The 70,608-nt window shown below is 52.0% G+C and overlaps 4 protein-coding genes, 1 long non-coding RNA gene and 5 other non-coding genes across 10 annotated transcripts in view; 6 read left to right on the forward strand and 4 right to left on the reverse strand.

The window, feature by feature from the left end:
- The window catches only part of LOC144949967 (uncharacterized), a 3,859-nt gene extending 2,237 nt beyond the window's left edge, over window positions 1-1,622 (forward strand). The window contains exon 3 of the mRNA XM_078879957.1: window positions 1-1,622. This exon is cut by the window's left edge and continues 471 nt beyond it. Coding sequence (XP_078736083.1) covers window positions 1-194 — 194 coding nt within the window. The 3' untranslated portion in view covers window positions 195-1,622.
- Window positions 1,623-17,515: 15,893 nt separating this feature from the next.
- Window positions 17,516-29,444, forward strand: DNAJC8 (DnaJ heat shock protein family (Hsp40) member C8). Its single transcript, XM_078879875.1, has 9 exons — window positions 17,516-17,630; window positions 20,850-20,951; window positions 21,421-21,477; window positions 21,915-21,981; window positions 23,479-23,573; window positions 24,882-24,956; window positions 25,175-25,266; window positions 25,719-25,794; window positions 26,098-29,444. The coding sequence occupies exons 1-9, from the start codon at window positions 17,550-17,552 to the stop codon at window positions 26,215-26,217; spliced, it is 765 nt and encodes a 254-aa protein (XP_078736001.1). The 5' UTR covers window positions 17,516-17,549; the 3' UTR covers window positions 26,218-29,444.
- Window positions 29,445-31,318: 1,874 nt separating this feature from the next.
- On the forward strand, window positions 31,319-45,193 carry ZMPSTE24 (zinc metallopeptidase STE24). Its single transcript, XM_078879876.1, has 10 exons — window positions 31,319-31,469; window positions 34,050-34,199; window positions 34,791-34,877; window positions 36,053-36,169; window positions 36,975-37,127; window positions 37,812-37,953; window positions 40,137-40,387; window positions 40,898-40,993; window positions 42,457-42,600; window positions 43,993-45,193. Exons 1-10 carry the CDS (start codon window positions 31,383-31,385, stop codon window positions 44,218-44,220), a joined length of 1,455 nt encoding a protein of 484 aa, XP_078736002.1. The 5' UTR covers window positions 31,319-31,382; the 3' UTR covers window positions 44,221-45,193.
- Window positions 45,194-46,427: 1,234 nt separating this feature from the next.
- TRNAG-UCC (transfer RNA glycine (anticodon UCC)) lies at window positions 46,428-46,499 on the forward strand. The gene has a single exon. It is a non-coding gene; the product is annotated as a tRNA-Gly (tRNA).
- A 343-nt stretch (window positions 46,500-46,842) lies between these two features.
- Window positions 46,843-46,914, reverse strand: TRNAG-UCC (transfer RNA glycine (anticodon UCC)). The gene has a single exon. It is a non-coding gene; the product is annotated as a tRNA-Gly (tRNA).
- A 240-nt stretch (window positions 46,915-47,154) lies between these two features.
- On the reverse strand, window positions 47,155-47,226 carry TRNAG-UCC (transfer RNA glycine (anticodon UCC)). The gene has a single exon. It is a non-coding gene; the product is annotated as a tRNA-Gly (tRNA).
- Window positions 47,227-47,986: 760 nt separating this feature from the next.
- TRNAG-UCC (transfer RNA glycine (anticodon UCC)) lies at window positions 47,987-48,058 on the forward strand. The gene has a single exon. It is a non-coding gene; the product is annotated as a tRNA-Gly (tRNA).
- A 368-nt stretch (window positions 48,059-48,426) lies between these two features.
- On the reverse strand, window positions 48,427-48,498 carry TRNAG-UCC (transfer RNA glycine (anticodon UCC)). Its single transcript has one exon. It is a non-coding gene; the product is annotated as a tRNA-Gly (tRNA).
- A 5,117-nt stretch (window positions 48,499-53,615) lies between these two features.
- Window positions 53,616-55,080, reverse strand: LOC144949798 (uncharacterized). The gene is made up of 2 exons (XM_078879743.1): window positions 54,947-55,080; window positions 53,616-54,199 (listed from the first exon to the last, which is right to left on the reverse strand). Exons 1-2 carry the CDS (start codon window positions 55,012-55,014, stop codon window positions 53,761-53,763), a joined length of 507 nt encoding a protein of 168 aa, XP_078735869.1. The 5' UTR covers window positions 55,015-55,080; the 3' UTR covers window positions 53,616-53,760.
- A 7,880-nt stretch (window positions 55,081-62,960) lies between these two features.
- LOC144949799 (uncharacterized) lies at window positions 62,961-68,606 on the forward strand. Its single transcript, XR_013640304.1, has 3 exons — window positions 62,961-63,215; window positions 64,884-65,060; window positions 66,014-68,606. It is a non-coding gene; the product is annotated as an uncharacterized LOC144949799 (long non-coding RNA).
- Window positions 68,607-70,608: the final 2,002 nt, after the last annotated feature.

Consider the following 70,608-nt stretch of genomic DNA (forward strand, 5'->3'; position numbering starts at 1 on the left):
GGCGTGGCTTCGACGATGGGCGTGGCTTCGAGGATGGGCGTGGCTACGATGATGGGCGTGGCTACGACTCTGTGGGCCGCCAGGGTATCCAGGCGCAGAACTTGGAGGGGCGTTGCTTGCCGGCGCAGAGCGGCGACGGCGACGAAAGCACCGGAGACACGGCCCAGGCGCCCGTCAACCCGGTGTACGTGTGACGGGGCCCCCCACTCTCACGGTGTACGTGTGACGGGGCCCCCCACTCTCACGGTGTACGTGTGACGGGGCCCCCCACTCTCACGGTGTACGTGTGACGGGGCCCCCCACTCTCACGGTGTACGTGTGGCGGGGCCCCCCACTCTCACGGTGTACGTGTGGCGGGGCCCCCCAACTCTCACGGTGTACGTGTGACGGGGCTGCTGCATCGAGGGGGGTCGAGGAAACCCACCGGAGCCTTCGCCACGAGAGGCGGTGGAGGGGGGGGGAGGGAGCAAGAGGGAGCGGGCAGGAGATTGTTAGCGGATCTCGGTCACCCGCAAACCCAGCACCGCTTCTGTCCACCCAGCCAGTCAGTCACTCACCCAGCCACTCACTCACCTACTCAGCCCCACACTCACCCAGTCACTCACCCAGTCACTCACCCAGCCACTCAGTCACTCACCCACTCACTCAGCCACTCACCCAGCCACCCACCCAGCCACTCACACAGCCACTCACCCAGCCACTCACCCAGCCACTCACTCACCCACTCACTCACCCACTCACCCAGCCACTCACCCAGTCACTCACCCAGCCACTCACCCAGCCACTCACCCAGCCACCCACTCACCCACCACTCACCCAGCCACTCACCCAGCCACCCACTCACCCAGCCACTCACCCAGCCACTCACTCACCCAGCCACCCACCCAGCCACCACCAGCTCTGCCCACAGACCCCTTGCCGTACGTCCGCTACGGAGCGAGTGTGTGGGCGCGTGCCCGCGACGTGTGTAGTGAACGTCGCCACCGGGGAGACAAAGGCGGCCGGGCGTGGTGCTGACCACCCACCCCCTCGTGTGCCACAGCGCCGGTAGCCTTCATAGGTGCTGCTACTCGCTAACAGCACTTGCCCCTACAGCCTGCCGAGGGCTACACGGGGTATCTTTGTAACTGTATATATGAGCGCGTGTGTAGCTCCTGCTAATTGTGCACACAAACTTTAAACGGTCCAAGTTCATTATCGTTATGCAACGGGGGGGGGCAATGTTAATGACGCACATCACGGCACAGCGCCGTGTGTGTGTGTGTGTACGCACTCACGCACACACAAGTAGCGCATTGTCAACTTCTATTCCCTGCACCTCCGATTAGCACGGTGGGCTACGTGCGGCGTGTCTAAGAAGTCCACACCACACACGCCACACGCACCACACGCGCGTGGTGTATCTGTACATAAGTCGTTGACACGTTTCAATTCCGATTGCAGCGCCAAGTGGACCTGTAACGCCTCCTGTAGACGTGCGCCGTTTATCATGATGATGATTATTATTCCGGACGATGTTATCGTTATCCGCGAGGGGACCGATGTCCGTGGCGTCGTGACACTGGGGGGGGGGGGTCCCCCTCCTCTGTACAACTTCACCGCCCCTCTGTACGCCACGGCTTTAGCCGTGGCGTACAGAGGGGCGGTGAAGGGGAGGGGGGGGTGGTTGGGTGCGCTGGGGAAAAGTGTGGGCGCTACCGCCCACTGACCAGTGTGGTAGAAGAGTAGACCAAATACCCCGGAGAAGCGGAGGGATGGAGATCGCTCGTTCGCTCTCTCGCTCGCTCGCTCGCTCGCTGGACCACGACAGGAGATTGCCACGGGGGGGACGCGCCATCCGCCAGCGGGAGCGTGATGGAGCCATTGCGGGAGCTGCCCCTGTACACATTCATAACGCCCTTTGTCCTGAGCAATATGACTGTCCGAACCGGCAATATTCACTCTCCTTTTTAAAATAACTTAATAACTTTTTATCTGACCAGGTGTAAGTCCCGCGGAGCTAAGTAGAAGCGACGTGGCCGACACGAATGTAAGAAGCTCGTCGAAGTGGGTCGTCGTCGTCGTCGTCATCACGTGGGAATTTATACCATTGGACAAATTGCTCGACACGCGCGGGGACGGAGATTCTCAGCGTGGAAGGGGGGAGACCGGAGGGCTCGGAGACAAATCCACGCGACCACGGGGAGAGAGAGAGACATGCAGACTCAGAATATACAGCAGCAGGCATCGTCAGGGTCGAAGCCACGACCTCCTGTACACCAGGCGAGGTAGTTAACATCTCATAGCCACCGTGATGATGAGAGAGAGAGATACGCAGACTCAGAATCTACAGCAGCAGGCATCGTCAGGGTCGGGATCGAACCCACGACCTGTGGACCAGGCGAGGTAGTTAACATTTCCTAGCCACCGTGATGATGATGAGAGAGAGAGACACAGACTGCGAATATACAGCAGCAGGCATTGTCAGGGTCGGGATCGAACCCACGACCTCCTGCGTACCAGACGAGGTAGTTAACATCTCCTAGCCACCGTGGTGATGATGAGAGAGAGAGACGCAGACTCCAAATCTACAGCAGCAGGCATCGTCTGGGTCGGGATCGAACCCACGACCTCCTGCACACCAGGCGAGGTAGTCAACATCTCCTAGCCACCGTGGTGATGAGAGAGAGAGACGCAGATTCCAAATCTACAGCAGCAGGCATCGTCAGGGTTGGGATCGAACCCACGACCTCCTGTACACCAGGCGAGGTAGTCAACATCTCCTAGCCACCGTGATGATGATGATGAGAGAGAGAGATGCAGACTCCAAATATGCAGCAGCAGGCATCGTCAGGGTCGGGATCGAACCCACGACCTCCTGCACACCAGGCGAGGTAGTTAACATCTAGCTACCGTGTCCCAGTAATGGGACCTACAGGCAAATGTCACGTGGGGGGTGGGGGGGGGTGTGTGGGGATGAGGTTGCAATTCAGCATTACAGCGACATCCAATGGAGTTTGCTCTCTGCAGGTTCGGGGCGGGGGGGGCGGGCGCGCATCTGAGAGCGGAGTCCGTCCGTGCAGAATATCCGAATATCATAATTTATATCGTGTATTTATCACTTAAGTGTTTGTATCCACGAGTTGATGGTGGGGGGTGGGGTGGGGGTGATGGATTTGTGTACAAACTTGAAGTCTCAATGCTTTTCATTCGAATGTTTTACTTTCGGCTGCGTCTGTGCGTCTTTGAGGAACTCCGTAGCGCGTTATTAATCTCGCCCCCTCCCTCCCCCCCCCATCTCTTGAGAGTCTATGGCCCTGTTCTCAACCAATTACACTGGTCAACACACTTTTTCTGGCATAAGGTATTCCAACGGTTTTAAGGTAATTTTGGGGGGTGCTGATTCCAAATCTGGCATCAGTTTTTGTCTATCACATCAGGTTTTTGAGATATAAAATATAGCATTTTCAATAAAAACTGCAGAAGAAAAATATTAAATAAATGTGGGTATCTACATTAAATTATATTATAAACACACTATCCTAAACATGCAGCACCGTGTTTTAACACTAAAGCAGTCACTGACTCGCAACAACTTGCAATCATAAGTGACAGAGTTAATTTCGGGTAAAATCAATGAAAACGGGGTATGCCGATAGCATAAAAATGAGATGTGATAGAGCAAATCTGAGATCAGATTTGGAATCGGCACCCTGAAATTAGTCTAGAACAGCTGCAAAAGTCCAGGCCAGAAAAACATGTTTTTTTTTGTTGACCAGTGTTATTATCAGAGAGGGAGGGGGGAGCCACTTTCTCGAGCTAAACCACGTTGAGGTTGTTACTTTGCCAGTTACAAGGGCCCCCAGCTGAGCTCCGTATTTCAGAGGCGACGGCTCGGAAAAGTGGGCTCTCTCTCTCTCTCCATCGCCGTCGTCACGTGGACATTTGTTGCAGCCACACAACTCCCGTGCGTTGGGTCCTCCAGATGGAACATTCATTTCTTTAGAACTGCCGCTCGTTGTTGTTGTTGTTGTGTTTAGTTTGCTGTCCTTCCCCTGCGCCTCCAATTCGCCGCACGGTTGCCTACGTACGGTTAGCGAAAGAAGTTCAACGCACATACTACACTATACACTACATACTACACTACACCACTATACTAGATTGAAAGCGCGTTTCTGTAAAACTGCGTTTTGTGTTTAGTTTGTTGTCCTTCCCCTGCACCTCCAATTCGCCGCACGGTTAGCGAAAGACGGTCAACGCATGTACACACACACATAGACCCACACACACACAAAGACAGACACAGACACCCACACACACACAGACACCCACACACACACAGAGACACACACACAGACACACACAGAGAGACACCCACATACACAGAGACCCACACACACACAAAAACAGACACAGATACCCACACACACACAGAGACACACACAGAGACCCACACACACAGAGACCCACACACATAGAGACCCACACACACAGAGACCCACACACATAGAGACCCACACACATAGAGACACCCACATCCACGGAGACCCACAGATTAGCACGGTTTGACTACATACTCCACTACCACCAGCACGGTTTGACTACATACTCCACTACCACCAGCACGGTTTGACTACATACTACACTACCACCAGCACGGTTTGACTACATACTCCACTACCACCAGCACGGTTTGACTACATACTCCACTACCACCAGCACGGTTTGACTACATACTACACTACCACCAGCACGGTTTGACTACATACTCCACTACCACCAGCACGGTTTGACTACATACTACACTACCACCAGCACGGTTTGACTACATACTACACTACCACCAGCACGGTTTGACTACATACTACACTACCACCAGCACGGTTTGACTACATACTCCACTACTACCAGCACGGTTTGACTACATACTACACTACCACCAGCACGGTTTGACTACATACTCCACTACCACCAGCACGGTTTGACTACATACTCCACTACCACCAGCACGGTTTGACTACATACTCCACTACCACCAGCACGGTTTGACTACATACTCCACTACCACCAGCACGGTTTGACTACATACTACACTACCAGCTAGCACGGTCTGACTACATACTACACTACCACCAGCACGGTTTGACTACATACTCCACTACCACCAGCACGGTTTGACTACATACTCCACTACCACCAGCACGGTTTGACTACATACTACACTACCACCAGCACGATTTGACTACATACTACACTACCACCAGCACGGTTTGACTACATACTACACTACACTGCACAGACCCCGAGGGTCTCCGTGTTGACCTCCGAATGTCGCGGTGTCGTTCCCCCGTAAACATTCCATCGAACTTGGGCCAGTTGAATATTCCATGGTTTTCACTTTACATTTCTGACCAACTCCCCCCCCCTTCCTTACCCCTCTCCCACCAGTTGTATAGATATTTATATATGTGAGTGTGTGAGTGAGTGAGTGTGGGTGAGTGTGTGAGTGAGAGTGTGTGTGAGTGAGTGAGCGAGTGCGTGTGAATGTGTGTGATTGAGTGTATGGTTGAGTGTGAGTGTATGAGTGTGTCAGTGAGTGTGTGTGTCAGTGTATGAGTGTTTCAGTGAGAGTGAATATGTGTGTATGTGAGTGAGAGAGTGAGTGTGTGTGAGTGAGGTGTGTGAGAGTGTGAGAGTGAGTGAGTGTGTGTGACTGTGTGAGTGTGTGGGGAGTGTGTGTTTGGGTGAGTGAGTGAGTGAGTGTGTGGGGAGTGTGTGTTTGGGTGAGTGTGTGAGTGAGTGTGTGTGTGAGTGAGTGGGTGAGTGAGTGTGTGGGGAGTGTGTGTTTGGGTGAGTGGGTGAGTGGGTGAGTGGGTGAGTGAGTGAGTGTGTGGGGAGTGTGTGTTTGGGTGAGTGAGTGTGTGAGTGTGTTTGGGTGAGTGAGTGAGTGGGTGAGTGGGTGAGTGAGTGTGTGGGTGAGTGGGTGAGTGAGTGAGTGTGTGGGGAGTGTGTGTTTGGGTGAGTGAGTGTGTGTGTGGGGAGTGTGTTTGGGTGAGTGAGTGTGTGAGTGTGTGTTTGGGTGAGTGGGTGAGTGTGTGTTTGGGTGAGTGAGTGAGTGAGTGTGTGGGGAGTGTGTGTTTGGGTGAGTGAGTGGGTGAGTGTGTTTGGGTGAGTGAGTGAGTGAGTCAACATTCGCCGACCATTCGTCGTATTCCATTGCCAGCTGAGGACCGTGAGCGTGCAAATGTTCAGCTACCCCCCCCCCCTCTCTCCAAAGGACCACATTCAATCACTTCTCATCTGTGTACTAAAACCCCGCTGTGGGAGTAAGCTCGTGGGGGGCAGTCGCTCCCCCCACCCCCCCAACGTTATTATATTTTACAAGGCTCACGCTCGGCAGAACGAACGATGTCGTTTTGGTTTTAAACTCCGTGAAGAAATGTGTGTTGTGTGTCTTGTGTGTGTGTGTGGTTTGTGGTGTGTATGTTGTGTGGTGTATGTGTCTTGTGTATATGTGTTATGTGTGTGTGGTGTATGTCTGTAGTGTGTGTGAGTGTTATGTGTTGTGTGTGTAGTGTATGTCTGTAGTGTGTAGTGTGTGTGTGTAGTGTATGTGTGTTATGTGTGTGTTTGTAGTGTATGTGTGTGGTGTGTATGTGTTATGTATGTGTGTGTGTTATGTATGTGTGTGTTGTGTATGTGGTGTATGTGTGTGTGGTGTATATTGTGTATGTTTGTGGGGTGTTCTCCGTGCTTGTGCTGGGCGAGTTTGGGCTTTTTGGTTTGTCGGACGACGCTGTCCGGGGGGGCCTGGGGGGCACTCTGGAGGAGGAGACAAGAAAAACGCATTCGCTGTGTTGGCGACTTTGTATCGAGTTGTAAATTACTTAATAGGCGGTTGTGTTATTTTTGTATCGTGGGGGGGGGGGGGGGACACGTGGGGGGGGGGGGCAATTGATTATTATTTTTTTATAATTATTAATACAAATGCTGTGTATTTGTCTTATGAATACAGTCTTCGTGCAAAGTTATCGTCGTCATCATTATTCTCCTACTTGCTGAGTGGAGTTTGTGTGATCTCCCCCTGTTCTATAGAGTGAGTGGAGTTTGTGTGAGCTCCCCCTGTCCTACAGAGTGAGTGGAGTTTGTATGATCTCCCCCTGTTCTATAGAGTGAGTGAGTGGAGTTTGTGTGATCTCCCCCTGTCCTACAGAGTGAGTGAGTGGAGTTTGTATGATCTCCCCCTGTTCTATAGAGTGAGTGGAATTTGTGTGAGCTCCCCCTGTCCTACAGAGTGAGTGGAGTTTGTATGATCTCCCCCTGTTCTATAGAGTGAGTGACTGAGTGGAGTTTGTGTGATCTCCCCCTGTTTTACAGAGTGAGTGACTGAGTGGAGTTTGTGTGATCTCCCCCTGTTCTACAGAGTGAGTGGAGTTTGTGTGATCTCCCCCTGTCCTACAGAGTGAGTGGAGTTTGTATGATCTCCCCCTGTCCTACAGAGTGAGTGGAGTTTGTATGATCTCCCCCTGTTCTATAGAGGGAGTGAGTGGAGATTGTATGATCTCCCCCTGTCCTACAGAGTGAGTGAGTGGAGTTTGTGTGAGCTCCCCCTGTTCTACAGAGTGAGTGGAGTTTGTATGATCTCCCCCTGTCCTACAGAGTGAGTGGAGTTTGTATGATCTCCCCCTGTTCTATAGAGGGAGTGAGTGGAGATTGTATGATCTCCCCCTGTCCTAAAGTCAGTGAGTGGAGTTTGTGTGATCTCCTCCTGTCCTACAGAGTGAGTGAGTGGAGTTTGTATGATCTCCCCCTGTTCTACAGAGTGAGTGAGTGGAGTTTGTATGATCTTCCCCTGTCCTACAGAGTGAGAGAGTGGAGTTTGTATGATCTCCCCCTGTCCTACAGAGTGAGAGAGTGGAGTTTGTATGATCTCCCCCTGTCCTACAGAGTGAGAGAGTGGAGTTTGTATGATCTCCCCCTGTTCTATAGAGTGAGTGTAGTTTCTATGATCTCCCCCTGTCCTACAGAGTGAGAGAGTGGAGTTTGTATGATCTCCCCCTGTTCTATAGAGTGAGTGTAGTTTGTATGATCTCCCCCTGTCCTACAGAGTGAGAGAGTGGAGTTTGTATGATCTCCCCGTTCTATAGAGTGAGTGGAGTTTGTATGATCTCCCCCTGTTATACAGAGTGAGTGAGTGGAGTTTGTATGATCTCCTCGTGTCCTACAGAGTGAGTGAGTGGAGTTTGTATGATCTCCCCCTGTCCTACAGAGTGAGTGGAGTTTGTATGATCTCCCCCTGTTCCTACAGAGTGAGTGAAGTTTATATGATCTCCCCCTGTCCTACAGAGTGAGTGAGTGGAGTTTGTATGATCTACCCCTGTCCTACAGAGTGAGTGAGTGGAGTTTGAATGGTCTCCCCCTGTCCTACAGAGTGAGTGAGTGGAGTTTGTATGATCTCCTCCTGTTCTACAGAGTGAGTGGAGTTTGTATGATCTCCCCCTGTCCTACAGAGAGAGTGGAGTTTGTATGATCTCTCCCTGTTCTATAGAGTGAGTGGAGTTTGTTTGATCTTCCCCTGTCCTACAGAGTGAGAGAGTGGAGTTTGTATGATCTCCCCCTGTCCTACAGAGTGAGAGAGTGGAGTTTGTATGATCTCCCCCTGTCCTACAGAGTGAGAGAGTGGAGTTTGTATGATCTCCCCCTGTTCTATAGCGTGAGTGTAGTTTCTATGATCTCCCCCTGTCCTACAGAGTGAGTGAGTGTAGTTTCTATGATCTCCCCCTGTCCTACAGAGTGAGAGAGTGGAGTTTGTATGATCTCCCCCTGTTCTATAGAGTGAGTGTAGTTTGTATGATCTCCCCCTGTCCTACAGAGTGAGAGAGTGGAGTTTGTATGATCTCCCCGTTCTATAGAGTGAGTGGAGTTTGTATGATCTCCCCCTGTTCTACAGAGTGAGTGAGTGGAGTTTGTATGATCTCCTCGTGTCCTACAGAGTGAGTGAGTGGAGTTTGTATGATCTCCCCCTGTCCTACAGAGTGAGTGGAGTTTGTATGATCTCCCCCTGTTCCTACAGAGTGAGTGAAGTTTATATGATCTCCCCCTGTCCTACAGAGTGAGTGAGTGGAGTTTGTATGATCTACCCCTGTCCTACAGAGTGAGTGAGTGGAGTTTGAATGGTCTCCCCCTGTCCTACAGAGTGAGTGAGTGGAGTTTGTATGATCTCCTCCTGTTCTACAGAGTGAGTGGAGTTTGTATGATCTCCCCCTGTCCTACAGAGAGAGTGGAGTTTGTATGATCTCCCCCTGTTCTATAGAGTGAGTGGAGTTTGTATGATCTCCCCCTGTTCCTACAGAGTGAGAGAGTGGAGTTTGTATGATCTCCCCCTGTCCTACAGAGTGAGGGAGTGGAGTTTGTATGATCTCCCCCTGTTCTACAGAGTGAGTGGAGTTTGTGTGATCTCACCCTGTCCTACAGAGTGAGTGGAGTTTGTATGACCTCCCCCTGTCCTACAGAGTGAGTAAGTGGAGTTTGTATGATCTCCCCCTGTCCTACAGAGTGAGTGAGTGGAGTTTGTGTGATTCTCCCCCTGTCCTACAGAGTGAGTGGAGTTTGTGTGATCTCCCCCTGTTCTACAGAGTGAGTTGAGTTTGTATGATATCCCCCTGTCCTACAGAGTGAGTGGAGTTTGTATGATCTCCCCCTGTCCTACAGAGTGAGTGAGTGGAGTTTGTATGATCTCCCCCTGTTCTACAGAGTGAGTGAGTGGAGTTTGTGTGATCTCCCCCTGTCCTACAGAGTGAGTGAGTGGAGTTTGTATGATCTCCCATTGCTCTCCCTATTGCCGATGTTCACTACCCACCGCTACACCAGCTCCTCATTTGAGGCTGAGTCGACCTAGGGGAGGCCCAGGACCCTGATGTTCGTGTTGGCTTTGAGCGGGAATCGAACTCGGGTCGCCGGGTTCGTAGCGCAGCGCGCCTAGGGCGCAAAGCAAGTGGCAGCCGGCCCTGCGCATGAAGCCTGCTGCTGGGCATCTGTGCAACACAAGAAAGAGCTTCTTAGCTCATCGGATTCCTCCCACGGTGCAAATGCAGATCACGAAATCCGCCATCAGAAGCGCGCCATTTTTCTTTTGTGACGTCATCTTGTCTTCCGGAAGATGTCACCGCGTTCAGAAACACCCGTCTCGGTAGACTCTTCCGTCTTCTAACCCCCCCCCCCCCCCGTATACACTTGCATTGCCCTTCCTCTTCCGGAAGATTTGCCTGCGTTCAGAAACCCCCTCGGTAGAATCTTCCAACTTCCATACCCACCATTCACTTGTATCGTCTTCCTCTTCTGGAAGACGTGCCGTCGTTCAGAAACCTCCACACGGTAGAATCTTCCGTCACCCTTTACCATTAACTCGCATTGTCTTCCTCTTCTGGAAGATTTGCCCGCGTTCAGAAACCCCCTCTCGGTAGAATTGTAGTGGTGGTATTGACGTGCGCCGACTGTGACAGTGATAGATCACGGGGCGGCGCGGGGTGCGGGGTTGGGCACGCGTTGTGGGCGTGGTGTGGACGCGCGCGCCGGGAGTGACAGATGACGGTGCGGCGCGGCGTGGCGCCCGGCGATTGGTCGAGTGAGTGGGTGCTCGCAGCGACGTCGGCAGGTGGGGTATAAAGGGGGACGCGCGAGAGCACTCGGGGGGAGTTACCCAGTTGAAGACCCGAAGACGGAGCTGAAGACCTAGTGAAGCCGAGTAGCTCAGTGGCGTTAGTCGCCGAGTAGCTAAGTGGATGTTGGTCATCCGGGTAGCTCAGTGGCGTTAGTCGCCGAGTAGCTAAGTGGATGTTGGTCATCCGAGTAGCTCAGTAGGTGTTAGTCACCTGTAACCAAGTTTGATAAAATAAAGAGTGTGTTACCCGTGAAGTCGTCTCCCGCCGAGTTACTACACTACAACTGGTGTCAGAAGTAAACCTGTCTTCAAGAAGTATGGACACAAGGAAGACTACCCGTACCCACGAGCGAGGTCGGGATGACGACGGCGTACCGGGGACACCGACCTCGGTAGTAGAGGACGAGGAGTTGCCGCCGATGCAGCACTTCGCGGTGATGGCCGACGCTCCGCTTGCCTCCGACACCAGCCTCCAGGACGCGCACTCCCGGTTGGCGGAGTTGCTGCTCGCCGCCGCTGCAATCTTGGCCGAGATTTCCGTTCCAGCGGGCGGGAAAACGGCTGCGGGGTTGGAGGAAGGAGCGAGGCTGGCGGGATCCCGCCAAACGGCGCTTCGCGCCGAAAGTCTGGAAGTTCCCGCCGTTTTTGAAGGGCCGCCATTGATTGGCGGGAAAGACGGACGCCACGTGGCCGGACACCTCCGCGCAGCGCAGCCCACGTCATCAGCGCGCGCCGGAGCCCTCCATTTTGCGCCTGACAACCGAGCCGACATATTACACAACTCCAGCGGAGCGCGGGAAAATCTCTCCGACGTCGACGACGATCGGGTCCTCCAGCAAAGATTGCCCGCGCTGTCGGCGTTCAAGGCGGATGGGGGCGACTGGGGAGCCTTCCGACGAAGGTTCCTCGCTCATCAGGAGATGTCGGGGTGGTCCGACACCACTGCCCTGCGTGCGTTGCCAGCGATGCTTGACGACGACGCGCTTGCAGCCTTCACATCTGCTGCAAGGTCGTCCCGCTCTACGCTCCAGGCCGCACTACACCTGATGGCGAAGGTGTTCGGGCCGCCCTCCACGTGTCGCCACCAGTTCTACGATCGGCGGAAGGTGGATGGGGAAACGACGCTAGCCTACCGCACGGCACTACTCGCCTTGGCGGACGCGGCTTTTCCCCGCATGGATAAGGAGGGGAAGGACGCCATGGTGACGGAGCAGCTGCTGGTGTTGGCCCACGAGTTGGGGGTCCCCATCAACGTGGCAGACGAGATGGAGATCTGCTCCCTGGCGATCGCCACGAGCATTCACGCGTACGAGGTCCTCAAACGCAGGCCGGGGGTCGTCTGCAAATGGCCGGGGAATGCGGCACTGGCCGCCACGATCGCCGAACCTCAGCCAGCTGCGGTGCAGGAGCGGGGCTTCGCTGCATCGTGTCCGGGGGAGTGGAGAACGGGAGGTCGTTCGCCCGCACGTTCGCCCCGCAAGCTGGAGCAACCGAAACCTACGACGTCCGTCGTCTGCTACAACTGCGGCCTTCGGGGTCACGTCGCAGCCGGGTGCCGGGCCCCGCGTCCGCGCGCCGCAGGACCACGTCGGGACGACGACCAGGGCCACAAGTCATCCCAACAAAACCCGGCAAGTCGCGGCACCTCACACGTTCGGTCCACAAACACGGCACATTCGGGTCGCCGCTTCGCGGTGGGGGGTTCGCGGCTGGGTGCCGGGGGTTCAATTCGGCGAGGGGGGTCCGTACGCGGCCCGCAAGCAGTCGAGTGGTCCGAATTGGCTCACAGGATCGTGGCTGCGTCGGCCGGGTCGTCCGTGGTAACGGGGTTCATTGACGGGGTTGAGGTCCGGGTGCTTGTTGACACGGGTGCGTCGGCCACCATCATCTCGGACCTTATTTATAACATTCTTCCCGTCCAAAGTAGACCCCTTCTGCCGGTAGACGTGCCATTTTATGCGGCGAATGGGGGATCCCTGGGGATCATCGGCCAGATTCGGGCGACTATTTGCATTGGTGACATTAAATTAGCGGGCCCTATTTTTGTATCATCATCGCTGGCCGTTCCCTGTTTGCTAGGTACGGACTTTTTGTCAAAAATGCCCATCAAAATTCTTATAGATCAGGCCTGCATAGAGCTTCCGTCAGGTCGGCGGGTTGCCTTCTTGTCGAGCCCTACCAAAGTGCGCACGGTTTGTGCGACGGTGCAGGCGCTGGCGACTCACACTGTACGGGTGCCCCCGGGATCGCAAATGTTAGTACCCCTTCGGTTCAGGAAGCCACTCGAGGTGGGTGCGGAGGCACAGGGGGTGCTGTTGGGGCCGTCAAACAGAGCCAGTAAGGGCCTCGACTTAGCGGTTGCTCAAACCATGGTGAGAGGGGACAGTGAGCCGTTCGTAATGGTCCTGAATACGGGGTCGCGGCCGGCCGTAATTGCGCAGGGAATGGTGCTGGCTCACGCCGCGCCGCTACCCGTTGAGGAACGGCTCGTGGCTCAAGCAGATTTCACTGTCAAGTCGCATCCTCTGAGTGATAAGGGGACTGAGTGGTTGGACTCGCTGTGTGCGGGTTCAGATAACTTGTCCGGGGTGCAATTGGGAGCATTGAGGGGTTTGCTCATCGAGTTTGCTGACGTGTTCAGCAAACATAAGTACGATATCGGCTGCACTGACCTGTTGCGCCACCACATAGCTACAGGGGACGCGGCCCCTATTCGTCAGAATCCCTTCCGGCTCAGCCCGGCCGAGAAGGAACATGTGCAATCGGCGGTTAATGATATGTTGGCGGCAGATATCATTTCGCCCTCTTCTAGTCCGTGGGGTGCTCCTATTGTCCTAGTAAAGAAACAGGACGGGTCCTTGCGGTTTTGTGTCGATTTCCGCCGCTTAAACAAAATCTCGATGGCGGATGCGTATCCGCTCCCCAGGATGGATGAGTCGCTGGATGCCTTGGCGGGAGCGCAGTTTTTTTCTACACTCGATCTGCTTTCTGGATTTTGGCAATTGCCACTCGATAACGAGTCTAAACCTAAAACTGCTTTCCGAACACCTGGGGGCCTATTTGAATTCAACCGTTTGCCCATGGGCTTACATTCCGCTCCCGCCACGTTCCAGAGACTCATGGAATTGGTTTTGTCGGGGCTCCAATGGGATACCTGTTTGATTTATCTTGACGATATTATCGTCTTTAGTCGGACTTTCGAGGAGCACCTCCAGCGGCTGAGAGCGGTGTTCCTCAGGATGCGTTCCGCTAAGCTTAAATTTAAACCGGCTAAATGTTTTCTGCTTCGGGAATCGGTCAGGTATTTGGGCCATATCGTGAGTCGTTCAGGGATCTCGACGGACCCTGCTAAGACGCATTGTGTCAGCTCATGGTCAACGCCAACCTCGGTCGCGGAGGTTCGTAGTTTCATTGGTTTTGCCTCCTATTACCGTCGTTTTGTCAAGCAATTTGCCACCATAGCCAAGCCCCTGCACGCTTTGACGGCTAAGGGGGTGAGGTTTCGCTGGGGGGCGGAAGAGGAGGCTGCGTTCTGCTCCCTCCGTGACGCTTTGGTGCAGGCTCCCCCCTTGTGTTACCCCGATTTCACACAACCGTTTTTGCTTGACACGGACGCCAGCAATACGGGTATCGGGGGGGTGCTCTCACAGGTGGTCGGGGGGGTTGAACGGGTGGTCGCCTACGGTAGTAGGGTTCTTTCCCCCGCAGAACAACGCTATTGCGTAACTCGTCGTGAATTGTTAGCCATTGTGTTTTTTACACAGCAATTCAGGCCATATCTTTACGGCCGTCATTTTACGGTCCGGACGGACCATGCGGCTCTACAATACGCTATGCGCGTGGCACAGCCATCGGGCCAATTGTCCCGATGGTTGGAGGTCCTTCAAGACTACCAATTCACGACGATTTACCGCAAGGGGTTGCGGCACTCAAACGCGGACGCCTTGTCGCGGTTGCCGCCGTGCACGGACTGCACATGTTTGTTGGGATCAGCGCGGTGCAAACCCCCGGTTGCCGGCACCCCGGGAGTTGCGCTCGCCGCCACTGACACCCCGGGAGAGGACGCCCCCACGGGGAGGGATTCGCTGTTGTCATTGCCCCTCATTGAGTGGGGCCGCCTCCAGATGTCCGACAGCTCCCTACTTACGCTGCGTCGGAAAGTTGGCGCTCCCGAAGAAGGGGAGGCGCGGGTTGGTTCCTGGGTGTGCAGACAGGGCCTTTTGATGAGGTGGGACAACATGTCCCGGCGTCACGTGCTCGTTGTGCCTGTTGCTATGCGGGGTAGGGTTGTTCTGGCAGCTCATGAACGGCTCATGCATCTGGGTTTTCACAAAACGCTCGCCCTAATCCAGCGAGACTATTATTGGCCGGGGATGGGTAACGACGTGGCGAATATTCTTAAGGGATGCGTAGGGTGCGCCAAAAGGAAACCGCCACCATTTGCAGCTAATCCACCGCTGCAATCCATTCAGGTTTCGCGTATAAACGAATTGGTAGCGTTGGACATCTTGGGGCCCTTTCCGGTTACACCAAGGGGAAATAGGTTCCTGCTGGTTGGCGTGGAATATTTCACCCGATGGCCTATGGCATGGCCGCTCGCCAACCAGTCGGCTGCGGCGGTGGCGGACGCCTTTGTCCAGGGTTATGTGTTGGACAAGGGCGCCCCCGAACGCTTGCTGACGGATCAAGGGCAGAATTTTTCGAGCGTTTTGTTGCGCGAGGTGTGCGACCTGTTGGGTACAAAGAAAGTGCGTACTTCCCCCTACCACCCGCAGACTGACGGGATGGTTGAGCGTCTGAACAGGACGATTACGTCTATGTTGTGCCAACAGGTCTGCGACGATCAGGTTGATTGGGACTTACAGGTGCCGGGGGTACTTGCGGCCTATCGAATGGCCCCTCATGCGGCGACGGGGTTTTCCCCATTTTTTCTTATGTATGGGCGGGAGGCCGATCCGGCCATGGACGTCCAACTGGGGATTTCCCAGCCACGTGCAAAATCTAAATTGGCAGACCACATCAAATTTAATATCGCCAAATTGACTGAAGCGCGGGAGGCGGCAAGGTTGAATTCGCGGTCGCGGCAAATTGCAACGAGAAATTGCATGAGCGGAGGGTGCATACGCATGATTGGAAACCAGGCGATAAGGCCTGGCTGCATTGTCCACATGCACCGTTGGCTACGTCCCCCAAGTTTTTGAGACCTTGGAGGGGACCGGTGGAAATTGTGCGGGTTGCACGACCCCAGAGTATACAGATAAAATGGGGGAAACGCCGTTGGTATGTGCACCCCTCCAGACTGAAGCCCTATGCGGCACCGTGTGACCCCGTTCTGTGCCGTAACGACCGGGCGTGTGATGTGACCGTCGACTCGGGGAGGGAGGTGTCGCAGGCTGCTCCTCACGTGTTTCCACCTGACCCACCCCCAGGTGCCTCGGGCTTGACGGCTGCTGACCGTCGGGAGCCTGAACCCTGCGGCACGCACGGGTCCTCGGTGCCTGGCCGATGTCTTTCTGAACCGCCGGCACCACCGGACGTTCAACCGCGTCTGGTGCCGTACGACGGACCGGCAAGGCGGACTCGGGCTAGGGCTCGACAATTTTCATGAAGACGTTATTTTCTCTATACCGATCTCGCCCGGTGTTCCCCTCTGCCGGGGTATTGTCCCGTTGTAGGGACGCTCGGAAAGAGGGGGACACCGCACGAGTCGTGGAAAAAAAAAAAAAAAAAAAAAAAATTTTGTCTATTTATTTTCCTTTCTGCATACACATTGCTATTGTCACTCGCCGGTTTGTATATATTGTTCTATTGTCGCGGTGGCATTGGTTGATGGTTGCTGATGGTAGTGTTCGCGTCGTGTTGTGTTGTTACGTTAGTTGTTGTTCTTGTTGTGGTGTTGTGTTACGGGGCACACAGGGCGGTTTGTATATTTTTATAGCAGCCGGGTCGGCTGCGAGCTATGTGGTAGGGGGTGATGTAGTGGTGGTATTGACGTGCGCCGACTGTGACAGTGATAGATCACGGGGCGGCGCGGGGTGCGGGGTTGGGCACGCGTTGTGGGCGTGGTGTGGACGCGCGCGCCGGGAGTGACAGATGACGGTGCGGCGCGGCGTGGCGCCCGGCGATTGGTCGAGTGAGTGGGTGCTCGCAGCGACGTCGGCAGGTGGGGTATAAAGGGGGACGCGCGAGAGCACTCGGGGGGAGTTACCCAGTTGAAGACCCGAAGACGGAGCTGAAGACCTAGTGAAGCCGAGTAGCTCAGTGGCGTTAGTCGCCGAGTAGCTAAGTGGATGTTGGTCATCCGGGTAGCTCAGTGGCGTTAGTCGCCGAGTAGCTAAGTGGATGTTGGTCATCCGAGTAGCTCAGTAGGTGTTAGTCACCTGTAACCAAGTTTGATAAAATAAAGAGTGTGTTACCCGTGAAGTCGTCTCCCGCCGAGTTACTACACTACAGAATCATCCGTCTTCCACATCCACCATTCACTTGCATCGTCTTCCTCTTCTGGAAGCTGTGCCCGCGTTCAGAAACCCTTCTCGGTAGAATCTTCCGTCACCCCTCCCCCTACCCTTAATCTGGCATTGTCTTCCTCTTCTAGAAGACGTGCCCACGTTCAGAAACTTTCTCTAATTAACTCGCTATGACTTCCGCTTCCGGAAGATTTGCCGGCGTTCAGAAACCCCCTCTCGGTAGACTCTTCCGTCTTCCACACCCACCATTAACTCGCATTGTCTTCCTCTTCCGGAAGATGTGCCCGCGTTCAGAAAACCCCCTCGGTAGAGTCTTCCGTCACCCCCTCCTACCATTACCTCACATCATCTTCTTCTTCTGGAAGATTTGTTGGCGTTCAGAAACTCCCTCTCGGTAGAATCTTCCGTCTTCCGCGTCCTCCGTGGAAGCCGAGGCGGGCAACATGGAGGCGTCTTCGAGCGAGGCGCTGTTCAGCAACAGCGACAAGAGTGTGGAGGAAGCCTTCAACCAGTTCTACACAGAGGTGCGGCGCCCTCAGTGGCGTGCGGAGGCCGCTGCCATCGTCAAAGCCACCTTCGACTTGGGCGGCTGAGCCGGCGGTTATCATTTTTTCCCAGACTAACCATTCCCCGCCTCTCTGCCCCCCACCGACCGATACCCGCCCGCCGCCCGCGGTGAGCCCTGGCCGGCAGAGGAATTAGGAAAAGCGGCGGGCTCCACCGATGAGCTAGGCCGCAGGCGTGATGTCCCGGCGATTTTTTTCGGGGACAATTTCAATGCCCGAAGTGGAATGAAACGTGCGGGTTTGACATTAGAAATCGTGCAGATGAGGTTGTGCAGATGTATTTATCGTTTTTTTTAGCTAAATTTGTAAATTAATATATCATTGGCGGAACGTTTTAACGTGGAGAATGTTTAGTACCCCGGGGCTTTTACTCTGGATTCATCCAGCAGTGGATTGAGCTGTACGCACGGCCGTGTGCTGCTGATGATGGTGCTGCTGCTAATGTTGATGGTGAATGGGTGGAAAGTGTTGTGGTTAGTAAAGCTGCTGATGATGGCCAAGATTATGCTGTTGTGTGAGATGATGGGAGTGTTGTGTATGATGATGGTGGTTGTGTAGATGATGATGATGGTGGTGTAGATGATTGTGGTGGTGTAGATGATTGTGGTGGTATAGATGATTGTGGTGGTGGTGTAGATGGTGGTGGTGGTGTAGATGATGATGGTGGTGGTGTAGGTGGTGATGATGATGATGGTGGTGGTGATGATGATGGTGGTGGTGTAGGTGTAGATGGTGGTGGTGGTGGTGATGATGGTGATGATGTTGGTGATGATGGTGATGTTGGTGATGATGGTGCTGAGGATGGTGATGATGGTCATGTTGGTGCTGATAGTCATGTTGGTGATGATTGTCATGTTGGTGATGATGGTGATGTTGGTGATGATGGTCATGTTGGTGATGATGGTCATGTTGGTGATGATGGTGATGTTGGTGATGATGGTCATGTTGGTGATGATGGTCATGTTGGTGATGATGGCCATGTTCGTGATGATGGTCATGTTGGTGATGATGGTCATGTTGGTGATGATGGTCATGTTGGTGATGATGATGGTGATGTTGGTGATGGTGGTGGTGATGGTGATGTTGGTGCTGATGGTCATGTTGGTGCTGATGATGGTGATGTTGGTGATGATTAGCGCGGTTGGCTACGTACAGTGCGAAAGAAGTTCAACATACATGGACTACACTATACACTACAATACACACTACAATACACACTACAATACACACTACACTATACACTACAATACACACTACATTAAACACTACAATACACACTACACTATACACTACAATACACACTACATTGCACACTACACTATACACTACAATACACACTACACTATACACTACACTTGATTTGAAGCTTTAGTGACTGCAGGAATTACTCTTTGGTTCTTTCGGTAAAGTCACGCAGAAAGAAAATAAATTAAACAACAGAGCACGACGTTTCGATTGCAACACAAGCAGTCGTCATCAGAACTAAATTTGAGAGAGAAAAAACAGAGACACACAGACAGACACACAGGCAGAGAGAGACAACACAGAGACACACAGAGAGAGACGCACAGAGAGAGACACACAGAGAGAGACACAACAGAGACACAGACAGACACACAAGCAGAGAGAGACAACACAGAGACACAGAGAGAGACACACACAGAGACACAGAGAGAGAGACACACAGAGAGACACACACAGAGACACACACAGAGACACACACAGAGACACACACAGAGACACACAGAGAGAGACACAACATAGACACACAGAGACACACAAGCAGAGAGAGACTCACACAAAGAAACACACAACATAGACACACAGAGACACACACAGAGGTTGGGCATTTCCACACATCTCTGTGTGTCTCTGTCAGATTTCACACTTAACTTTTAATTTTAGCAATCTTTGGAGATCGTAATCAACCAGGCTATGCATTAACTGTGTGTTGGCCGACTCTCTGTGTTGCATTGCATACATTTCCCCCAAAAAATGTGCTACAATTTGTTTTCTCAAACTGCCTATTTCCCTCTCTCTCTACAATGTACCAGTCTCTCATAGGGCCATTCGATCTTTCTCTCCCTCGGTCATTTCGGGGTGGATTTCCACACAGCTCTCTCTGAAATGTGCCAGTCTTGTTGGGTCTTTCATTGACATGCGAATTCCTCTGCTCCAGCAGCTGCCCCAGCAGACCCACGTCTCTCTCTCTTTCTGCCCCAACCTCCCCCCCTCTCTCTATTTAAGGCCTCGACATAGAGGCATTGGGTCTCTGTGTGTCTCTGTGTTGTCTCTCTCTGTGTGTCTCTGTGTGTCTCTCTGTGTGTCTCTCTCTGCTTGTGTGTCTGTCTGTGTGTCTATGTTGTGGGTCTCTCTCTGTGTGTCTCTGTGTTGTCTCTCTCTGCTTGTGTGTCTGTCTGTGTTGTCTCTGTGTTGTCTCTCTCTGTGTGTCTATGCTGTGTCTCTCTGTGTGTCTCTCTCTGTGTGTCTCTGTGTGAGTCTCTCTCTCTGCTTGTGTGTGTGTGTGTCTGTGTGTCTCTGTGTGTCTATGTTGTGTGTCTCTGTGTGTCTGTGTTGTGTGTTTATGTTGTGTGTGTCTCTCTCTGTGTGTCTCTGTGTGAGTCTCTCTCTGCTTGTGTGTCTGTCTGTGTGTCTATGTTGTGTGTCTCTCTTTGCCTGTATGTGTCTGTGTTGTCTCTGTGTTGTCTCTCTCTGTGTGTCTATGTTGTGTGTCTCTCTGTGTGTCTTTGTGTGAGTCTCTCTCTGCTTGTGTGTGTGTCTGTGTGTCTATGTTGTGTGTCTCTCTGTTTGCTTGTGTGTCTGTCTGTGTGTCTCTGTGTGTGTCTCTCTTTGTGTGTCTCTGTCTGTGTTTTGTCTCTCTCTCAAATGTAGTTTTACCTGATGATGGTTGCTTGTGTTGCAATCGAAACGTCGTACTCTATTGTTTAGTTTATTTTCTTTTTATGTGACTTTACCGAAAGAACCAACAAGTAATACACTACACTATACACTACACTATACTCTACACTATACACTACATTATACACTACACTATACACTACACTATACACTACATTATACACTACACTATACAATACACTATACAATACACTACACTATACACTACACTATACACTACACTACACACTACGTGAGTGATGATGTCTTCTGTTCCAGGTAAAACAAATCGAGAAGCGAGACTCGGTGCTGACCCCCAAGCAGCAGATCGAGCGACTCACTCGGCCCGGCTCCACCTACATCAACCTCAACCCCTACGAGGTGAACACAACAAAACCACCACCACCACCACCGTAGTTAACCATCACCAGCACCACAGTCAACCACCACCACCGTCAACCACCAACACCGTCAACCATCGTCAACCACCACCACCACCACCACCATCAACCACCACCGTCAACCACCACCATCAACCACCACCGTCACCACCGTCAACCACCACCACCGTCAACCACCACCACCGTCAACCACCACGACTACTGTCAACCACCGTCAACTACCACCACCCACCACCACCACCACCCACCATCATCACCGCCGTCACCGCCACCACCACCACCGTCACCGTCAACCACCACCACCACCATCAACCACCACCACCACTGTCAACCACCACCACCACCGTCAACCACCAACAGCAGCAGTAGCTCTAAACCAATGAGTTTTGTATTCAAAGTTGGTTTGGTTTGTGACTGATCCCCTGTGCCGTGTCCGTGTGCCGCTGCAGGTGCTACAGCTGGACCCGGAGGCTTCGGACACGGACATCAAGAAACGATTCAGACAGGTGACGACCTCACATGTGTTGAGTCTATGGGCAGTGTTGAGTCTCTGTGCAGTGTTGAGTCTATGGGCAGTGTTAGTCTATGGGCAGTGTTGAGTCTATGGGTAGTTGTTAGTCTATGGGCAGTGTTAGTCTATGGGCAGTGTTGAGTCTATGGGCAGTGTTGAGTCTATGGGCAGTGTTGAGCCTATGGTGCAGTGTTGAGTCTATGGGCAGTGTTGAGTCTATGGTGCAGTGTTGAGTGAATAGGCAGTGTTGAGTGAATAGGCAGTGTTGAGTCTATGGGCAGTGTTGAGTCTATGGTGCAGTGTTGAGTCTATGGGCAGTGTTGAGTCTATGGTGCAGTGTTGAGTCAATGGGCATTGTGTTGTACGTAGCCCACCGTGCTAATTGGAGGTGCGAAAATAACTCGGAGGCTTTTTTGTCGCTGTAATTGGCAGCTCTCTATCCTGGTCCACCCGGACAAGAACCAGGATGACGCTGAGCGGGCACAGAAGGCGTTCGAAGGTGAGTGGCCCCCTCCTGGGCGGCCGTGGCTTGGTCTGTGCTCCCAAATGTAAACCAAAACTACCGGCAGTTTGCATTGGTTTGGCCAGGTGAGGGTCCGATTGAGTTGCTATGTTAGCTCGTTTATCAGAGGAGAAGCTGGCCTATCGAGACCCATACTCACAGAGACACCCGCAGAGACACCCACAGAGACCCTCAGAGACCTACAAAGACCCACAGAGACACCCGCAGAGACACACAGAGCCCTGCAGAGACCCACAGAGACCCACAGACACCCACAGACACCCACAGACACCCACAGACACCCACAGACACCCACAGAAACCCACACTCATAGACCCACACTCGTAGACCCGTACTGAAACTAAACTTTTTATTTTACCAAGTAAGGCCCACAAAGCTGCCCGCGAGTTCTGGATGATTATCACAAATGATAGCTCAACCAAGTGGACTCATCATCATCGTCATTATCACGTGGACATTTATAGCAGAATCCAAATTCTCTAAACCCGTGACTTTGATTCTAAACGTGGAGGGGACAAACCGGACGACCTGGAGAAAAATCCTCGCGACCACGCGGGGAGAGAGAGAGAGACGCAGACTCCAAATCTACAGCAGCAGGCATCGTCAGGGTCGGGATTGAACCCACGACCTCCTACGTACCAGGCGAGGTAGTCAACATCTCCTAGCCACCGTGGTGATGATGAGAGAGAGAGACGCAGACTCCAAATCTACAGCAGCAGGCATCGTCAGGGTCGTGATCGAACCCACGACCTCCTGCGTACCAGGCGAGGTAGTCAACATCTCCTAGCCACCGTGACGCTGCCTGCCCAGCGCTGTGCACTCCCCCCCCACCCGGTCACGTCACAGCTGTTCACGGCTGCTGTGCCGCCCTCACTCTGACTCTTGTTAACGTCCTGAAAGCTGCGATACAGCCGCGGAAGACGCGTCATCATCGCCGCTCTTCGTTGCGTAACTGCGTGTCTCCCCCCTCCTCCCCGTGTCTCCCTCCTCCACCTCTCCGTGTCTCCCACCTCCCCGTGTCTCCCTCCTCCACCTCCCTGTGTCTCCCTCCTCCTCCCCGTGTCTCTTTCCCCGCGTCTCTCCGTGTCTCCCTCCTCCTCGTGTCTCCCTCCTCCACCTCCCCGTGTCTCCCTCCTCTTACCCGTATCTCCCTCCTCCTCCCCGTGTCTCCCTCCTCCTCCCCGTGTCTCTCTCCCCACGTCTCTCCGTGTACCTCCCCGTGTCTCCCTCCTCCTCCCCGTGTCTCCCTCCTCCTCGTGTCTCCTTCCACCTCCCCGTGTCTCTCTTCCCACATCTCTCCGTGTATCTCCCCGTGTCTCCCTCCTCCCGTGTCTCCCTCCTCCTCTTACCCGTGTCTCCCTCCTCTTACCCGTGTCTCCCTCCTCCCCGTATCTCCCTCCTCCTCCCCGTGTCTCTCTCTACCTCCCCGTGTCTCTCTCCACCTCCCCGTGTCTCCCTCCCGGCGTGCCTCAGCCGTGGACAAGGCCTACAAGTCGTTGCTCAACGAGGAGCACAAGACGAACGCCCTGGAGGTCATCACGGCGGCGCGGGAGCACGTGGAACACAACGTGAGTGGAGTCGCCCATCACAGCCCCGGGCCGTGGCAGAAATGCCGAGCTGGAGGCTAACCCAGTTTCCTGGGGTTGATTCCTGGAGTGTGGGTGGCTGTGTGGGTGTCTCTGTGGGTGTCTCTGTGGGTGTCTGTGTGTGTGTCTGTGTGTGTGTCTGTGTGGGTGTCTGTGTGGGTGTCTCTGGGTGTCTGTGGGTGTCTGTGTGGGTGTCTCTGGGTGTCTGTGGGTGTGTCTGTGGGTGTCTGTGGGTGTGTCTGTGGGTGTCTGTGTGTGTGTCTGTGTGGGTGTCTGTGTGGGTGTCTGTGTGGGTGTCTGTGTGGGTGTCTGTGGGTGTCTATGTGTGTCTGTGTGGGTGTCTGTGTGGGTGTCTGTGTGGGTGTCTTTGTAAGCATAGACTTACATAGAGACCCCTAGACGAGCATAGACTTACATAACGCTGTGTGGAAGCTACCTGGTCTATCGCTCCGCATGAAGCTTCGGGTTTTCATGGCCACGGTCATGCCCTCCCTTCTCTACGCTTGTGACGCATGGACCCCCCTAATGGAACATCTTCGCCGTTTGGAAACATTTAGGCTGGCCTGCCTACGATTCATTCTGGGTTTAAGCAGGCTGGATTGTGTGAGGAGCTCACAAATCCTTAAAAGATCTGGGCAAAGTCCCATCGGTGAGCTCCTCCGGCAGGAAAGGTTGCGTTGGCTGGGCCATGTAGCCCGCTTGCCCAGCCACCGCATGCCTTAACAGCAGTGTTGAGTATATGTGGAGCTGAGTGGACTTGCCGATGACCGGTACCAGCGGTGTCAAGATCGGCCTCTGTGAAGGAGGCTCGTGAAGGACGCTGCTACTGGGCAGTTGGAGGCAGTCGCCCTCCAACAACAACGGAGGGCGGATGAGCAACGCTTACAACAACGAGCGGAGCGCCGGGTGGATAAAGCACAGCAAGTTGGTACAGTAGGGGGCACAGGTGGTGCATCAGCCAGTCATCTCAGTCGGTCGACCCGTGGCACCTGGGTCTGTCCCGTGACCTCCTGCCAGCGGGCGTTCGACACTTCACGTGGTAGCCTCAAGGTGCACATAGCCTGGCACAAGCGTCGTGGTGACGTCACCGCCACTTAGTGGCGAATGGCGGTTGTTGTTGATGTGTGTGTGTCTGTGTGTGTTTGCGTGTGTGTGTTTGCGTGTGTGTGTGTGTCTGTGTGTGTGTCTGTGTGTGTGTGTTTGTGTGTGTGTATCTGTGTGTCTGTGTGTGTCTGTGTGTGTGTGTCTGTGTGTGTGTCTATGTGTGTGTGTCTGCGTGGCCTTTCTCAGATCAAAGAGAAGAAGAAGCAGCTGAAGAAGCAGGGGAAGCCGCAGATCGTGGAGGAGGAACTCGACCCTGAAGCGGTGAGGGGCGGGGGGGGGAGGGGGGCGGGGGAGGGGGGTGGGAGGGTGGAGGGGGGCGAGGGGTGGAGTTTAACAGAGACTCGTGTGGAGGGTGTGTGGGTGTAGTAGTTGTTGTCGGGGTGTGTGGGTTTAGTTGTTGTTGTGGGGGTGTGTGGGTGTAGCTGTTGTTGTTGTAGGGGTGTGGGGTGTAGCTGTTGTTGTTGCTGCTGTTGTTGCAGTACAAGAAGGCGCTACACAAGCAGACCATGAAGCTGTTCGCTGACCTGGAGATCAAGAAACGGGAGAGGGCCACTCGTGACATGCACCAGAGGTTGGGGCACGGGGGGAGGGGGAGACACGGGGGGGGGGGGGGGGAGACACGGGGGGGGGGGGGTAAGAGACACACGGGGGTGGGACACAGGGGGGGTGGGACACGGGGGGGGGGGAGAGACACGGGGGGTGTGGGACACCTCCGACACTTGGCGTGGCAACGATCGCCGTCACCGCCGCTGAGCTCGCGGCCATCAAAACAGCGGCGGACGTTCGAACTTCGACCCTGGGGCCTCCCCTAGGTCGACTCGGCCTCAAACGAATACCACGGAGCGGCGTGTGAACGTGGTGATGTCCGCCCCCCCCTCCCCCCGTCCCCCCGTGTGTCACAGCGCCGGTAGCCTCCGTAGGGGCCGCCGCCGCTAGCAAAGCCCCCTTGCCCCAACGTCGCCGCGTTGGAGGCTACGCGGGGGAGCTTTGCCCGCACGTCACCGCGTCTCTGTTGTGGCTCAGGAAGCGGCAGCGTGAGGAGGAGATCGAGCAGGAGGAGTCGGAGAAGAAGGAGAAGGAGTGGCAGAAGAATTTTGAGGTGCGTTGGGTGTGTGAGTGAGTTTGTGAATGGGAGTGTGAGTGAGTTTGTGAATGGAGTTGAGTTTGTGGATGGGAGTGAGTTTGTGGATGGGAGTGAGTTTGTGGATGGGAGTGAGTTTGTGGATGGGAGTTTCACCCTGCCCCACCCTGCCTCACCGTGCCTCACCCTGCCTCACCGTGCCTCACCCTGCCTCACCCTGCCTCACCGTGCCTCACCGTGCCTCACCCTGCGTCTCCCTGCGTCTCCCTGCGTCTCCCTGCGTCTCCCTGCGTCTCACCGTGCGTCTCTCCGTGCGTGCAGGCGAGCCGCGACGGGCGCGTGGACAGCTGGCGGTCATTCCAGTCGCAGGGCAAGAAGAAGGCGGCCAAGGAGAAGAGATCGTTCCTGAAGCCCCCCAAGGTGAAGATGGAGAAGAGATGACGTGGACACGCGGTTACACACACAGACACATAGACACACGTAGATACACACACAGACACACGTAGATACACACACACACACAGTGTCACACAGACACACACACACGTAGACACACAGAGATAGACACACACAGACACACAGACACACACACAGACACACAGACACACACACACGTAGATACACGTAGATACACACACACACACAGTGTCACACACACACACGTAGACACACACACACACAGTGTCACTGACACACAGACACACACACAGACATACACACGTAGACAGACACACACAGACACACACACACGCAAGGAGAAGAGATCCTTCCTGAAGGCCCCCAAGGTGAAGATGGAGAAGAGATGACGTGGACACGCGGTTACACACACACACGTAGATACACACACAGACACACACACACACACGTAGACACACACACACAGTGTCACTGACACACAGACACACACACATAGATACACACACACAGACACACACACACACACAGACACGTAGATACACAGACGCACACGTAGACACAAACAGACACACACACAGACACACACACACGTAGACACACACACACAGACACGTAGACACACACACAGTGTCACACACAGTGTCACACACACAGTGTCACACACGCACAGTGTCACACGCACTCAGAAGACCGTGGGTGGGTAGACTGAGCCCCCTAACAATTGGAGATGGTGGGCCCCCTAAATAAATAACCCCCCCCCCCGTCTCTCAACTTTGCTCTGCCCTCTCTCTCTGTGTCTCTGTCTCTCTCTGCGTGTCTCTGTGTCTTTCTATCTCTGTCTCTCTTTCCCTATTTCTCACAGTCTCTCTCTGTCTCTCTCAGTCTCTCTGCCTCTCTGTCTCTCTCAGTCTCTCTCTGTGTCTCTCTGTGTCTCTGTCTCTCTCAGTCTCTCTGCCTCTCTGTCTCTCTCAGTCTCTCTCTGTGTCTCTCTGTGTCTCTGTCTCTCTCTGCGTGTCTCTGTGTCTTTCTATCTCTCAGTCTCTCTCTCCCTATTTCTCTCCTCTCTCTCTCTCTCCCTATCTCCCTCTCTCTCTCACCCGCCTCATCCGTGCCTCCCCTCCTACAAAGTTTAAAATCGCTACACGAATCGCAACCTCGCTCGTTTGCAAAGTCCGGGACGTGGAAGAGCGTGCCAGTGTCTCTCCACGCTGCCACGCAGGGCGTGTGGCACCACGGTGGCTGGGAGATGTTGACTGCCTCGCCTGGTACGCAGGAGGTCGTGAGTTCGATCCAGACCCTGATGCCTGCTGCTGTATATTGGAAGTTTGTGTGTCTCTCTCATCATCATCACGGTGGCTAGGAGATGTTGACTGCCTCGCCTGGTACGCAGGAGGTCGTGAGTTCGATCCCGACCCTGACGCCTGCTGTAGATTTGGAGTTTGTGTGTCTCTCATCATCATCACGGTGGCTAGGAGATGTTAACTACCTCGCCTGGTATGCAGGAGGTTGTGGGTTCGATCCCGACCCAGACGCCTGTTGTAGATTTGGAATCTGCGTCTCTCTCTCCCCATGGTCGCGTGGATTTTTCTCCGGGTGTTCCCGTTTCCCCCCCCCCCTCCACATTTTGAATCGACATCGCGCGTGTCAAGAGCATTTGGCTGTCGCTATAAATTTCCAAGCGATGATGGTGATGATGATAATCCCACTTGGCTGAGCTGCGATCGTTTGTGACAGTCAGGATCGCTTCTGAAAAAAGTGCTGCTACTACATAGCAGCGCATGTGGGGCCTTCTCAAATGCAAAATTAAAAAAATAAGTTTTTTGTACTCTTTGGTTCTTACCGAAAGAACCAAAGGGTATGGATCCTTGCAGTCACGAAAGCCTCAAATCTAGAACGTTTGCTGTAGTTTAGTTTTAAAATAAAATAGTTGAGTGTGCCAGCGCAGCCTGGCGCCGCTGATGATCATCATGATGATGATGATGAGACACTCAAAAGTCAAAACCGGCTTCGGGAGAACTTGTTCGTGCCGATGAAGATGTTGACGATGATGAACGTCCCACTTCTCCTTCCCGGCCACCATGCCCCGGGAGGCAAGGGGGGGGGGGCACCGCTCACGGGATGTGCAACTGGAAATGGTCGTCGTGTGATGTGGAAACAGCTCAATTCCTTGGAAGCTGCTGCTTGTCGTCGTCGTCTGTGTAGTGCGTTGCCGCGTCTCCACTGTGCGCGGCTGGCTACGGTGCGAGAGAAGTTCAACACACGTGCGCACGTACACACGCACACACGCGCACACACGCACACACACACGTACACACACACGTACGACAAAAATCCCCCCCGTATAGCCCGAACAGACCGTTGGGGCAAGTGCTGTTAGCGAGTAGCAGCACCTACGAAGGCCGGCACTGTGGCACACGAGGTGGTGGGTGTCAAGCACCCCGCCCGGCCGCCTTCGTCTCCCCAGTGCTAGCGATGTTAACGACACCGCCGCACCAGCTACTCACTTGAGTAGGCCGAGTCGATCTAGGGGGAGGCCCAGGAACCGGTTCAGATAATCGTCACCGGCGGTGTTGTTGGCCCTGAGCGGGAGTCGAACTCGGGTAGCCGGGTTCGTAGCGTAGCGCTAACCGATCCGCCACCGCTCCCAACCCACACACACACACCTACCCACCAGAGGTCGCAACCGGGTACCCGATACCCGTACCCTACCCGATACCCGGCTTCCCGTACCCAGCCGGGTACGGGTACCCGTTTGCGACCCTGGTGCGGCCGGGTACGGGTAAGGAATCAAAACCCGTTTGCGACCTCTGCCACCCACACTCATACACCCACCAACCCACCCTACAAAAGATTATGATATATATTGGACGATCTGCTGTTGCGTGAAAGTACCATGGAGACAGAACTTGTTGCCCCCACCCTGTTTGTCAAGATATAAACTAAACTGTTTTTAAACATTTTTTTTGTTCATATTACCAAGGGCCTCCTACCAGGCTTGCTATGTGGCAGCTCTTTTTAAGATGCGGCCCTGGCTGTCACAAATGTTTGCAGCTCAACCGCGAAGTGAGGCTCATCATCATCATCATCACCACGTGGAGAAATGTCAAGCAGGAGCCAAATACTCTCTAGACGCGTTTTGCAGACGTGTGTATGCAATATATACTACGTATGTTGCAGACGCGTGTACGTGTAATGACAACTTCGCACGCTTTGTCTTGAGATGGTTTCTTTATTGAAGACGTTCACTCGAACAGGCGGAGGCCCTGCTGCAAAAGCCCCAGGTCTCCCGTGCATCTCCCTTACATGCGTGTTGAGGACTAATCGACGACGACCCGGCAGACGGCTTGAAGGTTAAGGGCTTTCGCCAAAGGTTTATTAAAGATATTCCAAATAACACAAGGGGGTAACAACTCCCAGGGGTGAGGGGTCCTTCAATGAGTCCTGGTCCCTGCCCGGCTAGCTCCGGTCTCTCGCTCGTGTCGGATCGGGGACTCTGCCAACTCCACCGACCGGCGAGAGAAGCACCTCTATCGGCTACCACCGGCTTCTCTCCAGACTCACTCCTCGATCCCTGTCTACCCCTGGTTCCCTCTCTACCCTTCTACGCGTTCCCACAGTGACCCCGCTTTTGTCACGGGGTCCCCCTTAAGTACTAGAGGAGACATGACGTCAACGAGCTGCCCAGCACGCATGACGTCACGTCCCCATTTTACTCCTCTACATGCGGACCGAGGCCACGCCTCCCCTTCCGGAACATTCCCGCTCACTGGACGCTCGGTCCACCAGCAGACTGCACCGTCCTCTTCCATCAACTGGCCACGCTCTTATTCTCCATCATTTACGTAGCCACCAGTCCCTTCGCACTGCAGGCTGACTCCCCTGTCATTACCTCCTGTCGTCACTAGTCCCCCTTCGCACTGCAAACTGACTCCCCTGTCACTACCTCCCGTGGCCACCAGTCCCTTCGCACTGCAAGCTGACTCCCCTGTCATCACCTCCCCTGGCCACTAGTCCACTCACACTGCAGGCTGACTGCCCTGTCATTACCTCCCGTGGCCACCAGTCCCTTCGCACTGCAGGCTGACTCCCCTGTCATCACCTCCCGTGGCCACCAGTCCCTTCGCACTCACAACTGACTCCCCTGTCATTACCTCCCGTGGCCACTAGTCCCTTCGCACTGCATGCTGACTCCCCTGTCATCACCTCCCGTGGCCACCAGTTGAAGGAATCCACGACGATATGAATAATAAATTATGTTAATGCGGAAGGAATCCGTGGCAGAATTAATTATAAATTATGTTAATGTTTTAGGCCCATACATGGAGTAATGGGGGCGTTGGCTTTGCCCATATAAGGAATACTGGAACGGGAATCGACGTGTATTTAAAGATCCAATTCTCGATCTAAACTGGAATCGACCGATTTTTTACGATACAAAGATTACTACTCTTAGGTTTTTTCGGTAAAGTAAAAATTTTTAAAAATAAAATAATGAAAATAAATCAAATACAAAGATTTGGCCATTAGGACAAAACCCCATCATGCGTTAAGCCACACCCCTCTAGTGCATTCGCCCACACCCCTGTCTCATTACCATAATTTATGCGACGCCGACGCCGGATTGGCTCGTGATCGTCACTATCGCAATTTACGATTGGCTCGCAATGTTCCCGCCCTTTTCTCATAATTAATGCGAACCCCGCGATGTCCGATTGGCTAGCGATCGTCACGTGCTTCGGAGAAACCCCCACCCATCCCGCGGGTACGGGGTTCTGATTGGCTCGCGATCTCCCTTAAACCACACCCCTCCAATATCTTCGCCCCGCCCCCGTCTGATTATCATAATTTATTGAACGCCCACATCGGATTGGCCAGTGATCAACACGTAACTCATACAAACCCCGCCCATCTCGCGGATGCGGGGTTCTGATTGGCTCGCGATCTCCCTTAAACCACACCCCTCCAATATCTTCGCCCCGCCCCCATCTCATTATCATAATTTAGTCAACGCCCACATCGGATTGGCCAGTGATCAACACGTAATTCATACAAACCCCGCCCATCCCGCGGATGCGGGGTTCTGATTGGCTCACGGTGGGACCCGCCCCCTTCCGCCGCCCCGCCCCCCTGCCATTGGCGTGGCTGCGTTTGCCCGGTGGGGACCCGGGACACTCGCACCTTGACCCGCGATGGAGGCGGAGGCGGTGATCTTCGTCTCGGTGGTCGCCTTCTCGTGGCTCGTGTTCGCCTGGGAGGCGCTGCTCTACCGCCGCCAGGTAGCTGGGGGGGAGGCGGGGGGGGGGAGAGAAGGGACGACGCTTCCTGTCGCACCACAGACACACAACCACACAGACTCACACACACGAGGTGATACACACACAAACACAGACACACACAGACACTGGGTGATACACAAAGACACACACACGCAGACACACACAGATACACACAGACACTGGGTGATACACAAAGACACACACACGGACACACACAAATACACACAGACAGACACACACACAGACACACACACAGACACGCGGCCTATGCACTGCTGTGTCCATAGTGTGTGACCCCGCATGTGTGAGTCTGTGTGTGTGTGTGTCTGTGTGTGTGTGTCTGTGTGTGTATGTGTGTGACCCCGCATGTGTGAGTATGTGTGTCTGTGTGTGTATCACCTCGTGTGTGTGAGTCTGTGTGTGTGTCTGTGTGTGTATGTGTGTGACCTCGCATGTGTGAGTCTGTGTGTATGTCGGTGTGTGTGTCTCCCCGCGTGTGTGAGTCTATGTGATTGTGTGTGACCCCGCATGTGTGAGTCTGTGTGTGTGTCTGTGTGTGTGTCTCCCCGCGTGTGTGAGTCTGTGTCTGTGTGTGTATCACCTCGTGTGTGTGAGTCTGTGTGTCTGTGTGTGTGTCTCCCCGTGTGTGTGCCTGTGTGTGTGTCTCCCCATGTGTGTGTGTCTCCCCGTGTGTCACCCCGTGTGTGTGTCCCCGTGCGAGTGGCTGGCTGAAGTGCCATCTGTTGAGGAAGTACTGAAGGCGATCCAGAGTCTCAGACCAGGAAAAGCGCCAGGCAGAGATGATCTCCCAAGGGAAATGCAGAGGGAGGGTGGTGTTTGTGTGCAAACTGCCCTACAGGACATCATAACAATCTGGACCACTGGATGGGTTCCGCAGGATTGGAAGGATGCCCTGGTGGCCCACCTCTTTAAGAAGGGGGGCCACACAGACTGTAACAACTACAGGGGCATCTCACTCCTCAGTGTGCCGGGAAATGTCCTGGAAAGGATTATTCAACATCGCCTTGCTAGGCACGCTGAGGAGAGGCTTGCGGAGCCCCAATGCGATTTCAGGAAAGGGCGGTCCTGCACAGATGCCATATTTTCTGTCCGTCTGCTACAGCAGAGATGGTAGAAAATTCCAACAAGACCTACTTCTCTGCTTTATTGACCTGTTCAAGGCCTATGATATCATCAATAGGCCTGGGCTCTGGGTTGTTCTTCGTGCTTTTGGAGTCCCTGACCCTCTGCTCAGGATGATGGTGAGCAGGCCAGGTAAAACTATGTGGCTGGGAATCGGAGTCATTCCCTGTTCACCTTGGGGTGCGACAGGGATGTCCTCTGGCTGCCACATTATTTAAAATATTTTTTTAACTACGTAGTTTAAGAAGCCTTTTATGGCTGTGCAGGAGGAATCTCCATCTGGTACAGATACAATGGAAGGCTGATCGATGGCCGGGTGCGGTTGAGGGATGGCTCCCTATTGGTCAACCATGTTATGTATGCCGATTTGGTGATTTCTGCTCACTCATAGGAGTTGGAGGTGTTGCTGCTGAACCTGCAACGTGCCACTAAGAGGTGGAGCTTTGCCATCAGCCCCACCAAAACTAAGCACCTGCCTGGGTATTTTGTACCATCGGACACTCCACCCCCACAACTCCCAATTGGTTATGGGGCAGTTGTGGAGAGAGTGGAGAGTTTTCCATGCCTGGGCAGTGTGCTAAGACCAACTCCGGTTTGACAACAGTGGTCTCACTCCGAATCAGTTGAGTGGAATTATCTTTTCATCGGCTGCGTAACGCTGTGTGGAAGCTACCTGGCCTCGGCCAGTCATGCTCCCCCTTCGCTACGCTTGTGAAACGTGGACTCCACTAATGGAACATCTTCGCTGGTTAGAAGCATTTAGAGTTGCCTGCCTAGGATCTATCCTGGGTTTTACCAGGCTGGATTGTGTGAGGAGCTCACAAATCCTTGAAAAATCTGGACAATGTCCCATCGGTGAGCTTCTCTGGCAGGCAAGGCTGCGTTGACTGAGTCGTGTAGCCTGCGTGCCCAACTACTACATACCTAAACAGCTTTTGTTCGGCTGGATCGAGGGGGCTAAACGGGTACGGCACGGGCTAGAGAAGAGATGGAGTGATGTGGTACAGGAGGACGTGGAGCTGAGTGGACTTGCCGATGACTGGTACCAGCGGTGTCAAGATCGGCCTCTGTGGAAGAGACTCGTGAAGGACGCTGCTGGGCAGTTGGAGGCAGTTGCCCTCCAGCAACAACGGAGGGCAGAGGAGTGACGCTCACAACAACGAGCGGAGCGCCGGGTGGCTAAAGCACAGCAAGTTGGCACAGTAGGGGGCACAGGTGGTGCATCGGCCAGTCATCTCGGTCAGTCAACCCATGGCACCTGAGTCTGTCCCACGACCTCCTGCCAGTGGGCGTTCGACACTTCACGTGGCCTTAAAGTGCACACGGCGTGACTTGAAGCGCCGTGGTGACGTCGCCCGCACTTAGTGGCGAATGGCGGTTGTTGTTGTTGCGTCTCCCCCTTTTATGTCGCCATGTCGCCCGGTGCGTTTCCCCCAGCGCCGTGTCCACCTCTCTACGCTCACGGTTCCACCGGAGTTGGTGGGCTCCTCGCTGACCCAGGAGACGCTGCTCAAGGCGCGGAGCTACCAGCTGGACAAGGGAGCCTTCGGCAGCGTCTCCAACCTCTACTCGCAGATAGAGTCCACCGTGAGCCTCTACGCCCCTACGCTAGACCACACTACACCAGACTATACTCCACTACACTAGACTACACACCACTACGCTAGAATAGACTATACGCTACTACACTAGACTAGACTAAACTAGACTATACACCACTACGCTAGACTCCACTGCACTACATTATACACTACTACACTACACACTACTACACTACACTATACACACCACTGCACTACACTATACACTACTACACTACACTATACACCACTAGACTACACTATACACTACTATTACTACACTATACACTACACTATACACTACTACACTACACTACATACTACTACACTACACTATACACTACACTATACACTACACACTACTACACTACACTATACACTACACTATACACTAGTATGTTACACTATACACTACTACACTACACTATACACTACTATGCTCTACATTATTAGACTATTCTAGACACCACCGACCCACCCCCTCGTGCGCCGTGCCAACCTTCGCAGGTCCTGCTGCTCGCAAACAGCCCTTGCCCCAGCGTCCTACGAAAGGCTATCCGGGTTGGGGAACGTGTCTTTGTCTGTGTGTGTGTGTTAGTTGATCCTGCTGCTGGGCGGAATCCCCTATCTGTGGAGCTTCACTGGAGACCTCGTACGGAGGCTGGGCTATTCGGCCGACTACGAGGTAATGAAACATCAACAACAACAACCGCAGCTGTTCGCCACTGAACTCTTTAACTGCTACCATTTTTAAACCCTTTATATTAAGTTTGCTTGCTTGCTTACGACCGTGCAAATCTTTCGGTCGTTTTTTAACCCACTTCCCGTGATCCAATCGAGCTGACATTTTCCACACAGACTCGTTGTGCGTGACAATTAATGTTCGTGCAATTTTTTTTCCAAAATTGTACACTTTTTAGGACAAAAATATTATATTTAATTACCAATTGCTTAATGGTGCAATGCAATCATCTGACCCATAGGTGGCAGCCATCTCAAGCCAGAGGACGAGAGGACTCTAGCCGCCACGCATATAAAGGATTTAGAGTTAATTTTGTATTTGACCAGGCAAAGCCCCCACAGAGCTCCCTGTCAGAAGCGAGTTTGGCCGTCGCGAACGATCGCAGCTCAACGAAGTGGGCTCATCGTCATCATCATCACGTGGCAATTTACAGCAGCAGCCAGATACTCTGAATGCGTGGCGACGTTGATTCTGAACGTGGAAGGAAAAAAACCTCAGGACCCGGAGAAAAATCCACGCGGCCACAGGGAGAGAGAGAGAGACGCCAAATATTCAGCAGCAGGCATCGTCAGGGTCGGGATCGAACCCACGACCTCCTGTACACCAGGCGAGGTAGTCAACATCTCCTAGCCACCGTGATGATGATGATGATGACAGATACGCAGACTCCAAAACTACAGCAGCAGCAGGCGTCAGGGTCGGGATCGAACCCACGACCTCCTGTCCACCAGACGAGGGAGTTAACATCTCCTAGCCACTGTTGTGATGATGATGATGAGAGAGAGACGCAGACTCCAAATCTACAGCAGCAGGCATCAGGGTCGGGATCGAACCACGACCTCCTGCGTACCAGGCGAGGTAGTCAACATCTCCTAGCCACCGTGATGCCGCTAAGTGGCGGTGACGACACCACGGTACCCTGTGCCAGGCTATGTGCACTTTCAGGCCACGTGATGGTGAGCGCTTGCGTTGCGCTGGAAACGTCGCGATTTATTTTAATCTGATTTTATTTCATTCATATTTCTTTTCCACGTACGCGACTTTACCGCAGTTGCGAAAGCTTCAATTCTAGATATATTGGGGGGGGCATCTTTGTCTTTGTGCGCTCGCCGCCGCAGGTGTCGCGCTCGTGCCTCTTCCTGCTGCTGGCGTCGCTCTTCTCTGCCGCCACCTCGCTGCCCTGGTCCCTGTACGGCAACTTCGTGGTGGAGGAGCGCCACGGCTTCAACAAGCAGGTGGGGTGGGGTCTGTCACTGTGTCTTGCGATCGATCACTCAACCGCTCGATCGATCACTCACTCGATCAATCGTTTGATCGATCACTCGATCGTCCCCGTCAGATCCGCCGTCTTCCTATTCGTGCCCTTGTCTAGCTCCACCACCATCATCATCACCACTACCACCATCATCATCATCACTACCATCATCATCACCACTCGTATCATCATCACCACTCGTATCATCATCACCACTCGTATCATCATCACCACTCGTATCATCATCACCACTACCACCATCATCATCACCACTATCATCACCACCACCATCACCACCACCACCATCATCATCACCATCATCACCACCACCACCATCATCACCACCACCACCATCATCATCATCACCACCATCACCACCATCATCATCACCATCACCACCACTATCACCACCACCATCAACACCACCATCAACACCACCATCATCACCACCATCATCACCACCATCATCATCATCACCACCACCATCACAACCGACTCCTCAAGTGCAGTGAGTCTATGGTCTCTCTCTCTCTCCCTCCATATTTTTGTTCAATCAGAAGAAGCAAAATCGTGCTCGGATATTTGGCACTTTGCTCCGTTCGTCACGTCGGCTTTTTTGTTTAAAATTTGTGGCTTTTATGGCCTTTTTTTAAATAAAAAAAAATCTTACATTGACACATTTTCCATCCCTCCCCTCCCTCCCTCCCCTCCTCCCTCCCCTCTGTCCTTGTCCCTCCGTGTGCCTCTCTCCACACGAACGCACGGACACCACGGACACCACGCAGACTCTGGGCTTCTTCCTGAAGGATCAGCTGAAGAAGCTGGTGGTGATGCAGATGATCGTACTGCCCATCTCCTCGCTACTGCTACACATCATCCAGCGGGGTGGGCCGCTCTTCTTCCTCTATGCCTGGGCCTTCACTCTGCTCGTCACACTCGTAAGCGCTCTGCCGTTTATGGGTGGGATGAAGTCTGTGGGTCTCTGTGTATAGTGTAGTATACTAGTACAACACTAGTATGTAGTGTAGTGTATAGTGTAGTATACTAGTACAACACTAGTGTGTAGTGTAGTGTATAGTGTAGTGTATAGTGTAGTATACTAGTACAGCACTAGTGTATAGTGTAGTGTATAGTGTAGTATACTAGTACAACACTAGTGTGTAGTGTAGCATATAGTGTATAGTGTAGTATACTAATACAGCACTAGTGTAGTGTGTAGTGTATAGTAGTGTAGTGTATAATGTAGTGTATAGTAGTGTAGTGTATAGTGTAGTATACTAATACAGCACTAGTGTATAGTGTAGTGTATAGTGTAGTGTATAGTGTAGTATACTAGTACAGCACTAGTGTGTAGTGTAGTGTATAGTAGTGTGTAGTGTAGTGTATAGTGGTGTAGTGTATAGTGTATAGCGTAGTGTATAGTGTAGTGTATAGTAGTGTAGTGTGTATAGTGTAGTGTAGTGTGTAGTGTATAGCCTAGTGTATAGTAGTGTAGTGTATAGTAGTGTAGTGTGTAGTAGTGTGTAGTGTATAGCGTAGTGTATAGTAGTGTAGTGTATAGTGCAGTGTACTAGTGCAGCACGCCGGCGTGTCTCTCACCCCCTCCCCGCGTCTGCCCCCAGCTGCTGATCACGGTCTACGCGGACTACATCGCTCCGCTGTTCGACCGCTTCACACCCCTCCCCGACGGCCCCCTCCGCCGTGAAATCGAGTCCATGGCTGCGTCCATCGCTTTCCCCCTCACCAAGATCTACGTCGTGGAAGGTGCCCCCCCCCCCCCAGCGTACCCCCCCCCCCCACCCGTGTGCCCCCATGGGCCCCCCACTATGTGCCACCCGCCCCCCACACCGCCTGCTCCCTTCCCACATCCCCCCCTCCGCACGTGGAGGGCAGCAGCAGCAGTCACATGGTGACGATGACGATGATTGTGACGACGGCGATTGTGATGATGATGATGATTGTGATGATGATGATGATTGTGATGATGATGATCGTGAGGACGACGATTATGACGATGATGATGATTGTGATGATGATTGTGATGATTGTGATGATGATTGTGATGATGATGATCGTGACGACGACGATTGTGATGATGATGATTGTGATGATGATGATTGTGATGATGATGATTGTGATGATGATGATTGTGATGATGATGATCGTGACGACGACGATTGTGATGATGATGATTGTGACGACGATGATTGTGATGATGATGATTGTGATGATGATGATTGTGATGATGATGATCGTGACGACGACGATTGTGATGATGATGATTGTGATGATGATGATTGTGATGATGATGATGATTGTGATGATGATGATTGTGATGATGATGATTGTGATGATGATGATCGTGACGACGACGATTGTGATGATGATGATTGTGATGATGATGATTGTGATGATTGTGATGATGATGATGATGATTGTGATGATGATGATCGTGAGGACGACGATTATGACGATGATGATGATTGTGATGATGATGATGATTGTGATGATTGTGATGATGATTGTGATGATGATGATTGTGATGATGATGATCGTGACGATGACCATTGTGATGATGATGATTGTGATGATGATGATTGTGATGATGATGATGATGATTGTGATGATGATGATGATGATTGTGATGATGATCGTGACGACGACGATTGTGATGATGATGATTGTGACGACGATGATTGTGATGATGATGATTGTGATGATGATGATTGTGATGATGATGATTGTGACGACGACGGCCATTGTGATGACGATTGTGACGATGATGATTGTGAGGACAATGATTGTGACAACGGCGATTGCGATGATGACGATTGTGACGACGGCGATTGTGACGACGATGATTGTGACGACGATTGTGACGACAATGATTGTGATGATGATGATGATGATTGTGATGATGATTATGATGACGATGATTGTGATGATGATTGTGATGATGATGATCGTGACGACGACGATTGTGATGATGATGATTGTGATGATGATGATGATTGTGATGATTGTGATGATGATGATGATGATGATTGTGATGATGATGATCGTGAGGACGACGATTATGACGATGATGATGATTGTGATGATGATGATGATTGTGATGATTGTGATGATGATTGTGATGATGATGATTGTGATGATGATGATCGTGACGATGACGATTGTGATGATGATGATTGTGATGATGATGATTGTGATGATGATTGTGATGATGATGATTGTGATGATGATGATTGTGATGATGATCGTGACGACGACGATTGTGATGATGATGATTGTGACGACGATGATTGTGATGATGATGATTGTGATGATGATGATTGTGATGATGATGATTGTGACGACGACGGCCATTGTGATGACGATTGTGACGACGATGATTGTGAGGACAATGATTGTGACAACGGCGATTGCGATGATGACGATTGTGACGACGGCGATTGTGACGACGATGATTGTGACGACGATTGTGACGACAATGATTGTGATGATGATGATGATTGTGATGATGATTATGATGACGATGATTGTGATGATGATTGTGATGATGATGATTGTGATGATGATGATTGTGATGATGATCGTGACGACGATGATCGTGATGATGACGATTGTGATGATGATTGTGACGATGATGATTGTGATGACGATGATTGTGATGATGATGATGATTGTGATAACGATGATTGTGATGACGATGATTTTGACGATGATGATTGTGACGACGATGATTGTGATGATGATGATGATGATTGTGACGATGGCGATTGTGATGACGGCGATTGTGATGTTTGGTGATTGTGATGACAGCGATTGTGGCGACGATGATTGTGATGATGACGATGATTGTGATGACGGCGATCGTGATGATGGCGGTGGTGGTGACGGTGGAGATAGATTGGTCACCCCCCCCCCCCCGTGCCTCGCCCCAGGTTCCAAGCGCTCGTCACACAGCAACGCCTACTTCTACGGATTCTACAAAAACAAGAGGATCGTCCTGTTCGACACGCTGCTCGCAAAGGGGGTGGAGCCCCAGGGGGAGGAGCCACAGGGGAAGGGGGAGGAGCCACGGGGGGAGGGGGAGGAGCCCCAGGGGAAGGGGGAGGAGCCACAGGGGAAGGAGCCACAGGGGGAGGTGCCCCAGGGGAAGGGGGAGGAGCCTAAGGAGAAGAAAGATGCCAAGGTGACTTATTCCTCTATGTACTTGTGTGTGTATGTTGTAGTGTGTGTGTGTGTTGTAGTGTGTGTGTGTGTTGTAGTGTGTGTGTGTGTTGTAGTGTGTGTGTGTTGTAGTGTGTGTGTGTATGTTGTAGTGTGTGTGTGTATGTTGTAGTGTGTGTGTGTGTTGTAGTGTGTGTGTGTGTTGTAGTGTGTGTGTGTTGTAGTGTGTGTGTGTATGTTGTAGTGTGTGTGTGTTGTAGTGTGTGTGTGTGTTGTAGTGTGTGTGTGTATGTTGATATTAATGTTAATGATGTTCATGATGTGAATGATGTTCATGATGTTAATGATGTTAATGTTAACGACGATGTTAATGACGATGGTGATGTTAATGATGATGGCGATGTTAATGATGATGAGGATGGCGATGATGATGGTAATGACAATAGTAATGATGTTAATGATGATGACGATGGCGATGTTAATGATGAGATAATGATAATGATGACGATGTTAATGATGATGATGTCATCAGCTCGGCTGCTCCAATGAGGAGGTGCTGGCTGTCTTAGGCCATGAACTTGGCCACTGGAAACTGGGTCACACCACCAAGAACCTCGTCATCAGCCAGGCGAGTGGACGCGGGCGCGCCTGGGCACGTCTTGCACATGCGTGTACTCCGTGTATTTGTATGTATGTGGTGGTGCTTTATGGAGGAGGAGGCTCGTGAAGGACGCTGCTACTGGGCAGTTGGAGGCAGTCGCCCTCCAGCAACAACGGAGGGCAGAGGAGCGACGCTCACAACAACGAGCGGAGCGCCGGGCGGATAAAATACAGCACAGTAGGGGGGTACAGCTGGTGGTGGTGCATCTGCCGGTCACCTCAGTCAGACGACCCATGGCACCTGCTGGGTCTGTCACGTGACCTCCTGCACCTAGCCTGGCACAGTAGGGGGGTACAGCTGGTGGTGGTGCATCTGCCGGTCATCTCAGTCAGACGACCCATGGCACCTGCTGGGTCTGTCACGTGACCTCCTGCACCTAGCCTGGCACAGTAGGGGGGTACAGCTGGTGGTGGTGCATCTGCCGGTCATCTCAGTCAGACGACCCGTGGCACCTGCTGGGTCTGTCCCGTGACCTCCTGTCAGCCAGCGAACCTTCGACACTTCACGTGGCAGCCTCAAAGTGCACCTAGCCTGGCACAGGCGACGTGGTGACGTCACCGTCACTTAGTGGCGAATGGCGGTTATATTGGTAGCGGTGCTTGATGAAAAACTAGAAAACTCATGAACATATACAACACACTCTGTACGACAGGGCTTCTCAAATGTCAGACCCCACAACCCATCACTACGCATCGTTTCATGTCGACCAATCATGAGGTGCCTGCAACGTGTGATGTCATAATTTCTATCATAAAGGAAATTGGTTCAAGCGCAAAATCAATTTCCTAGCGGTTAGCGCTACGCTACGAACCCGGCGACCCGAGTTCGATTCCCCCCCACGGCCGCCAACACCGCCAGTGACGATGATCTGAACCGGTGCCTGGGCCTCCTCTAGGTCGATCTCACGACCTCCTGCAAGGTAGTTAACGTGTCGCCACCATCTTTGTGCGTCTGTGTGTGTGTCTCTGTGTGTGTCTGTGTGTCTCTGTGTGTGTGTCTGTGTGTGTCTCTGTCTGTGTGTGTCTCTGTGTGTGTGTTTCTGTGTGTGTATCTCTGTGTGTGTGTCTCTGTGTCTCTGTGTGTGTGTGTCTCTGTGTCTCTGTGTGTGTCTGTGCGTGTCTCTGTGTGTCTCTGTGTGTCTGTGTGTGTGTCTCTGTGTGTGTGTCTGTGTCTGTGTGTGCGTGTCTGTGTGTGTATCTGTGTGTGTGTGTGTGTCTGTGTATTTCTGTGTGTCTGTGTGTCTTTGTTTTGTCTGTGTCTCTGTGTGTCTGTGTGTGTATCTCTGTGTGTCTGTGTGTCTGTGTGTGTCTCTGTGTCTGTGTGTGTATCTGTGTGTGTGTGTGTCTGTGTGTCTTTGTTTTTTCTGTGTGCGTGTGTCTTTGTTTTGTCTGTGTGTGTCTGTGTGTGTGTCTGTGTGCGCACGTGTGCAGGTGAACTCCCTGCTGTGCTTCTCTCTGTTCGCTGCTCTGATCGGCCGCCCCGAGCTCTTCGCCGCCTTCGGCTTCCACGACGAGCGGCCCACTCTGATTGGCCTCATCATCATCTTCCAGTTCGTCTTCTCTCCCTACAACGAGGTGCGCGTGGGGGCCCAGCTGATGAGGGAGTGACAGAGTTAGCGTGAGTGAGCGCGTGAAAGTGAACACGCGTGCGCGTGTGTGAGTGAACGCGTGCGTGAGTGAGCGCGTGCGTGAGTGAGCGCGTGAAAGTGAACACGTGTGCGTGAACGTGTGTGAGTGAACGCGTGCGTGAGTGAGCGCGTGAAAGTGAACACGTGTGCGTGAACGTGTGTGTGCGTGAACGCGTGTATAAATTAATGCATGTGTAAGTGAGTGCGTGTGAGTGAACGTGTGTGTGTACGATTGATTGGTGGCGCAGTAGTTAGCGCTACGCTACGCGTCGAACCTGGCAGGGACCTGAGTTCGACTCCTGCTCACCCCCACCAACACCGGTGACGATTATCTGAACCGGTTCTGGGCCTCCCTTAGATCGACTCGGCCTCAAATGAGTAGCTGGTGTTGCGGTGTGTCGTAAACATCGTCACTGGGGAGACAAAGGCAGCCGGGCGTGGTGTTGGCCACCCACCCCCTCCAATGGGAGGTTAATCAATGCCCGAGTGCAGTCAAAATATGGCTCCCTATTGGTCAACTATTTTACGTATGCTGATGATTTGGTGATTGCTGCTCACTCAGAGGAGGAGTTGGAAGCGCTGCTGCTGAACCTTTCACTAAGAGGTGGGACCTTACCATAAACCCCATCAAAACTAAGCACCTGCCTGGGTATTTTGTGTCAGCAAACAACTCCACCCCCTCAACTCTCCATTGGTGATGGGGCAGTTGTGGAGAGTTTTCCATACCTGGGCAGTGTGCTTATGACCAGCTCCGGTTTGACAGCAGAGGTCTCACTCCGAATCAGTTGAGTGGAATTATGGAAGCTACCTGGTCTGTCGCTCCACACGAAGCTTCGGGCCATCTCGGCCAGAGTCATGCTCTCATTCTCTACGCTTGCGAAACGTGGACCCCCCTAATGGAACATCTTCGCTGGTTAGAAGCATTTCGAGTGGCCTGCCTACGATCCATCCTGGGTTTAACCAGGCTGGATTGTGTGAAGAGCTCACAAATCTTTGAAAGATCTGGACAAAGTCCCATCAGTGTACTCCTCCAGCTCCAACAACAACGGAGGGCGGAGGAGCCACGCTCACAACAACGAGCGGAGCGCCGGGTGGCTAAAGCACAGCAAGTTGGCACAGTAGGGGGCACAGCTGGTGCATCAGCCAGTCGTCTCAGTCAGTCGACCTGTGGCATCTGGGTCTGTCCCGTGACCTCCTGCCAGCGGGTGTTCGAGACCTCACGTGGCCTCAAGGTGCACCTGGCCTGCCACAGGCTCCTTGGTGACGTCACCGTCACTTAGTGGAAAATGGTGGTTATTGGTATTGGTGCGTGTGTGTGTGTGCGCGCGTTTGACCGCAGCTGCTGTCCGTGGTGCTGACGGTGCTGAGCCGACGTTTCGAGTTCGCCGCCGACGCGTTCGCGGCCTCGCTGGGGCGGGCGACGGCCCTCCGCTCGGCGCTCGTCAAGCTGAGCAGCGACAACCTGGGACTGCCCGTGGCCGACTGGCTCTACTCGGCTTGGCGATACTCGCACCCGCCGCTCCTCGAGAGGCTGCGCGCGCTGGGGGACGCTCGCAAGGACGACTGAGGGTCCCCGCCCCCCCGTACAGCACGCATGCAGACACGCACACGTACACGGACTCACACGCACGGACACGCACGCTCACTCAAACTGAGGCGGCCGGGTTCAGAGGGGCAGCGCGCTCACCGCTACACCACCGCTCCCCAATACCAATACAACCGCCAATCGCCACTAAGTGATGGCGACGTCAGCACGGCGCCTGTGCCAGGCTAGGTGCACTTTGAGGTCACGTGAAGTGTCGGAGGCTCGCTGACAGGAGGTCACGGGCCAGATCCAGTTGCTATGGGTTGGTTGACCGATATGACTGGTAGATGCACCAACTGTACCCCGTACTGTGCTAACTTTCAGCATTTTAGCCATCTGGCGCTCCGCTTGTTGTGAGCGTCGCTCCTCTGCCCTGTTTTTGGTGGGCGACTGCCTCCAACTGCTCAGTAGCGGCTTTCACGAGCCTCCTCCATAGAGGCCGATATTGACACCCTTGTTACCAGTATTCGGCAAGTCCACTCGGCTCCACATTCTCCCGTACCGCATCAGTCCATCTTCTCTCCAGCCCGTGTGCCCATTTAGCCCCCTCTATGCGGCCAAACACGCACATGTATACACACGCACACGTATACATACACCTGCTTACAAACGCACACATAAGACAAAGATCCCCTGTGTAGCCATAATAGACTGTTGGGGCAAGTGCTGTTAGCGAGCAGCACCTATGAAGGCCGGCACCACGCCCAGCCGCCTTTGTCTCCCCAGTGGTGATGTTTTTACACACCGCACCAGGTACTGATTTGTGGCTAAGTCGACCTAGGGGAAGCCCAGGACCGGTTCAGGTAATCGTCATTGATGTTGGCCGTGAGCGGGAATCAAACTCGGGTCGCCGGGTTCGTAGCACAGCGCACTAACCACTACACCACCGCTCCCCACCAAGACACCAAGACACACACAGCGTTCAAACTTGAATCAAATAAAAATGTAAAGGATTTGAACAGCTGTGGACTTTTATTGACGTGTCACTATTACGATTCCTAATCCGGTTAACTAGTGAAATGATATTTTTCCCTTTGTGTTTTGTCAGACTCCCACTCAGTCGTGCACACGGCTGTTAGATTCTCGTTTCGTCCAAAGATGTCTTTTATTGAGCTCGGCTTAAATAAACAAATGAAAAAAATAAAATTACTTAATTATGCAAGTAAAAAATATTGTGTTTTAATATTTACGTTTTGTTTAAATTTATGGCCCCTTTATAACAACATATGCTACACAACCTAGCTTCATCCGGCACTGGACGTTACGCGGGATGTATCTGTGGGCCTCCGTGTCGTGGAGTCGCGATCCTGCGGCTGGTGCGGTGTGGGGGAGTGCGGACATCGTCGTGTGTGCGGTGGTTGTGGTGGTTGGGGTGCTTGCGTCAGGGGCGCGAGGGGAGCAGTGCCAGATGAAGCTAAGTGCGGGGCCTGTAACATGATATAAAGGGGCCCTAAATAAAAAAACGTAAATATTAAACAAATTTTTAGCTTGCACAGTAAAGTAATTGTATTTTTTGTTATTTACTATACAGCCGGATAATACGACAAATCGCTAACCTTAAACACCCAGTCGTTCATAAAAGTTGAAGGCGGTATAGTACTATAGTAATAGAGCAAGTGCAGAATCGCCGAACCGGAATTGAAAACTTGAAAGCATTTAGCGCTGGGCCCTTGAAAGTGCGTGGGCCCCGTTGCATTCACAGCAACTTTTGCCGTCAAGGACAATCCGGCACGAGAGAGGGAGTCTGTGGCACGGTGGTTTAGCGCGCTGTGGTTATCCCGTGCGGCCGAGTGTGGCTGGTGCGGTGTGGGCGTGGCCAAGCGGCGCCTTAGCGGGTCACAACACCCGCGTCACGCGCCGGCAGCGTCCGGGGTGCTCGTGGGTCTCGCGCGCGCCCCCGTGTGGCTGAGTGGTGACACTGCGGCTGGTGGTGGGGGGGGGGCGACCACGCGGGGCTCGGAACAGCTCCATCGGAGGGGGGGGTGACGTCGGTCTGCTGCCGATCCTCCTCTGCCGGGGGTCCGATGCAATGTGGGATTTAGGTCATCTTCGAGTGGTGAATTTTTGTTCCAGGAGCGAGAGGGTGGCAACGGATTTTGGGAAGAGGAGGCCTTTATCCAGTAGTGGATTGAGCCTGGCTGATGATGATGATGATAAGTGGGTCAACAGTAAGCTGCTCTTCAACAACAGCGACAGTGGTATAGTGGTGAGCATAGCTGCCTTCCAAGCAGTTGACCCGGGTTCGATTCCCGGCTGTCGCAAGCTAAAGTTTTATATATTTTTTTCTATTTAAATCGAGGCGCCTCATCCATAGCGAGTGAACAAAAACCGACCGCGTGCAACACAAAGCGACGTTTCGTTTAAATTAGACAAATTATTGTGGTGATGCTGCCGCTCTATTGATCCACGAGCACAATCGACAAAAACTCAACTTGTGAAGTGACCTCACCAGGCCTTCATCCAGCAGTAGATTGATCGCGGCTGCTGATGACGATGCAGGATGGGGAGTCCGACTTGCTGTGCCGCCTTGCACGAGGCACTCCCACTGTGACCTCTCTCTCCATCTGAGCTCAACTCGGATAAATCAAAATAATCAATGACCACTGCGACAGCCGGGAATCGAACCCGGGTCAACTGCTTGGAAGGCAGCTATGCTCACCACTATACCACTGTCGCTGTTGCTGTTGAGCAGCTTGCTGTTGACCCACTCATCATCATCATCATCACCACTCATCATCATCATCATCACCACCATCAACATGGTGAGCCAGGCTCAATCCACTGCTGGATGAAGGCCTCCTCCTCTAATCTGTTGCCACACTCTCGATCCTGCGATGAAAATGTTACCACTCACAGCTGATCTCCTGAATCCATCTCAGCTGTTAAAATTAATAAATGAAAAAAAAATCTCAGACTTGCGACAGCCGGGAATCGAACCCGGGTCAACTGCTTGGAAGGCAGCTATGCTCACCACTATACCACTGTCGCTGTTGCTGTTGGGCAGCTTGCTGTTGACCCACTCATCATCATCATCACCACCATCATCACCACTATCATCATCATCAGCCACATCATCATCAACCATGCTCAATCTACAGCTGGACTAAGGCCTTTGTCACATCCATAATCGGGCTTTTTCTGGGCCCGATCACAACTAAAACCTCTGCTATGGCTAACATTGATTGCGACAGCCTGCTCCTGCGTGTTAGACCCTGACTTAATTGTAGACGAAGTGTCGTGCCAAGAATTTAGTAAAACTGGTGGCTCACTCTTCGCGCAGGCAAGCGGAGAGAAGCAACCTGCTCCAATATGAATAAAGTTTAGTTTAGAATGCGTCTCGTTTGTGTGGCACCCTCCTTCGGCAGGTTAGGATGAGGATCCTACTTGCTGTGCTGCCTTGTAAGAAGCACCCTCCACAGATCTTGTGTCTCTCATCTCGTGAGATGACTATCCAAGGCCTTCATCATCCATCGAGCACGCGGGGCTCGGAACAGCTCCATCGGGGGTGGGGGGGGTGACGGCGGTCTGCTACCGATCCTCCTCTGCCGGGGGGTATGATGCGATGTGGGATTTAGGAGGTCATCTCCGAGTGGTGATTTTTTGTTCCATCGCAGGAGCGAGAGGGTGGCAACGGATTTTGGGAAGAGGTCTTCATCCAGCAGCGGATTGAGCCTGGCTGATGATGTTGACAATGAGTGGGTCAACAGCAAGCTGCTCAACAGCAACAGCAAGCTGCTCAACAGCAGCAGCGACGGTGGTATAGTGGTGAGCATAGCTGCCTTCCAAGCAGTTGACCCGGGTTTGATTCACGGCTGTCGCAAGCTTAAGTTTTATATATTTTTTTTGTATTTAAATAGAGGCGCCTCGTCCATAACGAGTAAACAAAAACCGACCGCGTGCAACACAAAGCGATGTTTCGTTTAAATTAGACAAATTATTGTGGTGATGCTGCCGCTCCATTGATCCACGAGCACAATCGACACAAACTCAACTCGTGAAGTGACCTCACCAGCTCTTCATCCAGCAGTGGATTGATCGCGGCTGCTGATGACGATGCAGGATGGGGAGTCCTACTTGCTGTGCCGCCTTGCACGAGGCTACCCGCAGCAACAGCTCATGGCGACTCCCACTGTGACCTCTTTCTCTAACTGAGTTCAACTCGGACAAATCAAAATAATCAATGACCACTGCGACAGCCGGGAATCGAACCCGGGTCAACTGCTTGGAAGGCAGCTATGCTCACCACTATACCACTGTCGCTGTTGCTGTTGAGCATCTTGCTGTTGACCCACTCATCATCATCACTACCATCAACATGGTGAGCCAGGCTCAATCCACTGCTGGATGAAGGCCTCCTCCTCTAATCCGCTGCCACACTCTCGATCTTGCGATGAAAATGTTACCACTCACAGCTGATCTCCCGAATCCATCTCAACTGTTAAAATGAATAAATGAAAAAAAAAATTCTCGACTTGCGACAGACTTTACCGAAAGAACCAAGAAAATGGCTCAAGGAAGTCACGCTTCAAGGTCGAGCCAGTATGCTGCACCCAAAGGTACAACATCCCGGGTCAAGGAACTCATGCTTCCAGGGTGACCCATGTACTGGGCAAATAAGTCACGCTTCAGGGTTGCCTCAGTATCAACATTTTTCGTCACAAATTATGTAAAATCGACGTGACACGAAAAAAAACCGCCTGCTCTTGCCCAGAAATGGTTCACACGTGTAACCCGTGCACGTACAAAATGGCGGCAGCATGCGCGACCCGCGTCTCCACGGCTTCCCGCACGAGCGCGCCCAAAATGGCGGCCCAGCGCATGCACATCGCTTTGGTTTTCTGTGCGCGCACAAAATGGCGGCCCAGCGCATGCACATCGCTGTGGTTTCCCGCGCGCGCACAAAATGGCGGCCCAGCGCATGCACATCGCTTTGGTTTTCTGTGCGCGCACAAAATGGCGGCCCAGCACATCCACATCGCTGTGGTTTCCCGCGCGCGCACAAAATGGCGGCCCAGCGCATGCACATCGCTTTGGTTTTCTGTGCGCGCACAAAATGGCGGCCCAGCGCATGCACATCGCTTTGGTTTTCTGTGCGCGCACAAAATGGCGGCCCAGCGCATGCACATCGCTTTGGTTTTCTGTGCGCGCACAAAATGGCGGCCCAGCGCATCCACATCGCTGTGGTTTCCCGCGCGCGCACAAAATGGCGGCCCAGCGCATGCACATCGCTTTGGTTTTCTGTGCGCGCACAAAATGGCGGCCCAGCGCATGCACATCGCTTTGGTTTTCTGTGCGCGCACAAAATGGCGGCCCAGCGCATGCACATCGCTGTGGTTTTCTGTGCGCGCACAAAATGGCGGCCCAGCGCATGCACATCGCTTTGGTTTTCTGTGCGCGCACAAAATGGCGGCCCAGCGCATGCACATCGCTTTGGTTTTCTGTGCGCGCACAAAATGGCGGCCCAGCGCATGCACATCGCTTTGGTTTTCTGTGCGCGCACAAAATGGCGGCCCAGCGCATGCACATCGCTTTGGTTTTCTGTGCGCGCACAAAATGGCGGCCCAGCGCATCCACATCGCTGTGGTTTCCCGCGCGCGCACAAAATGGCGGCCCAGCGCATGCACATCGCTTTGGTTTTCTGTGCGCGCACAAAATGGCGGCCCAGCGCATGCACATCGCTGTGGTTTTCTGCGCACGCACAAAATGGCGGCGCGGGCTTCCCGGGTGCAGGCGTGGGCTGCCTGGGGCAACAGCGGATAAGACTGTCTAAGGGACAAGTTGTGGATATGACGCAAGGTGTCTTGCCTCTATGTGCCCCCCTCTCTCTCACGATCGTGTCCCCCGCGTGTTGACGCGATCTAACCACCCCCCAACCCCCCCCCCCCCCCCCCACATTTATTCTGGATGATATTGGTCGGGAAAGTCTTGCGAGGTGTTCAACTGAAAATGATATTGTACGGCCGCTATTGCTGCTTTTGCATCTTGTCGCTTGAGAAGTATTTTGTGCAATGATTCTCCGTCTCACCACCCCCCCCCCCTGCACCGCCCCATCGTGTCGCTTGAATCATCTTGCCAGCTCGATAGACATCGTCCACTCTGCGTCTCTCTCTCTCGTGGTCGTGTTCACTGCTGCGTCTTTTGTGCATCTCGTCAGCTCGAAATACATCGCTTGCTCGCTCTGCGTCTTTTGTGCATCGTGTCGCTCGTCACGCCTCTGCGCCAAGACGCGACGCGGACCGACAAGATGCGGACAATACGCAGCAGCGGGGTACAAAGAACTTCAGGACAAGGAGTAGCAGTGGAAGATGGAAATTGCAAGCGACACGATGTGGACAAAGACGCAGTGGAGGGTACAAATGATTTCAGGAGACAAGATGTAAATGTGTTCAATGTAATTGAAGCACGACTTATTAATTATTAATGAAAGTATATTTTTTTGTAAATTTATAACCTGCAAAACAAATGTTCTATTTTAATGTGTTCATTCCCTTATTGCCTGTCCAGAGGCGTCAGGTTATTTTCGTGAACCAAAAAGTGTCGGCAGTCTCAGGCAGGAGAGTGGCCGAGTCTAGTGGAGGGGGATTCCCTGGCACCACGTGCGACTCGCGGGACACCGCGATGACTTTCGTCATCCTCGACGTTCTCCTTTCTCTCTATAAAGCGAGTGGCCACTCAGTCGTGAAACGGAGGCCAATCCCTGGAGGTGTTGTAGGTCTAAGTGGCCTCTGTCGTGAGAAATGCTGATAGGGTTCTAACACATTCCTGCGGAGGGAGCTGGTAGGAACGTTGGGTTGCTCGGTCAATGGCCAGGGTCAACGGTGGCGTGGTGTATTCCACAAATGTGCCCGACTGTGAGGGCGGGAACAAGCCGGCGTGAGTAGGTTAAACGTTGAGTTTTATAAGGGCAACCACGGAGTGACCAGCCCCTCCCCACCCAGCCCCACCCCTCCCACCCCCACCCTCCCCACCCAGCACCTCTCCACCCTCCCCACCCAGCCCCTCCCTCCCCACCCAGCCCCTCCCTCCTCACCCAGCCCCTCCCCACCCTCCCCTCTCCACCCAGCCCCACCTCCCATTTTTGGATACACGACGGACGGACGAACACAATAATCCCCTGTGGGCTGGTGTAACCAGGAGGTTCCTACCAGTATATATATTTTAAACAGGAGCGCACATGGCTGGTCCAACACTTCTGCCGTGGCTGATCATTGTTTGAATGCCGTTGGCTCGCGCGAAATAGATTTCTCTAAGACGAAGGTACTTTGTAAGCCCACTGGCTATCAACAAAGATTTGTTCATGAATCCATCCATATATACGGGCACAATTTCAACCGAGAGGATGGGTACAAACTCGGCAATCATGGGAAGGACCAGTTTAAGTCAAAACTGGCTGTGACGTTCCTACCCTGCCACCTTCTGATGTTAGTTTTTTTTTATTTTCCTCGTGGCTTCGGCTCTGCGATCTTACATTAACATGCTAATCTCCTACATTAACATAGCCACCTCCGTGCACTTGCCGTGGAGGCCGCTCTCCGATCTTACATTGACATGCTAATTTCTAGCATTAACACCACTAGCCCTGCCCACTTCGTTTATGACCCTTGGGCTACGCCCATTTTAGACCTTTAAAAACAGGCTGCCTTCCAATAATAGAGTTTTTTTTTGGGTTAGATCGCAAAAGCTTGAGTGACTCCATTGCTCTGTCCATGCAGGAAGTAGCCTTTGTCCTGAACACGCTATGCTCATGAATATGTTTGAGCAGACCTCACTTGCATGCCATGTCGCATCACACTCATATGTTACACGAGCATGCTCCACGTCGTCACAGTGTTGTATATATTGTTTTGAAAAATAAAAAAAATTCAACGAAAAATGTGATTTTATAAAATAATGCTTACTGAAATTATGCTAATGTATGCGGTTATGCAAATTAGGCTAGGCTTCGTTGTTTCGGGGTGTACTCAATCGTGGAAACAGTTCTCATAATTAAGATGATTATGCATGAACTTTAATATCTCAAAACACTCTAATTTGCGAACACGCGTATGATCGGAATTGCCACCACAGTACTGTAGATGTCCTACTCATCGATCCGTACAATTAACCCTCTGGTTATGTTGTTAAAACTGGGCAATACAACAATAGGCTAACTCGTCTGAGTAGCGCGACCATACGCGACGATGGGAAAAGTGCTTAAAAATGACAATATTCATACGGAAACCGTGCTCAAGAAACATGTGCCCAATGGTAAAAGTCTCGGGGGAGGAGTTCACAGGTATGCGTCACTCGCTGAATCCATATATATAAGAACATCTATTACATAAAAAAGGCAATATCACTCTTAATGTTATTGGAAAAGTCATACAGTAAAACCTTGGATTGTGAGTAACTTGGTCTGCAAGTGTTTTGCAAGACGAATTATTAAAAAAATTAATATTAATTTGATATTAATTTTAGATTTGAAGCTTTCGTGACTGCAAGGATTCATATTCTTAGGTTTTTTCGGTAAAGTCACGTAGGTAAAAAATTTATAAAAATAAAATAAAAATCACGACGTTTCGGAGGCAACACAAGCTTCCGTCTTCAGGTGGAACCGTCACAGCCCGACTTTTATTAATTTAATTTTTTTTTACCTACGTGACTTTACTGAAAAAACCTAAGAATATTAATTTGATAAACGAGCGAGGTCTTGCAATACGAGTAGTACGTATATGCTTTGTCTGCCGAGCGTCACATGATCACAACTGAGCCAATGGTTCTTCTCTCTCTCTCTCGCTGCGGGATTACGCACACGTGTGTGCGTAAAGCATTTTTTAATTTTGTGTCCAAGTGTAGTGACTGTTCTTTAGTAACTGAACTGCAAGTGAAAGTTGTCCTACACAATAACCCTCCTCCTCCTCTCCTCTGTAATTAATACATTTGATTACTTGATATTAAATTTAAATAATAAAAATAAAAAAGGTATTTTGAATTAAGAATGTTTACATGAATACAGTATTTTTGGGTTGTGGAACGAATCATCTGAGTTTCCATGATTTCTTATGGAGAAATTCGCTTTGATATATGAGTGCTTTGGATTACGAGCACGTTTCCGGACGAATTATGCTCGCAATCCAAGGTTTTACTGTATATACAACAGGCTTTAGTTGTCCGCCCTCTCTCAGCATCTCCATGCAATGCCCACTGGTTTCCCACTCTATAAAGCTATAAACAGTTTTTTACCCCATGTAAGGGCCCACTGAACTGCTATGTAACTATTTTTAAGAAGCGAAGTGGCTATCACAAATGATAGCCCACCGAAGTGGCTTATGACGTGTAAATGCATAGCAGCCAAATGACTCTAAATGTGTGATCTTGATTATAAATGTGGAGGGGAAAAAGCGGAGGACCCGGAGTAAAATCCACGTGACCACGAGGAGACGCGAACTCCAAATATACAGCAGGCGTCAGGGTCAGGATCAAACCCACAACCTCCTGTATACCAGGCGAGGCAGTTAACATCTCGCCACACTCGTCGACGCGTCAGCGCGACTGAACATCAACGGCCGTGAGCTGCACGTGGATGATAGACTTCCACTCATCGCGCATGGTGGCCGTCACCTCGAGATTCATCGCGTCGTTTCTCACTTTGGCAACGGCATCCGTTGCCTTCTTTTTGTTGAAATTTTTTATCAAACTTTGGCAGTTGTCGATCTCCTCCAGGAGCCGACACGACGCTCCGACGTAGACGTTGCCCACGTTCTCCAGCTGAATGCCGACCGTTCTGTCGTAAATGAAACCTGCGTACGGACAACTGAAGAAGATGTCCAGGCACATTTCGGTGTCCCGGATGGCGTAGCGCAGCACTCCGAGGCAGCCCTTGATGCCGATCCAGTACTTATGGAATCCGCAGCTGCGCTTTTCCCCGGGTTTGATTTCTGCGTGCGGGGCGTATTCCACCACGCCTAAGTTTAACGCGAAGCTGGAGGGAGAAAGAGGCCGGTCGTGTTATGTGTGATTCAGAATCAGAATCTTTGTTCATTCTGGAGAAATCCGATGAGCTATGAAACGCTTTTTTTTCATCACAGATGTGCAGTTGGGGGCACGGGGTCAGAACGTTACAACAAAGAAAACACAAACACGATAGGAGTGCAAAGTATAGGAAAGGTAAACAAATGACTAAAATAAATGAACTAAAACTGAACAATTTTCATCAATGGCATTTGAAAGGTGAAACTGTGTTGGGATTTCCCTTGTAGACCAACTTCCTCAATGCGGTCAGGTCATCACCTGTGACATCCCAGTCAAGCCAATAGACACTTGTGACTTGCCAGTCAAGCCATCAGACAATTGTGACATCCCAGTCAAGCCTTCAAAGGTGCTCGCTAACATCACTTGCCCCAACAGTCCGTTAAGGTTACACAGGGGACCTTTGACTTGTGTTTGAGACAGAGAAACAGACAGCACGCGCATTGTCCAGATCCACGTAAACGATTTTCGTGTTTAGTTTGTCCTTCCCCCGCACCTCATATTACAACGGTTGGCTACGTACGGTGCGAAAGAAGTTCAACATACATGCACATAGACCCACAGACACCCAGACGCACAGAGACCCACAGACACCCACAGAGACTTACAGAGACACACATAGAGATCCACAGATTAGCATGGTTGGCTACGTACGGTGTGAAAGAAGTTCAACACACATACGCACAATGCCGGTACTCACGTCGGATTTTCGAGTGTGTAGGTCGATAGGTTGGTGATCTCTATGGCAGTCGTGACACTTGTGGGCATCCCGGCCAGAATAGCATCGACCGTCTTGCCCTTGTACTCGGCCTTCCTCGGCGATGATTCTTTGCACATGGCTCCCTCTGACGAATTCTTAGCCCCCATTTGCGATTTCTGACCACATGGGAAGACATACGCACATCACGACAACGACGTAAGGAAGCCACTTGGTAAGCTATGCTGCACTTTTCAAATCGTCTCGAATGACGAACAAATTTATTTAGAACTGCTTGTTGTTGTTGTGTTTAGTTTGTTCCCCCCATCCCCCACCGCACCTACAACTAAGCACGGCTGTTCGCAAACAAGACGTTCAGCATCGGTGGGCAATGTTTTTAAAGCGGCAAGATACAGCCAAGATGGCCAGTGTCGTCCTACCTGTGGAGTGAAACTGTAAAGCGAACGTGATCAAATATAGCATTATAATTGAGAAGAGACACGTGTCAAAAGTGTCCAATAGGGGCAGACCGAGAGGGCATAGAAGGGGAGCGAGGACCGGTAGTCTGGGCGTGACGAAGTGGAAAACTTGGGGGCTGACTCTTTGCGGAGTGATGAAGTGTAAGACTTGGGGGCTGACTGTTCGCGAAGCTGTATAGACGTTATTCTTTAAGACATAAAGAATTCACCTTTTTTAAATGGACGTCTCCAAGGAGCTTCTTTACACTTGTAGCAAGTCCCTTGTACAATTGTGTATTCTGTAGCATATGGGAACGTCATACATATTTTGGTTTCTCTCCTTGCGATGGGACTTTGTAGGATGAACGTTGAGATGTATAAGGGGCACGGGGTGACCAATGAGGTCTGAATTGGTCTGTAATAAGGTGGGGTACTTTCAGGGGTTGACAGGTATGCGAATGGTGACATGAACACCGGTCGTTAAGTGATTTGGTCATAAAGCGAGTATAAGAAATAGACAATTAAAGGCTGAATTAACTTAAACAATGGATATTAATACATAACGATACTAACAACATTATAAACGCATAATATTGAAAGAAACGTGGTTAGGGGCTGTCCATAAATGACGTCACGCGATTTTGGACGATTTTTGACCCCCCCCCCTCGTCACACGGCGTCACAAAAAGTCAGACCCCCCCCCTTCAAATATGACGTCACAAAGCTCTGCCCCCCCCCCCCCAAATATATAAAACATGCTTCAAATCGTTTTAAACTATTGTCATTGTAGTGCGTATTTAATGGGGCGCTGCACTCTGATGTTGTCGGAGAAAACATTAAAAAGTCTATTTCATTAAGCAGAACGTGTTGTCTATATTTATTAAAAGTTGCGCATTTTGATGCGACGTCACATTTCTCAAACCCCCCCCTCTCTCGTCACACATCTTCACAAATGTCTAACCCCCCCCCACCCCCCCTAGGTGCGTGACGTCATTTATGGACGGCCCCTAAGTAGTTTTCAGTTTTAAAGGCAAAGTTTAACAAGACAACACTTGCCACCGTCCTTAAAACCCATTGGTGAAAAACAGTAAAGCTTTTGTTTTACATTATAATGTTTATGCGAGAGCCATAGGGTTAATTTTACTACCAGAGCGTGGTGTTTCTTTTTGTTTGCATGTTCACAACAAGTATATGTGGTGAATGCAGTGACATTGATTCCTTGCAAAAGGTTTCAGTTTGGTGGTTTTAACCTCTTAGGGGCCGTCCATAAATGACGTCACGCGATTTCAATGTAGTGCTTATTTAATGTGGCGCTGTATTCACGTTTATGAGGTGCGTGACGTCATTTATGGACGTTGCACAAACACATCCGTAGCTATCGGAATAGGTAGTGGCTGCCCCCACCCCCCTTGGGTACATTGTTCCCATTCCGAGAACAACAACACGAGTGGTCAACTTCCTCTTCTGCCTCGATGTGAAGATGAAAAAATCCCCACCACCTCCGCCAATAGCCTGGAACAGGTTAAATAAGTGCGAATGTGATCACGGATAGCCACAATACCGAGAAAGCCGCCACCGACAAACACAAAGGTCCCCCGGGTAGCCTCTAGCAGACTCTAGGGGCAAGTGCTGTTAGCAAGTAGCAGCGCCTATGAACACACAAAGACAAAGGTCCCCCGTGTAGCCTCTAGCAGACTGTTGGGGCAAGTGCTGTTAGCGAGTAGCAGCCGCGCCTGTGAACACACAAGGACAAAGGTCCCCCGTGTAGCCTCTAGCAAACTGTTGGGGCAAGTGCTGTTAGCGAGTAGCAGCAGCAGCGCCTATGGACACGCAAAGACAAAGGTCCCCCGTGTAGCCTCTAACAGACTGTTGGGGCAAGTGCTGTTAGCGAGTAGCAGCCGCGCCTGTGAAAACACAAAGACAAAGGTCCCCGTGTAACCTGTACCAGAATCTAGGGGCAAGTGCTGTTAGCGAGTAGCAGCAGCAGCGCCTATGAACACACAAAGACAAAGGTCCCCCGTGTAGCCTCTAGCAGACTCTAGGGGCAAGTGCTGTTAGCGAGTAGCAGCAGCAGCGCCTATGAACACACAAAGACAAAGGTCCCCCGTGTAGCCTCTAACAGACTGTTGTGGCAAGTGCTGTTAGCGAGTAGCAGCAGCGCCTATGAACACACAAAGACAAAAGTCCCCCGTGTAACCTGTACCAGACTGTAGGGGCAAGTGCTGTTAGCGAGTAGCAGCCGCGCCTATGAACACACAAAGACAAAGGTCCCCCGTGTAGCCTGTAAGAGACTGTAGGGGCAAGTGCTGTTAGCGAGCACCTATGAAGGCCGTGACGCACACCAGGGGTGGGCGGCCAGCACCACGCGGTCCACGCTCGACCGCCGTTGTCTCCCAAGTGGCGATGTTTACTACACACCGCTACATTAGGTACTCATTTGGGGCTGAGTCGACCTAGGGGAGGCCCAGGACCGGTTCAGATAATCGTCACCGGCGGTGTTGGCCGTGAGCGGGAATCGAACTCGGGTCGCTGGGTACGTAGCGCAGCGTAGCGATAACCACAGCACCACCACTCCCCACACACAGACACACAGTGCGCTAACCACTGCACCACCACTCCCCACACACACACGCACAGTGCGCTAACCACTACACCACCGCTCCCTTCCCCCCCCATCCCAGCGTGGGAATCTCTCGCGTCCAGGATTTCGTCAGCGTTGAGAAGCCACGAAAATGACATGGGTTGCATCACCGCAGTCATCATCATCGGCAGCAGCGGCGGTGGTGTTAACTACCTCGCCTGGTGTGCAGCAGCAGGCATCGTCAGGGTCGAGATCGAACCCATGACCTCCTGCTTACAGGCGAGGAAGTTAACATCTCTTAGCCCCCGTGATGATGAGAGAGAGACGCAAACTCCAAATCTACAGCAGCAGGCATCGTCAGGGTCGGGATCGAACCCACGATCTCCTGCACACCAGGCGAGGTGGTTAACATCTCCTAGCCACCGTGGCGCCTCACTTGCCCCAATGGTCTATCGAGGCTATACGTGGGGGATCTTTTTTCTTAGGTGTTAAGCTGCCAGCGGGCGAGAGATTTGGCCAATTCTTGGTAACGGAGAGGAGGTGGGTTGGAGGGGATTCCCGTGGGGGTGGGACAGCGTGGGGACAGCGTGGGTGTGGAGAGCGCGTGGGTGTGGAGAGAGAGAGCCTTTAGATGTGATGGGGAAGTGACGGATTTAGAAACTAAATCTCTGCAAATAAATGATTAGCCAGTTGTGTGCGTGTCTGGGCGTGTGTATGCGTGACTATGTGTGTGTGTAGTGGTTAGCGCTGCGCTACGAACCTGGCGACCCGGGTTCGATTCCCGCTCACGGCCAACACCAGTGACGATTATCTGAACAGGTCCTGGGCCTCCCCTAGGTCGACTCAGTCTGAAATGAGTACCTGGTGCGGTTTGTAAACATCGCCACTTGGGAGGCAAAGGCGTTCGGGCGTGGTGCTGGCCACCCACCCCTTCGTGTGCCGTGCCGGCCTTCATAGGTGCTCGCTAACAGCACTTGCCCCAACGGTCTGTTAAGGCTATACGGGGGATCTTTGCTGTGTCTGTCTGTGTGTGTGTATGTATGTGTAAAGCATAGCGAGTTGGCACAGTAGGGGGGGGCACAGGTGGTGGTGCATCGGCCACTCATCTCAGTGAGTCGACCCGTGGCACCTGCTGGGTCTGTCCCGTGACCTCCTGCCAGCGAGCCTTCTATACTTCGCGTAGCCTCAAGGTGCACCTAGCCTGGCACAAGCGCCGTGGTGACGTCACTGCCACTTAGTGGCGAATGGCGGTTGTTGTTGTGTGTGTGTGTCTGTGTGTGTATCTGTGTGTCTTGCGATTATCTGAACCGGTCCTGGGCCTCCCCTAGGTCAAATCAGCCTCAAATGAGTACCTGGTGTGATGTGTGTCTGTGTGTGTGTCTTCGTGTTTGTGCATCTTCCTGTTTACCCAGAGAAACCCATAGAGTCTCCGGCCTCTTATCCTGCCGATGTTGCTGCTGCTGCTGCAGTTGAGTGATTCGCAGTGGGGTTTTTGATCAAAAATGGGATGCTGTTTTTGGCCGACACCGGCTACACTGTGTGTGGGGTTTGTTTTAGCTGGGGGAGGACACCGGGGAACCCAGAGGAAACCCCATGCAGAATAGGGGGAGATCATACAAACTCCACTCACTCTCACTCTGTAGAACAGAGGGAGATCATACAAACTCCACTCACTCTCACTCTGTAGGACAGGGGGAAATCATACAAACTCTACTCACTCTCACTCTGTAGGACAGGGGGATATCATACAACTCCACTCACTCACTCTGTAGAACAGAGGGAGGTCATACAAACTCCACTCACTCTCACTCTGTAGGACAGGGGGAGATCATACAAACACTACTCACTCTGTAGAACAGAAGGAGATCATACAAACTCCACTCACTCACTCTGCAAAATAGGGGGAGATCACACAAACTCCACTCACTCTCACTCTGTAGAACAGAGGGAGATCACACAAACTACACTCACTCTCACTCTGCAGAACAGAGGGAGATCACACAAACTACACTCACTCTCACTCTGTAGAACAGAGGGAGATCACACAAACTCCACTCACTCTCACTCTGTAGAACAGAGGGAGATCATACAAACTCTACTCACTCTCACTCTGTAGGACAGGGGGATATCATACAACTCCACTCACTCACTCTGTAGAACAGGGGGAGATCATACAAACTCCACTCAATCTGTAGAACAGGGGGCGATCGTCCAAACTCCACTCACTCACTCTGTAGGACAGGGGGAGATCATACAAACTCCACTCACTCTGTAGGACAGGGGGAGATCATACAAACTCCACTCACTCTCTCTGTAGGACAGGGGGCGATCATACAAACTCCACTCAATCACTCTGTAGAACAGAAGGAGATCATAAAAACTCCACTCACTCTGTAGAACAGAGGGAGATCATACAAACCCCACTCACTCTCACTCTGTAGGACAGGGGGAGATCATACAAACTCCACTCACTCACTCTGTAGGACAGGGGGCAATCATACAAACTCCACTCATTCCACTCTGTAGAACAGGGGGAAATCATACATTCTCCACTCACTCTCACTCTTTAGGACAGGGGGATATCATACAAACTCCACTCACTCACTCTGTAGAACAGGGGGAGATCACACACACTCCACTCACTCACTCTGTAGGACAGATGGAGATCATACAAACTCCACTCACTCATTCTGTAGAATAGGGGGCGATCGTCCAAACTCCACTCACTCACTCTCTAGAACAGGGGGAGATCATACAAACTCCAATCACTCTGTAGAACAGGGGGAAATCATACAAACTCCAATCACTCTCACTCTTTAGGACAGGGGGATATCATACAAACTCCACTCACTCACTTTGTAGAACAGGGGGAGATCACACACACTCCACTCACTCTCTCTGTAGAACAGGGGGAGATCACACAAACTCCACTCACTCACTCTGTAGAACAGGGGGAGATCACACAAACTCCACTCACTCTCTCTGTAGAACAGAGGGAGATCATACAAACTCCACTCACTCTGTAGGACAGGGGGAGATCATACAAACTCCACTCACTCACTCTGTAGGACAGGGGGAGATCATACAAACTCCACTCACTCACTCTGTATACAGAGTGAGTGGAGTTTGTATGATCTCTCCCTGTTCTATAGAACAGGGAGAGATCATACAAACTCCACTCACTCACTCAATCTCATTGCAGAACAACAACAAGCTAGCGAATAACGAGGGGCATCCTGTACGACGACGATACACCGCATGCACTAGGCACTCGCTTACACGCACACAGCGCGCGGACCGTCGCTATTCCCCGGCACGCGGTGCAAGCTGCTTGTACCGAGAAACACCAAAAATGTGGCAGACAAACAGACATCTGCGTGGCCGAGCGTGCCAAACGCCGGCGCTTCTGGCTACGCCCCGAGCGGGAAGCGAGCCGCGCTCACTCTGAAACGGCGTTCGTATCAACAAGTGAACCTTCAACGACGTTTAGCAGAAACGCTCGCGGCACTTCCTCTGGCAACTCCCCCCCCCATCCATCATCACAAAGACAAAGGCCCCCCCCTGGGGGAAGCCTTCAATGGGAATGTTGGGGCAAGTGCCGGTAAGTGAGCCGGCGCTGTTGGGGAAAGTGCCGGTAAGCGAGCCGGAGCTCATCATCATCATCGTGTGTAAATCTACAGAAGCAGGCATTGTCAGGGTCGGGATCGAACCCACGACCTCCTGTATACCAGGCGAGGTAGTTAACATCGCCTAGCCACCGTGATGATGATGAGCAAGAGACACGCAGACTCCAAATATACAGCAGCAGGCATCGTCAGGGTCGGGATCGAACCCACGACCTCCTGTCGACCAGTCGAGGTAGTTAACATCTCCTAGCCACCGTGGTGACGATGATGAGAGAGAGACGCAGACTCCAAATATACAGCAGCAGGCATCGTCAGGGTCGGGATCGAACCCATGACCTCCTGTAGACCAGGCGAGGTAGTCAACATCTCCTAGCCACCGCGGCGCCCTTGAGCTACGCAGCCAAACAGAAGCTGGGCACGAGGGCTCTGTGACCTCGAGCAACGAACGCAGCCTCCGCCGTCGTCTGCCTGAGGTGCTGCTGTTGACCCCCAAAGACAAAGATCCCCCGTGTAGCCTGCGAGAGACTGTTGGGGCAAGTGCTGTTAGCGAGTAGCAGCGCCTATGAACACACAAAGACAAAGATCCCCCGTGTAGCCTGTAACAGACTGTTGGGGCAAGTGCTGTTAGCGAGTAGCAGCAGCGCCTATGAACACAAAGACAAAGGTCCCCCGTGTAGCCTCTAGTAGACTGCAGTGGCAAGTGCTGTTTGCGAGTAGCAGCAGTGCCTATGAACACACAAAGACAAAGATCCCCGATGTAGCCTCTAGTAGACTGTTGGGGCAAGTGCTGTTAGCGAGTAGCAGCACCTATGAAGGCTACCGGCACTGTGGCACACGAGGGGGTGGGTGGCCAGCACCACGCCCCGTCCGCCTTTGTCTCTCCCAGTGGCGACGTTTACTACACACCGCACCAGGCACTTTTTTTTATCCAAGGCTGAGTCGACCTAGGGGAGAGGCCCAGGACAGGTTCCGATATAATCGTCACTCATTGGTGCCGGTGGCCGCGATCGGGAATCGATCTCGGGTCTCTGACGGGTTTGCGCAGCGCTGCGCTAACCGCTGCGCCACCACTCCCCACCCCTCTCTTCTCCCTCCCCTCCCTCCTTGCCACCCCCACACCCAAAAGTCGCCGCTTTCACGCGAATTTCATTTTTCTTCCTTTTTCCTGGGAAGGAAGCCGCAGATACACACGGGAGGGGACTTTCTGTTGAGACCCCGGGTGTGCTGGGAAACCAAACGAGATGCTTCCTCCTCCCCCTCCTACTCCTCCACCTCCTCTCGTGCCGCTGTTGAGACTCGACCGGGATGAGTGGAGGGGGAGGGAGGGGGGGCAGAGGATGCCACGGCGAGGGCTATAAATCGAGGGGCAATCTCCCACCAGAACCCCACTTGTAGCTCAAGTCACTCCCTCCAAGTCTCTCTCGATCTCTGCACTCTCTCTCTCTCCATCTCTCTCGCTCCGCCTCTCTCTCTCCATCTCTCTCCAGCCCTGCGCTCTCTGCTCCTCTCTTTCCAGCCGAGACTTCTCCTTCCCAAGACGACGATGAACGTCAAGGCGACCCTCCTGCTCGCCGTGCTGTGCCTGGCTCTGTTCCACGAGACGTGTGGTAAGTGCACACACGGGGGGTGCTCCGTAAACTAAAACAAGACTATTATATATTTTAAAATCTATTCATTGTTACCAGAGGAAGTTAACATATCCTAGCCACTGTGATGATGATGGCAGAGAGAGACAGGGACGCAGACTCCAAATCTACAGCAGCAAGCGTCAGGGTCGAGATCGAACCCACGACCTCCTGTACACCAGGCAAGGTAGTCAACATCTCCTAGCCACCGTGATGATGACAGAGAAAGAGAGACGCAAACTCCAAATCTACAGCAGCAGGCATCGTCAGTGTCGAGATCGAACCCACGACCTCCTGTACACCAGGCGAGGTAGTCAACATCTCCTAGCCCGTGATGATGATAGCAGAGAGAGGGAGAAAGACGCAAACTCCAAATCTACAGCAGCAGGCATCGTCAGGGTCGAGATCGAACCCACGACCTCCTGTACACCAGGCAAGGTAGTCAACATCTCACAGCCACTGTGTCTGCACAATTGATAGCAGCTCAACGAAGAGGCTCATTACCGTCGTCATCGTCATCGCGTGAACATTGACAGCAGCGAAATAATCCTCGGAATCCCACATCAATATAAATGCGCGTCTCTAAACGTGGAGGAGAGGGGGGGAAGGGAAACCGGACGAAACGCAGATGAGTGGGGAAGGGACAGTCCGAAGCAGCCTGGTGGAGCTGTGACAACAGGTCGGCGCTGCTCGCAGTTGCCCGAGATCTGCGGTCCTCCGCGTGCATAAATCCTCTGGAGCAGTGGTTCTTAGCCTTGGCTGCAGTGTTCACGAAGCAATGCGAACAAACGCGTGGAGGGGGTTGATAAGACAACGGAGGGTTGTTAGCGACGTCGACCCGTGCTTAATTTGTGCTGTCGACGATTTACAAATCTGTCCGTGTCTCTCACCCCCAGGGAGTGCGTGATGCACCCCAGGTTAAGAAGAACCACTGTCTCTGTACATATATGAGGAAACCACTTTTGAATCTAGATTGAAAACGCATTTATTTAGAGCTGCTTCTTGTTGTTGTTGTGTTTAGTTTTTTGTCCTTCACCTGCACCTCCGATTAGTGCGGTTGGTTACGTACGGTGCGAAAGAAGTTCAACATCCAGGCACATACTACACTACTATACACTATACACTACTATACACTACACTATACACTACTATACACTACTATGCACTACACTATACACGACACTACTATACACTACACTGTACACTACACGACTATGCACTACGCTATGCACTACACTATACACTACACTATTATATACTACACTATGGACTACACTATACACGACACTACTATACACTACACACTACACTACTATGCACTACACTATACACGACACTACTATACACTACACTATACACGACACTACTATGCGCTACACTATACACTACACTACTATACACTACACCACGATGCTAAAGTTCAACATACACACGTGCCCCCATCCATCACATCACATAACAGGTGGCAGTGGGCACCACGGATGAGTGTGAGGTATAACCCTGTGAGCCATGTGGCTCTTGACTCGGGTGCAACCGCAACAAAACAAAAACATGAACAAGGATCACCTTAAAGTGACTACACGCAACAGAAAAAATCATGTGGCGTCACCCCGCGAATATCTCCCCCCCCCCCTCGGTCCCTCTCCACAGCTGCCCCTAAGCCCAGGCCCATGCAAGGCCGCCTGGTCCGCCGGCCCCACGGGCCCAGGCCAGACGGTGGCGACCCCCGAACGGGAGGCCTCATGCGGGGCCACTACCTCAGGAGGCGGCGCCCTGCAGTGGCGTACAAAGTCCCCATCGCTTGATGAGCCGTCAACCCCTCCACGGGTGAGCATGCGTGTCTGGTGTCTGTGCGGGAGCACTTGCCCCAACTGTATGTTGCAGGCTATACGGGGCATCTTTGTCTTTGCACTTGCCCCAACTGCATGTTGGAGGCTATACGGGGCATCTTTGTTTTTGCACTTGCCCCAACTTTCTGTCTGAGGCTATACGGGGCATCTTTGTCTTTGCACTTGTTCCAACTGCCTGTTGCTGGCTATACGGGGCATCTTTGTCTTTGCACTTGCCACAACTGCCTGTCTGAGGCTATACGGGAGATCTTTGTCTTTGCACTTGCCCCAATTGCCTGTTTCAGGCTATAGGGGGCATCTTTGTCTTTGCACTTGCCCCAACTGTCTGTTGCAGGCTATACGGGGGATCTTTGTTTTTGCACTTGCCCCAACTTTCTGTCTGAGGCTATACAGGGCATCTTTGTCTTTGCACTTGCCCCAACTCTCTGTTACAGGCTACACACAGAGACAAAGATCCCCCGTATAGCCTGTAACAGACTGTCGGGGCAAGTGCTGTTAGCGAGCACCTATGAAGGCCGGCACAGCACACGAGGGGGTGGGTGGCCAGTACCACGCCCAGCCGCCTTTGCCTTCCTTGTGGCGATGAGTTTACACATCGCACCAGGTACTCATTTGAGGCTGAGTCGATCTAGGGGAGGCCCAGGACCGGTTCAGATAATCGTCACCGGTGTTAGCCGTGAGCGGGAATCGAACTTGGGTCGCCGGGTTTGTAGCGCTCAACGCTACACTACCGCTCCCGTACACACACACACACGTACACACACACGTACACACAAGTACACACACACACGTACACATGTACACACACGTACACACACACGTACACACACAGTACACACACACACGTACACACAGACACGTACACACACAGTACACACACACGTACACACACACGCGCGTTAGTAACGTGATCTCCCATTCTCTTCGCAGCCTCTCCCTCTCTGTCTCTGGCCGTCTCATCGTCACCACGGCGAGGGCCGTGACCCACGTGCGACACGAGACCCACGTGACCCACGTGCGACACGAGACCCACGTGACCCACGTGCGACACGAGACCCACGTGACCCACGTGCGACACGTGACCTGTCCACCTACCTACCTACTCACCTGCCCACCTACCCGTCGTCGTCATCACCTGACCGCGCATCAGTCGCGGTACCTACAGCCGTACCCCGCCTAGGTCGACTCAGCCTCAAATGAGTTCCTGGTGGACTGGTGTGTAGTAAACAACGCCAGTGGGGAGACAAAATACAGCGGGGCGTGGTGCTGGTCACCCCCCCCCCCCCCCCCCCATCGTATGCGCCTGCACAGTCACCCTAGCCTGATGATTGGTAAACTGCACGTTAACCTGGTCTTCTGCGTAAGAACATGTATTTCTGGTCTCCTATCCTAGCCATTCACACGTTTGGCTGGTTCACTGATTACTGGATTATCTCGTTATGTGATTACCTGGCTTTTCTGTTAACCTGTTTACCCGGCTATCATATTAAATGGTCATCTTGTTACCTGGTTGTTTCGTTACACAGTTACCCAACTACCTTGCTAACTAGTTACCCTGGTACGTAGCTATTGAGTTACCCGACTACTTGGCTATCCAGTTACCTGTTGAATTCACTCCCTGACCATTAATCTATAAACAATTTTTTTACCAGCTAAGGTCCCACTGAGCCGTTCTGTCGCGGCCATCACAAACGATAGCAGCTCAACTGAGTGGCGGCTTATCATCATCATCACCATCACGTGGGAACTATAACAATAGATTCCATTGTTACTGGTGTGGCTGTAGCGGCCCCTCGTGGCTGCAGATGTCACTGCGAAACTCTTAACACCGCGTACGAGGTATACATGAGACCGTTCGGACCCAGCGGGTTGAAGTCAACGTTGATCTTGATTTGAAGCTTTCGTGACTGCAGGAATCCATACTCTTTGGTTCATTCGGTAAAGTCACTTAGTATGTTTTATTTATAACTACGTGACTTTACCGAAAGAACCAAAGAGTATCAACGTAGATTTTTTTGTTCACACTCCCCGTGGCGGCCGTCTGGCACAAATCTCAGAATGTTGATTTTAAAATGCAGGAGTTAGGAGGAATCCGATGAGCTAGGAAGCTCTTGATTTGTCCACAGATGCCCCAGTATGGGGCACAGAGGCCATCGAGTTCCAACAAACACAACAAACACATGTGAGGGAGCACGCCGCGATAGGAGTGCAACATAGATAACACGGTAAGCGAGTCAGTAAATATCAATAATTCAATTATTTATAAGTCCGATTTATCGAAATTGGGCAAGGCATCAAAAAACAACAACACAAATCTACCACTCAAAGCGCCATCATCATCACATCGATACTCAAAACTAAAACCACACACAATTCTATAGTACAATGAGATAACATAATATTAATATATTACTTAATAATATATATATACACAACCTCTTAATCGCTGCGTATAAGAGAGGCGCATTGGCGACTCCTATCGACGAGTCTCTCGGCAGGGTTCGATTCTTCGCCCAGCCGGCTACCTAGCGGGCATTGTTACCACTTGTCGGCATGGATTGATGTGGCACGGCATCATCATCGTCAACAATATCAACAACAATGCAATGCGGTGTGTGCAAGTCCTTCAAGGTCCCTCGGTTTGGTAGCTGTACGACTTTAACCGCTTATCAACAGCAGCAGCAGCGACAGCAGTAAACCCCACTGCCCAGAGATCAAGAAACAAAATCGAGTTGGAGTGAACCGGAGGACTCGTCGTGACTATAGATGGTCGACTGACACTGCTAGTGAGACTAGGCCATAAAGATGGCTGCTGTCTCTGGTTTAGGCCAATCGGTTTCAAGGACAATGCATCATACGATCCGTGTGTTTTTTGTTTCCATTTTGACCACGAGTATTGTGGTTAATGCAGACACGATTCCTTGAAAAAGGTTTCAGTTTGGTGTTTTAACAACTCAACACAGCTGTTTTGTTGCCAGAACAAATGGGAAAACCTCTTCTCATTATCGGAGCATGTGTGTTTGCATGTTTTTCCCGCAAATGTGTGGTTATTGCAGACTTGATGATGCCTTGCAAAAGGCAGAATCTATTCGGTGGTTGAACATCTTAACACAACTCCTGTGTTATGGCCAGAAAGGTTAAATACAACCTTTTGTTATTTCTCCATTGTTGTCGACTCGTCATCACATCCGAAATGGGGGCATTACCTCCTGGACCAGACAAATGAAAAATAACCAACTCAACATTCACAACAAACTAAAGCGTAAAACGAGTCTAACGGCGTACAACCGTATCAAATCTACACTGGTATCTCATAAAAACAATATAAATGATAAATAATCAACTTTATTTTTGCGTATACTCATGTTCGGATTACCCCCCCCCCACCCGTATATATTGAACTATTTTAATAGTCCTATCGATGGACTTGTGCGCCAGTCACGACCGAAGACGATGCATAATCAGGATACACACTGTGATATTATTTAACATTAATTTGCACTTTTCTCCTTTTGAAATGGTTTATATATACTCTTTGGTTCTTTCGGTAAAGTCACGTAGGTATAAAATAAATCATATGTATGTTACGTACACTTTCGTTACGCCATCGCTCACCGTGTGCTCTTTAACAGAAATAAAGACTTCGTTTGGAAGTTGTGTCATCGTTGTTGTTGCCGTTCAACGCAAATGAAGTTTTCGATGCTGCACATGGAGTGCTGTGTCCCACGTGCACGCCACTGTCCGTCGCTGCTGTGTACGATAAACCATCATCACGCGAACTCCACTCATCATCCTCGCAGCAGCAGCTGCGGCTTTTGGTTCAAACGTCGAACAAAGACGGTCACCGCACCGCGTGCTTTCAGATGTTGTATACACTACACTATATACTACACTATACACTACACTATACACTACAATATACACTACACTTTACACGATACTATGCACCACACTATACACTACACCGTACACTACACTGTACACTACTATACACTTCACGATACACTACTATACTCTACACTATACACTGCTTTACACCGCACTATACACTACACGATACACTACTATACCCTACACTATACACCGCTTTACACCGCACTATACACTACACTATACACTACACGATACACTACTATACCCCACACTATACACTGCTTTACACCGCACTATACACTACACACCGCTTTACACCGCACTATACACTACACTTTTGGCTGGCCGTCGAACAAAGACAATGGTCACTGCATCATCGCGCGGCGCTTTCAGATGTACTTCTGCAGCCGTCTGGAACGCTCTTCCTTCCTTCCGATATTAGGAAGCCACTGGGAGCTATGGATCACTTTTAAATCTAATTGTTGTGTTTAGTTTGAATCCTTTCCCGCATCTCCAAATAGCCCGTACAACGCGAACAAATTTCAACGTACATTATGGGGAGCGGAAGCGCAGCGGTTAGAGCCACGCTGCGCTACGAACCCGGCAGAGACCCGAGTTCAAATCCCGCTCACGACCGCCACCACCACCACCACTCACAGCGATTATCTGAACTGCTCCTGGGGCCCCTCTCCTAGGTTGACACAGTTTAAAATAAATCCCTGTTGCGGTAACAAAAAAAAAACATCAGCACTGGGGAGACAAATGCGGCCGGGCACGCTGTTGGCGACACCCCCCCATAGGTGCAGTGCCGTAACGGCCTTCGTAGGTGCTCATTTGAGACTCAGGCGACACGTGAAAGCTGCTGTTGGGTTAGATCAGACGTCGGCAACGTGCGGTTCCGGAGCCACATTCAGCGGCTTTTTGGCTGCCTCCTTGGGGCCCTTTGGCTGCCCCCTTGGGGCCCTTTGGGTGCCCCCTTGCGGCTCTTTGGCCAGGTAGTTCAGAATCAGAATCTTTATACAGGTAGGAACAACAGTTCCACACTGCCCACCAGGGATTATGTGTCTGTCGTGCATAGCCCCTCCCAAACACGTACGCTCCCGGATTGGTTGAAGTGCGTCACGTGACCGCGAGCTTTCTGTCGTGCACGAATGCGCTGTCCAACCAAGTTCCTACCTGCCCACTCCGAAGGGACGTGTTTTTGACTGCAGGAATCCGATGAGATTTGAAGCAATTTTTCACAGATGCCCGGTATGGGCGGGTCGGCGAGTTACAACAGCAAAACACAAGGCATAAGAACAACATGAGTGCAAGAATAGAGGAAACGGTAAGCAAGTCACTAAAGAAAAAAAACCCGTCGTCAATTGAACCTTATGGCGGGACCCCGGGGTCCCAAAAGCCCCCGGCTCTCGCATAAACAGCGTTGCGACATCATTTTATATTCGTTGAAGGCGAACAACACGGAAATCTATTCCTCTCGACGAGCTCTACACGATACGCTAATCAAAGTTTTGTTTGTGACTACGGCAATTTTTTGCAACGACGGGTGCTTGGTGAAGAACGAGAGGATTGATTTCTGGTGGGTCGCGGCATTCATGTGCACGGTGGGATGGAGTCGCCAAAATTAATTAACTAATAACGATCTTCTTGGT

The sequence above is a fragment of the Lampetra fluviatilis genome, chromosome 55, assembly GCF_964198595.1.
Source record: "Lampetra fluviatilis chromosome 55, kcLamFluv1.1, whole genome shotgun sequence".
Classification (NCBI taxonomy): Eukaryota; Metazoa; Chordata; class Hyperoartia; order Petromyzontiformes; family Petromyzontidae; genus Lampetra; species Lampetra fluviatilis.

Bases quoted from the DNA above. Each gene is read 5' to 3' on its own strand.
- LOC144949798 (XM_078879743.1), bottom strand. From the start codon at position 55,014: ATGCCCACAAGTGTCACGACTGCCATAGAGATCACCAACCTATCGACC. The intron at 54,200-54,946 runs GTGAGTACCGGC...TTCTCCCTCCAG, and splicing joins TACACACTCGAAAATCCGAC to CTTCGCGTTAAACTTAGGCG.
- DNAJC8 (XM_078879875.1), top strand. From the start codon at position 17,550: ATGGAGGCGTCTTCGAGCGAGGCGCTGTTCAGCAACAGCGACAAGAGT. The intron at 17,631-20,849 runs GTGCGGCGCCCT...CTTCTGTTCCAG, and splicing joins TCAACCAGTTCTACACAGAG to GTAAAACAAATCGAGAAGCG. The intron at 21,982-23,478 runs GTGAGTGGCCCC...GGCGTGCCTCAG, and splicing joins GGCACAGAAGGCGTTCGAAG to CCGTGGACAAGGCCTACAAG.
- ZMPSTE24 (XM_078879876.1), top strand. From the start codon at position 31,383: ATGGAGGCGGAGGCGGTGATCTTCGTCTCGGTGGTCGCCTTCTCGTGG. The intron at 34,878-36,052 runs GTAATGAAACAT...TCGCCGCCGCAG, and splicing joins GCTATTCGGCCGACTACGAG to GTGTCGCGCTCGTGCCTCTT. The intron at 42,601-43,992 runs GTGCGCGTGGGG...GTTTGACCGCAG, and splicing joins TCTTCTCTCCCTACAACGAG to CTGCTGTCCGTGGTGCTGAC.